A 72089-nucleotide genomic window follows, 5' to 3' on the forward strand; every position below is an offset into this window, starting at 1 on the left:
CTAACTATGCATATTGGAAAGTACAGATAGTAGCTTTCTTGCAATCATTAGATGAAAATGTGTGGCAAGCTATGGAGATAGGCTGGACGAAGCCGAAGCAAGCATTGGCCAATTGGGATGATGCCAAGATCAAGACGACTAACTTCAATAGCAGGGCATTGAATGCTTTATTCAGTGCAGTCACGAATGAAGAGTTGAAGAAGATATCCTCTACTGAAACTGCTAAGGACGTATGGACCATCCTTTAGACAACTTATGAAAAAACCAAGGCTATCAAGGATTCGAAACTTTAGAGGCTTACCATGGGCTTTGAAGAGATTAAGATGGAGGATGATGAGTCATTTGATGAGTTCTATGCCAAGCTCAAGGACATAGTGAACTCAACCATTAATCTTGGGGAAACCTTTCCCGAACCTAAGATTGTTAGAAATGTGCTTAGATCTCTACCCGAGAGATTTCATGCCAAGATCACTGCGATTGAGGAATTGAAGGATATTGACAAAATTCCTTTGACAGAGTTGGTTAGCAATCTGCAGACCTATGGGTTGAGTTTCACAAGGATAGAGAAATCTAGTAAGGGAAAGAGCATGGCATTGAAGGCCAGGAGTAGTGACACTGATGAGTTTTCAAACGATGCAGATTCTAAGATAAAATCCTATATCACTCGGCAAATCAAAAAATTTATGAAGAATGCCAATGCCAAAGGATTTGACAAAGACTGCAAGCAATCTAGCTTGTCTTAGTTCAAGAACCAGGACAAACGAAAGAAGGATGCTAGGGATGACGGTCAATACACTATTCCTTCAGGACCAAAATGCTTTGGATGTCAAGGCTTCGGACATATGAAACAATAGTACCCTACATATCTCAAGACCATTGGGAAGAGCAAGGCACTTGCTGCTACTTTGAACGACACCAAGCCTGAAGATGATTTCGACAATGAGAATGATGGAATCTTAAATGCCTTCACTGCCATTATAAATCCTATCGAAGGGATTGTTGAAGATGTGGATGAAGAAGAGGACTTGGTACAGTCTAAATTTGAGAAGATGAATGAATAAGATGACATCCACACAAACTATGCAAAATTATACAAGGTCTCAGAAAAACATGAGAAGTTGTATAGGTTGGCCACCAAAAAGCTCAGTGAAGTGGAGCTTGAATGAGAAGAAATTTCCACAAAATTTGATGAAACTAATCAGACCATTGGAGCACTGAGATTTGAGAATAATTTCTTGGTTGAGAAGACCAAGAAACTTGAGGCAGAATTGTTCCAAGTCAGAGCTCAATTGGAAAGGACTTCAAGTGCAAAGTTTGATGAGATGCTCAGTCTTCAAAAATCTGCTTTCGATCGAACCGGTTTAGGGTATGATTTCTCTTCTCCTAGTATTGCTTCTACTATTACTACTATTTTTGTTTCTCCTACTAATAATGTTGAATCTGAGAACAATGATGTGAAAAATGAGTTAGCTAGTGAGAACATAGACAGTGGTAAATCTATCTTAGGAGCACCTCCTAAACTTGATAAGAAAGATATTAAGAACCCTAGGGCTAAGAAGTGAAACACTCAAAAGCCTAAACAGAAGAAGTAGCATCTATGTCATCATTGTGGAGCAGCTGGACATACTCGACCTAATTGCTATAAGTGGTTAGCCACTTAATATAGCAATAGTATGATCTCATCGGGAAATCAGAATCAATTTCCATCATCTTTTGCTCCTCTTGAAGATCTACTCAAAACCCTCATGTTCTTTTCGAACTTGAACAGTTTTAATTCTTCCCCTTCATCATTGGATCAAGGGTTTGCAAAACGGAAAGGTTCTTCCAAGGTGTGGAAGGAAAAAAGGCTCCAAGTGATCTCCTAGTGATTTACTCACTTTTTCTCTCTCTCCCCTTCTTGTTTTTGATTTTGCATTACTTGTGTGTTTTGCTTTCTTATTTTGAGTCAGTTTAGTTTTATGCATTACTTTGTTTAACATGTTTTTGTTTGTTTAATTTCAATTTTGATTTATTTTGTTTTTCATAAAAACAAATTGAAAAATCAGAAAAATACAAAAAACAGTGTGTGTTTGTGTACATTGATATATTTTGTACCTTGGATGGCCATTGAAACAAAGTTTTCTAAATTTTGTATCATTTGTAGCTTAAATGAGCATCTCTATACACAATTAAGCAAGTGAGCTTTGTGGCTCGTTTGTGATGAGTAAGATTAAGTAATCTCTTATACTTAACACTCGTATCACTCTTTTTGACGGGAAGGACTAGAAAATCCTAAGAGAAAGGTGTAAATAACCATCTCACCACTGTTATCCGTCAATCATGAAATGACATCTGTATGCTTTGGCATAGCACAAGTGCAATGTCAAAAGCATAACGTCATTAGGTATTTTTTCTCTCTCTCTTAAATGCCCATGTATAATATGCTTAATAAAAGAAAAATATGCAAAGAAAAATAAAAGCAAAAAGAATAAAATTCTTTATAAATGATTGCAAGCGTGTCTTCTAGGAGATGTGGGAGTTATAAGATGTACCTCGAAGGTGATAGTCCCCATTAAACAGTTATGAATGTGTGTGAGTTAAAGTGATTTTCTCATATTTCAAATTGTCATAACTTGTGGACACTTATGCAATCTTGCGATGTTTTTCACACACAATACGCAATATTCTTTACTACCCTTGATACATGTGCAGGTACAATGTGATTTGGCCATCACAAGGAATACATGTGTTAATGTATACTTACTAAACTGCCTTAACTTATTTTTGAAATATAAAATTGGTTAGACTTGTTTAGTGTATGTGTGTGTTTTGGATCTAAATCCTGGACATTTTTTTTATGAGAGATGTTTTTGAGAGCTTAAAATGTTAGTTGGATTTGGTTGAGTAGCATGGTTGATTGCATTCACGTTTGTGTTTTTTTCCCTTCTTTGAAAAACTGTTTTTAAGCAATCTTGACAGCTAGGCTATCTATCGAGCCTTTTCAGCTTCCTTTCTTGATAGTTGTTATCGCAATCTCGATCCATCAGGATTCTTGAGATTCAATCTCAATAGCTGCTCGATAGCTACTCGATCCATCGAGGAAGTTTCTAGATGCTCGATAGATGTTCGATAGCTTCTCGATCCATCGAAGTTTATTTGTTGTGGACAACTCTCGACAGATCCTTAATAGCTCTTCGATAGCTATTTCTCGCATTTTAAATCTTGAGACCTCTCGATCCATCGAGCTTTATGATTTTCTATATAAAGGGTTAGTGCGAATTTTTCTCATTTCTCCCCAATCTCTCTCGACAAAAAAGTGTCTCTCCCTCTCCTAAACACCTCAATCTCAACTTCTTCATCTTCCCCACTCTTTCTTTGGTTTTTTTCTTGTATTTTCACAGGTATGATCTCTTTTCCATCTCTTTATCATACATTTCATGCATTTTTTACCTAACTTTTGGGGTTTTTGAAAATTTTTGGGGTTTTTCAAAATTAATAAGGTCTTTGCAAAATTTATGGGATGGGTTTTATTTTAATGATTTTAAAATCATTAAATCACGCATTGCATCACATCTGCATTATAACAATGTTTCATGCATTTTAGATGTGTGTTTACTTTGTTGCAATGTTGTGCGTTGGTAGGTTTGGATTGGGCTAAGCTTATGATGTTTTTAAGTTTGCATGTTACATGTTCATGCATTTTTCATGCATACGTACCTTCATTTATCTTTATTTTGATATTAATCTCTGTTGGTGCTATTCTGCGTGTTTCTTTCTCTCTCTCTTTCTTTCTCTCTCTCTTTCTTTCGGTTAGTTGCTTTATGGCACCTAAATGAAAATCCAATCCGTCCTAGAACCCTCTTCGTTCTGGGGCATCTTCTTCTTCTGACACTACTCCTTTTCACTTACAGTTCTGTGATGATAAAGCCTGTAAGGACTTTTCGGAGAACTTCTCCTGACGAGGCATTCATTCGAAATGCCAAGTCGTTCTATCAGATTTTTCTGATATTGACCTTTCCACTGTCATCTACAATGGGGGTTGGGAGTCACTGTGTGGCATCCCAGTCACTTGTCCCTTCGTGATCATACAAGAGTTTTACTCCAACATGCACAGATTCGATAATTGTGTATTTAATTTGGAATGTTGTGAGTCTTGTGACAGGTTGAGATTTTGTGTTCTTGTGGTTGAAACTTGATAAAGAAAGGCTCAGTTAAAAAGAAGTTAAAATGGGCTCAAAATGCTATTTTTTAAAGGCCCAAAACTTAGAATAGTAATTTTTAAAAGTCCAGCCCATATAACCAAACGAACCGTACTGAGTTGCTAAGATTAACCGCACCTTGTGTAGGTCGGTTCTTACCTTCCAAAAGTGAGGTGTGATCAAGCATAGGGTGAAATTGCACCCTATAGGCGTGGTGCAAAATATCTCTCCAAAACCGACTGAACCATGTACACCCCTACTCTGAGTAGTGCAGAGAACAGCGGTGAGACACATTAACTGTCGAGGAAGCTGAACAAAGTTTGTTAGCATGCTTGATTTTCTGGTTCCCTTTGTTCAAGTTGAGATTACTCAATACAATAATCTAACCCTTCCTATCAAAAAAAATTATTTACTTCCCATAAAAAAAAAATTTTTTATTTACTTGGTTAGATAAAATTTTATATGCATATTTCAATTTAATAAAATTTTTTTTTTTAATGATACCAACGACCCAACTAAGAGCCACACAAGAAGTCGGTGCTTAATTATTCTTTAATTACTTTGATACTTACAAGAAGTTTGAACGTTCGGTGGAGGGGACCCAGTCGTCGTCCAGATTTTCGTCCTTTTGCTCAAAGGTGCTAGTGCAACCTCCTGCCTCCATTGCATGTTGTCTTTAAATTTGTTTCAAGAAGCACCCCGTTGACTCTCTATTTCTCTCTCCGAAAGACACCAGTCTGCCAAAATCCAACGGTGTTCGGTTTTTCTAGAGGGATTCTGAGTTTGAGCTCCGTAAATACTGCATCAATATCCCAGATCTGTAAGCTCTCACTTTTCTAAAGCATACGCATATTTTTAATTTCTCCATTTTTAGTTATATTCTTGGAAATATATATCTCAGATAAAAGAAATATCATTCCTGTATTCAATCCCTGCGTAAATCATATTCATTTTTCCCTGATTCGTTTTTATGATCCAACTTTACTTTTCTGATACTTTTCTGGTTGAGACTGGTTCAAAAAATAGGCAAAGGATACTGTAGCAACTTTGCTGGTAAGATCCGATGACTCTTACGCCCGCGGAAAGTGCCTCTTCTTATGGTACCCGTCGATGGAAATACGACGTCTTCCTTAGTTTTAGAGGAGAGGACACTCGCCGTAATTTTACGGATCATCTATACGCTGCTTTGAAGCAGAAAGGAATCTTCACCTTTAGGGACGATGAAACACTTGAGAGGGGATTAATTTCTTCACAACTGTTAAAAGGAATGGAAGAATCAAGGATTTCAGTCGTCATTCTTTCAAGAAATTATGCTTCCTCTACTTGGTGCTTAAATGAGCTTGTAAAGATTTTGGAATGCCGGAAAGAGATGGGTCAAACAGTTCTTCCAATTTTTTATGATGTCGGTCCGTCTGAAGTACGGCATCAGAAGGGAATTTTTGGGCAAGCCTTCATTGTTCACGAAAAACGTTTTAAGGAGAATCCGGAGAAGGTGCAACGGTGGAGGGCTGCTTTATATGAGGTCGCCAATCTATCTGGATGGTCTTTACAGGATAGGTAAGCATTTTTCTTCTTCTCCCAGCAAGAATCTCATTTCTTTTAGTTGTTCAAATCACAGTTCCTTCAACTGCTGGTATGATGATCGAAAATCTTTTTCAAAGTTACTTTAAATCTATATACGAAACATAATTTTATGAAACAGAAAAGTAATAGCATTGAAAGGATACAAAATTTGACACTTGTACTAAGAACAAAAAGAATATGTAATTCAACCTTGGAGTTTTCAAAATTTGACATGTGTGGATGTACTTGGAGATGCATGGTTCTAAGGCTGAAGAGGTAAACAGAACCTAATAGATTCAAAACAGTTTTTACCATATGATCGAATTGGAATGATGTAGAATAAATTATGCGTGTTCTTGTTATTTCAATGCCAATAACAAATTCCTGCGTGTTATGTCCAAACGGGTTGTGGTTGGAGTTGTTTATCTCACATGGCTCCATTGGATGTTCTCTTATCTATCTGTTATTTTTTTGTGATTTGTTTTGGAGTCTTTGTGATAATTGAGTTACATGGGATATCAATTGATTATCCTGATCAATTATCTTATCAAATTAGAGTTTTTTTACGAAGTCTTTAATTGTTTTGCTTATTCTTATCTAGTTGCCTAGTTTTTTAGGAGATTTGATTTGCTTATCTTTAGCTGTTTGAGTCTATAAGCTATTGATGCTGAATGTATTATTCAAAAATCAATCAGAATATTTTTCAGCAATTTTGCTATTTCGGAGGTCTAGTTCTTCCTTAGAACTAAAACCATTTCATCTTGCTTTTACTAAGATAGTTACAACAATCTACCATAGCTCCTCACAGTAGACGTGGTGGTATTTGAAGTTGTGGTGTGTGAGAGACCATGCCCCCGGTCCAAAAATTTTCGAATTGAAAAGGGTTTTGGCATAACCCACACAAATGGATGGAGTTGTATTGGTGCCTCTCAATAGTAGAGGTTGTACTGATGTTATCTACCCTTCTAGGTCAAGGGTTTTACAATGGAGCCATTACTTATTTAATTGAAAAAAATAAGAAAACCAAAAGAATTGAAAATTGAATCTCTTATTGATAAATTGAAATTGTACATCTCTTAAAAATAACTAGAAAATTACATGGATTTGGTCCTGGATACAATCTAAGAAAAATACATAGCTTTGATTCCTAGTTACAATTTAAGAAATTGAAAAGTACAAGGAAAAACATAATCTATTGACACTTGATCTAAGTTTGGAGGCTAGGTTACAAGATGAGAAGGTGTTGGGCTTCTATCTTGCCTAGTGAAACTAGTCTTCTAGACTTTGGTGGCCAATGACCATACCACATTAATCAAACGATTTATATCATCCAAGAACATGTGATTGAAAAGTGAAACAAGCATTCAAGAGCATGATGAAACCCTATTCTAGGCATGCAAAGAATTGAAATTAGAAAACATGGTGAATATGTATATGATGTGATAAACCATAATCTAAGAGCATATGGACATTTTATTTGAATTGAAAAACCCTAGAACATGCAAAGACTAAGATCAACCTAGATCTAACATTCTAGCAATCAAGAACATATGAAGAACTAGAAAATAAAACATACTTGATTTGGAGAACTAAGGCATAATTAAAAGAAAAGGTTTAGAAACCTTACTTGCATGCACTAGCACTTTATAGCACTCTTAAGAAAAAAAATGAAAATGTCATAAGCGTAGTGGTAGAGGCTTCCAATTGCGTCTTTGAGGTGTCTGGTTCAAAACCTGACATTTTACTTTAAAAAAAAAAAAAAAAGAACTCTAAGAAAAAAAGTTTATCTATAGGGGGATTTGTGAATAAGAAGTTGGTAGCTTGAGATCAAGGGGACCAAACTATTGTGAATTGAGACTAGGAGGTCCAAGACACCAAATGCACCTTCCTACTACTAACTCTAGAGAATAGGGATAGAGGGAGAGAGAGAAATTTTAGTTTTTTCTTTGAAATTTAGGGTGCTTTGGTTTGATATTGGGGATGAGTAATTATACTAGATGCTGGGGTTAGGGATGAGTCTTTGGGCAATGTGGGATTAAGGGAAATTTAGATTTTTTGAAGAAAAGACATAGGGATCAAGGTCAAATTGAGTGGGGAGCAGACATACTGAAAAAGGGAAGAATTTTGGGGATTCTAGTCCAAGTGCCAATCGGTCAGATCCTTCATATTCTTTCTTTTCCTTTTTTGGTCCATCAACTTTCTGTTTAAATGGTGATGTGATTGTACTCAAGTTCAGCAAATTAATTCCAAATTTGCCAAATTAATCAATTAATTATTTAATTAATCAATTTTTACCAATTTTGTTTGGAATCAATTAATGTTTTGTCTTGGATTAAATCGGGTGCATGTAACCTTACCATAATCTATATCCTCAACTAATAGTATTATGACACATCATTTTAATTTAAATTGGACTAAAAATAGGCCAATCAGAATTAAGAGTTTGTAATTACGTATGGTTGGGACTTAATTCATGTCAGTGCACTTTACTGTTAAAACTTGTTTCTTTGATATCTTTTAATCTAGTTGTCTAATTAAGGCTCATGAATTGTTGTTTTGATCGCTAAGACTAAAAGATTTATATCTTGCAATGCAATTAAAAATCACGTAGTGAAAATTACAGTTCTTTTGTGTGATGTGATATGCAATGAGATTTACAAAATGGGAAGATTCCAAATATTGGATCATGCTATAGTTTAACCACGAGGGTTCTCAAGACTCGGCTGGATCTCATGTTTCGGTGATTCCAAACCTCACCAAGCTTGATTGCCCTCACTTCAATGGTAGGGAAGATTTGACGAGTTGGATTTACCGAGTGGAGAAGTTCTTTGAATTTCAAAACATTGCGGAGGATGAGAGTTTCCTTTGGCTGCACATCATCTTGAAGGCAAGGCACAATTATCGTACCGGCTGCTTAAGGAGGAAGCAAAGGTGGTTACATGGCCTCAACTAAAGGAAGGTTTGAATTTGAGATACGAACTGAGTTTGATGACTTTTTTTGCTGATCTTACAAAACTTAAACAGATTGGTTCAGTCTAAGACTACCAAAGCTAATTCGAGAAACTCCTTAGCCGAGTGGGGAAATTGCATCTGTCTCAGCAGGTTGCTTGTTTCATCAGTGGTCTTAAGGAGATCATTAGGATAGATGTCAAAGCTATGAAGATAGTGTCCTTATTAGCCGCCTTAAGGAGATCATAAAGGTAGATGTCAAAGCTATGAAGCCAGTGCCCCTATTAGCCACTGTAGGCTTGGCTTGACTCTATGGGCAAAATATCAATAGAAAACCAATTCGAATTAGGAACCCAAGAAAGCTGCAACAACTAGCTCAAAAGTCACAGGCCATCCACCATCATCCACCATTCAAAGGCATGACAAGATAAGGGACTTTGCTTCAACTGTGATGAGAAGTTTGCTCCCAGTCATTGGTGCTAGAAGCTTTTCTTAATAGAAGGTTGCTAGCTTGAAGAGGACGTCCTTGCCCAGACTGGAGATGGAGAAGGAGAAACCGAGGAAGCATTGGAGATCTCCATGCGTGTGATGGCTGGTACTCTAACCCCTCAAACCATGCAAGTTCATGGGTCATAAATCAAGAATCACTAGTTGGCTTTATTGACTCAGGAAGTGCACATAAATTTCTTGACGAGAGGTTGGCAAAGAGGTTGGGCTTAACATGTATGTAATACAGAGGGGCGGTTTAATGTTAAAGTTGCATGCGGTGGGAAGGTCTCTTACAAGGGTAAGTGTATTGGGTCCAAATTCAGTTATAGGGTGTTTGTTGTTTAAGGTGAAGGTGTTTAGGGTTTAATTAGTCAACCCTAACACATAAAATATTATTTATATATAAAGATTATATGATATTACTGTTTTGCCCCTAGTACTCATAACACTTCCCCTTAAGTTGGAGACTATATATCATATAATCCTAGCTTGTTACATAATAAACCCAAACGAGTCTTACATAAAGCTTTGGTAAACATATTAGCAATTTGGACTCTTGTAGAAACATATGGAGTAGAAATTACACCATCTTCTACTTTCTCTCGAGTAATATGACAATCTACTTCAATATGCTTGGTTCGCTCATGGAACTCAGGATTGGAAGCAATGTAAATTGTTGCTTGATTATCACAATGCATAGTCATAGGCAGCTTGACAACAAATCTTAATTCCTTAAGTAAATGCTTTATCTACATAAGCTCACAAGATGTGTGTGCGATGGCTCTATACTCAGCCTCTGCACTAGACCTGGCAATAACAGTTTGTTTCTTACTTCTCCAAGTAATTAGGTTTCCTCTTAAAAAAGTACAATATCCAATAGTGGATTTTCTATTTGACGGTGATCTAGCCCAAAACACTAACTACAAATGATATATCTGGGCGAGTAATTGTGAGGTAATTCAGTTTATCAACTAGACGACGATATCTCTCAGGATTAGATAACAGCTCCCCTTGATCTTCATACAATTTGACATTAGGATCCATAGGAGTCTCCACTGGTTTAGATCAGAGTGGCAATGTCGCAATCCAAATTTTAACACTACTTCATTGAATTTACCAAACCAAGTTTTGGGAGATTGTTTAAGACCATAGATGGCCTTATGCAACCTACACATTTTTCCAGACTCCCCCTGAGCAACAAACCCAGGTGGTTGCTCCATGTACACCTCTTCCTTCAAATCACCATTTAAGGAGGCATTTTTAACATATAACTGAAATAATGGCCAGCCCAAATTAGCAGCCAAGGAGATCAAAATCTGGATGGTAGAAATTTTAGCAACAGGTGAGAATGTCTTGGCATAGTCAACATCGTATGTCTGGGTATACCCTTTGGCAATTAGGCGAGCCTTCAAACGCTTAATAGAACCATCAGGCAAGTACTTCACAATATACACCCAACGACCAACAGTAGTTTTCCTTGGAGGATGAGTAACTAAAGACCAAGTAGCATTTTCAGACAGGGTAGACATTTCTGCCTCCATAGTGGACTTCCAACCAGAGATGGACATAGCCTCCTAGATAGACTTAGGAACAACAGTAGAATTCAAGGATGTGGTAAAGACATGAACAGATGAAGACAAGTGACCATAAGAGACAAACTGAGAGATAGGGTGAGAGGTACAAGAACGCTTACCTTTGCGCAAAGCAATTGGAAGATAGTCAGGATTAGGCGGTGGATCACTAGGCGGGGAAGAAGTCCTTGGTGGAGGTTTCTACCGATGACGATATTCCTAGAGTGGTTTTTGAGGAGATTCAATAGGAGACACAGGTGGTAGGAGAGGAAGACAAGGAGGAGAACTATCACTAGTAACTGAAGGAGAGAAATAGGATTGAGATTCATCAATTGTGACATCAACACTAATGAAACGATGACGAAGAGTAGGTGAGTAACATTCGATATTCCCTTTGAGTATGAGAATACCCAAGAAAAACACATTTAATGGATCTAGGATCAATTTTGTCACTCCTTGGACCTAAGATATGAACATAGCACACACAACCAAAGATCTTAGGAGGTAGATGAAATAAAGGTGCATCAGGAGATAGCACAGTATAAGGGATCTGACCACCTAGAACAGTGGAAGGCATACGATTAGTTAGGTGACAAGCAGTGAAAACAGCATCACTCCAATATGATTTGGGAACACGCATATGAAACTTTAAGGCACGAGTGACCTCTAACAAATGACGCATTTTGCGTTCAGCAACACCTTTTTGTTGTGGAGTATGGGGGCATGAAGATTGGTGAATTATACCATGATCATCAAAAAATTGAGACAAAGATGTATGAAAATATTCACGAGCATTATCAGACCGAAAAATACGAAGTGAAGCATTAAATTGAAGCTTTATTTCCATATAAAATGATTTGAAAATTGAGTACAATTCAGGTCGTTCTTTCATAAGATAAAGATAGGTGACTCTAGAATAATCATCAACAAAAATTACAAAATATCTAAATCCCAACAATGAGGGAGTGTTTATTGGACCCCAAATATCAGAATAAACTAAATGAAAAGGACTACTAACACGACTCTCATGCCTAGAGGCAAAAGGCACTCTATGGTGTTTACCCAACTAACATGCTTTACATTGTAAAGACTAAATTTGACAACACGACGGAACTAATGACTTCAAATTCTGGAGAGATGGATGACCAAGGCGACAATGATGTTGAAGAGGTGAGATAGACAAATGAGAAGCCACTAAATGGGAAGAACCGCATTGATCCAGGTAATTAAGTCCACCGGCTTCATGCCCTCCACCAATAATCTTCCCCGTCTTGAGATCTTGAAAGATACAATAAGTGGATAAAAAAAATGGCAGCACAATTCAAAATTTTAGTAAGTTAACTAAGATTAAGATTGGCCGTGCCCAAACCAGAAACTGGAGTGGTTGAGCCATTTGCCAATGTAACATTGGGAAGACAACTAGATTGCTCAAGGTCAAAGAGTAAACCACTTGTCATATGATTAGTAGCACCTGAGTCAATGACCCAAGGGTCCTGAGTGGCAATACAAGTAGCGGAAGTACCTTGTTAAGCCAAAGTAGCAGTAGAATCAAACCCAACAAAGTTGGAATGCAGAGACAAGAGGCGATTGTACTCTTCCTCGGGAATAGAGACTACTCTGGATGTTGGTAGAAGTGACTGTGAAGGCGGTTCTTCAACTTGAAAACTAGCTTGGTAAGTTGAGGGTTTACCATACAACTCCCAACAAAAAACTACTGTATGATTCTCACCATGACAATAAGTGCACTTACGAAGACCATGTCCTTTACCACGACTCCCTTGTTCACTACCATGGCCCCCTTGGTCACAACCTCCATGACCTCGGCCCCCACGACCTCGACCTCCACATCCACCTCCACCTCCACGACCACTTTTATTACTCCCCATATAGTGGTAAAGGCAGATTTATCACCAGAAGGTAATGCATCAGTACTAGAGGAAGAGAAAGGGGCAGTACTCGAGTAAGATAATGTGACCTATCGAAGTTTACCAATAACTTCACTCAATGAAGGGAGGTCTGGACTAGCTAAAATTTGTGATTTTACTGGATTCAAACTTTTAGGCAATCTAGAGAGGAAATGAGCAACATGGATAGAATCTCGTTGTTTCTTCATAGTTTTAACATTAGAGGAGATGGGTTGATAAATATTGAGTTCTTCACATACACCCTTAAACTTGTTATAATAGTCCTCCAAAGATAAATCACTCAAACTCAAGGAGAAATAATTTTGATGAAGATCATAAATTCACTTCAAATTGTTAACACCAGAGCAAAGTTCCTTGGCTTGTTTCCAAACAAGTTTAGCAGTTGGTAAGAAAACCAAACTACAACTGATCTTAGACTCCATGCTATTCCACAAACAACTTCTAATTTGTGCATCTTCAGCCCTCCAATTAGCAAATTTAGGGACTGTAGGTACAGAGGGTTCACTAATTACGTAATCAAACTTTTTTCTATCAAGAAGAAAGACTTCAACTGCTTGTACCCACTGAGCATAATTTCTTCCATTAAAATTGTAAAGTTGTGAATTACAACTATTTTCTATTGGCTTTAATTTCGTGCCAAATTTGATTGTAATTATGTTCAATCTTATGTACCCTGTATTTTTTGTGGGATTTCTTTGTAAGGGTTGTGTGTGAGAGAGGGTGTGAGCACTCAAGGCAAAGTGAAGAGCAAGAAGTTTTTGCGGGTAGCTTGCGAGAAGCGTTCCCGTGAAGTGAAGCATGTGTTCAGCACTTGACTGGAATACGAAAAGTCATGACAGATGGTGACAGCTGGTTTTCGTGAGTGTCTCGCGGGTAAAGGCCTTTCTGCGAGATACCCGCGAAACATTTCTGTTTTGCTAATTTGTCATATTTGATATACTCTGTCCTTACCCACACTATATATACTCACATTACTCACAGATGTTGTGGAGTGCTTTTTAGAGAGAAAACTCTAGCCACAACCTTTGAGAGAGAGAGATTGTTATACCTACAATTCTCTACACAATCCATTGTGGTTTTCCTCAACTTCTACCTCTCCATTTCCAAATTCTTAAGAAGTGTCAAGTGAGGTTTTGGTGCTACTGGGAAGTTTAGCAGTTGGTAAGAAAACCAAACTACAACTGATCTTAGACTCCATGCTATTCCACAAACAACTCCTAATTTGTGCATCTTCAGCCCTTCAATTAGCAAATTTAGGGTTTGTAGGTATAGAGGGTTCACTAATCATGCAATCAAACTTTTTTCTACCAAGAAGAAAGACTTCAACTGCTTGTACCCACTGAGCATAATTACTTCCATTAAGATTGTAAAGTTGTGATTTACAGCTATTTTGTATTGGTTTTAATTCCATGCCAAATTTGATTATAATTATGTTCAATCTTATGTACCCTGTATTTTTTGTGGGATTTCTTTGTAAGGGTTGTGTGTGAAAGAGAGTGAGCACTCAAGGCAAAGTGAAGAGCAAGAAGTTTTTGCGGGTAGCTCGCGAGAAGCGTTCCCGCGAAGTGAAGCATGTGTTCAGCACTTGACTGGAATGCGAAGAGTCATGACAGATGGTGACAGCTGGTTTTTGTGAGTGTCTCGCGGGTAAAGGCCTTCCTGCGAGATACCCGCGAAACATTCTGTTTTGCTAATTTGTCATATTTGATATACTCTGTCCTTACCCACATTATATATACTCACATTACCCACAGATGTTGTGGAGTGCTTTTTAGAGAGAAAACCCTAGCCACAACCTTTGAGAGAGAGAGATTGTTATACCTACAATTCTCTACACAATCCATTGTGGTTTTCCTCAACTTTTACCTCTCCATTTCCAAATTCTTGAGAAGTGTCAAATGAGGTTTTTGGTGTTGCTGGGAAGTTTAGCAGTTAGTAAGAAAACCAAACTACAACTGATCTTAGACTGCATGCTATTCCACAAACAACTCCTAATTTGTGCATCTTCAACCCTCCAATTAGCAAATTTAGGGTCTGTAGGTACAGAGGGTTCACTAATCACGTAATCAAAGTTTTTTCTACCAAGAAGAAAGACTTCAACTGCTTGTACCCACTGAGCATAATTACTTCCATTAAGATTGTAAAGTTGTGATTTACAACTATTTTGTGTTGGCTTTAATTTTGTGCCAAATTTGATTGTAATTATGTTCAATCTTATGTACCTTGTATTTTTTGTGGGATTTCTTTGTAAGGGTTGTCTGTGAGAGAGAGTGTGAGCACTCAAGGCAAAGTGAAGAGCAAGAAGTTTTTGCGGGTAGCTCGCGAGAAGCGTTCCTATGAAGTGAAGCATGTGTTCAGCACTTGACTGGAATACGAAGAGTCATGACAGATGGTGACAGCTGGTTTTCGTGAGTGTCTTGCGGGTAAAGGCCTTCCTGTGAGATGCCCGCGAAATATTCTGTTTTGCTAATTTGTCATATCTAATACACCTTGTCCCTACCTACATTATATATACCCACATTACCCACAGATGTTGTGGAGTGCTTTTCAGAGAGAAAACCCTAGCCACAACCTTTGAGAGATAGAGATTGTTATACCTACAATTCTCTACACAATCCATTGTGGTTTTTCTCAACTCCTACCTCTCAATTTCCAAATTCTTGAGAAGTGTCAAGTGAGATTTTGGTGCTGTTGGGAAGCATTGAAAGAAGCCGAGTTTTGGCGAATGCAATCGGGCGTATTGCAGGCTCTGGAAAGCTAGACAAGACATGGTTCCAAGAAGCCTTGTTGGAGTAGGAGCTTGGAGGGTTTAGGTGCACTGGGTAGATTAGGCTTGGAGGGTCTCTTGCTATTTGTGTATCCCAACTTATTGTCTAGTGGATCGATTTACCGCTTGGAGGGCGGCGGAGAGGTTTTTAGTTGAGTTTTTCGGTTTCATCTTCGATAATAAATCGGCATGTTATCTTGTGTTTGCATTCTTCTTCCCTCTTTTTTTAGCTTTCATTTTACTGCTGTGTTTTAATGAATATGGCTTAGAGTAGTTTTATTGTTTATTTGCTCGCATTTACTTTATTCCGCACTGAGTTTAAGTAAAATCAACTGAGTCGTAATCCTTTAATTTGAGGGTCTAAACAGCTCTTGTGTTTTCACACAAATTTGAGTTTTTAAAGATGAATGTAAGTAATTGATAACATATCAGGAGATAATAAATAATTAGAGGGTTGAACTCCATAATAGCAGTCTAAAGAACAAACTAACACTAAATAAATATGCTGAATTGAAGTAAAACAAACTCCAACTGGCAACCAATGTACTTCAACCAATCAGCAACTCCAATAGCAACTCATCTATCTAAGTCTCAACACCAAACTATTCCAAAAACAAGGCAGCAACAAACCCATACCAACACCAAAAAAAGAAGAAGCCCAATCTACCAATCAGCAACTCCAACAGCAACTCATCTATCAAAGTCTCAACACCAAACTATTCCAAAAACAAGGCAGCAACAAATCCATACCAACACCAAAAAAAGAAGAAGCCCAATCTACCACTAAACATCAATCAACAAAGTCTAGTCCAACAAATCAACCAAGGCTGCCTGAATAGATAATCAGGGAACATATTGAAGAAAAGAAAAAAATCAAACCATGGTTGAAACCCTCAGTTGAAAATTTCGGTGGCGGCTCTAGGGTGCAAGAGCGGTGGCGCGAGGATCGGCGAGTGGGCTAGGATGGGTCGCTGGAGGAGGGCGAGTAAAACCTTGCCTCTCTCGCGATTAGGCGACGTCGATTTGGTGTTGCGAGACCCGAGAGAGGGTCATCGGCGTTGGACAACTCCTTCAGCCACTAAATTGAGATCGTCGGAGGTCTTTGTTAGGGTCGTCGGAGCTAGCGAGGTGCTGTTATGGTTGTTGGCGAAAACAGTATTGGTGTGTGGTGGTCGGAGGATTAATGGTAGTGGTGTGTTGGTGGCTTTGATACCATCTTGTTTAAGGTGAAGGTGTTTAGGGTTTAATTAATTAACCCTAACACAAAATATTATTAATATATAAAGAAGTACATGACATTATTGTTTTGCTCCTAGTACTCATAACAATTCTTAATATTGATTTTTACCTTTTGCCGTTGTAGGGGTATGATGTGATTCTAGGAGCCGAAGGGTTGAGAATGTTGGGAATTATTGAAAGGGATTTCTCTAAACTACTCGAGATTCCAAAATGGTGGGGATAAAATTTCTTTTGCATGGGATTTCTAGTTCACACAAACAAATTGATGGTAACAAGGTGTGGGAGATTGTACCTGGAACTCTTAAAAGAGACTCGTGGAATCTCTCTTGGGAAATAATTGTGGAGTTGCCACTTATTTTTATTTATAGAAAAAAAGAAAAACTAAAACACATGAATAATTCTGCATTGCATTGATAGTAATTTTTACAATTGATAGAAAATTACAAGTCTTTGGTCCTAGTTACATTTTAGCCAATATAAAAGAACTACATGATAAGAAACTTATCTGAAACCCAAGATTTAGGTTTGGGAACTAGGTTACAAAGTGGGAAGGTGTTATACACCCACTTTGCTTGGTAAAACCGGTCTTTAGACTTTAGATGACCATTAAATATCCACAAGCATGACATGCAATAAGCATACAGACATACAAACACGTTAATTCTGAATTTTAATTGCTAGCAATCAAGTGTAGAGTTTTTTCTTAGATCTAGGATTAAACTTTAAGTTAGCATTCATAGATCTATTTTAAAAGACAAGTTTGAGATTTAAAGATTTATTTAATTGAAAAGTAGATCTGAGGGATAGAAAATCAAATCTATTTCAAAGGACAAGTTTTCAGATTTAAAGATTTATTTAATAGAAAAGTAGATCTGTGGTATAGAAAATTAGATCTAGGATTTGATAAATAGGAAAATATTCTTTATAGGCAGAAAATATCAGATCTATAATTTATGATTAAGAAAAGCATTTTTGATATAGAAAATACTAGATCTAGTTTTGAATGAAGCAAAGAAAACATTTTTATAAACAAAATAGTAGATATGGAATTATTATGAAAAAGAAAACATTTTTTATGATGAAAATATTAGATTTGGTTTTGTATTACATTGAAAAGTATTTTTCATAAAGAAAACATCAGATCTGGATTTGTATAACATAAAAGAAAATATCAGATTTGGTTTGTGTACCATAAAAAAAAACATTTTTCATACCCACCTACTTTTTATCATTGTTTACTATCCCCCGATCTCCCGATCTGTAGTAGTTATACTAGAAAGGATTCAAAGGAATTTCCTTTAGGGAGCCTCTGAGGATGTTTTTGAACATCCTTTAGTTGCTTGGGAAAAAGTTTTTTTTTAGCTGGTGGAGGCCGATGGTTTGGGGATTCGGAGGGTTGGTTTGTTTAACCAAGCCTTGCTTGGTAAGTGATTATGGCGTTTTGGGAAAGAAAGTAACAAGTTAAGGTGTCAGGTTATAGCAACCAAATATGTGTTGGGAAAAATTCTATATAATTGTGAATGAATTTCAGTAAGCACAGTGGAAGCACAACCACACGAACACAATGATTTACGTGGAAACCCTTTCTCTTTGAATGGAAAAATCATGGGATAAACTTCAAATGATTTCACTCTATTAAATAGAGATTACAACACTTAGAAATACAACTTGAGCAAAGAAAAGCTCTCTTTTTCTTTCCACTCACTGCTCTCTTCCTCACTGTGTATCTCTCACAATTTTCTCTTGCTCTCTATATTTTTCTCTTCTCTTTTGCTTGCTTTCACTCACGCAGTTCTTCAAAAACTACACCAGTCCTTACAGTCGGGGACTTCTCTCCACACCTCTACACCTAATGGCCGATTGGCCTCATTTATTTATTCTTCAGCTTTTCTTCTTTTCTTCTGTAGCTTGTAGGACACGCACAAGACAATTGATACATCCTTCATAAATATGGCTTGACTTTTGCACATAAAAGCTAACTTCAACTGGCCGAATGGCCTTTGCTTCTTTCTTCTCTTCATTTTCTTTTCCTTCATCGTGTCGAACACGCTTTGCTTCACTTCTCATTAAGAGAAGTGAGGCTTCTCACAAGTCTTGGAAGACAAGAGTGACATGCTCATTAAATGAGCTCTTGACAAGTCATGTGGGCTAGACTTGTGGGTGTTGGCACCCAACAATATGGTGAGGCTAGAGGAGGTTGGTGCACTAGAATTATAAGAGGTACTCATGGGTGTGAGATGTGGAAGAGCATTATTGAAGGAGCAGTGAAGTTCTTTGGACAGATAGTGTATAATGTAGGGGAGGGCCATCGTATTAGTTTTTGGCATGATCCATGGAGCAGGCATACTCCTCTAAATTAGCATTTTCTTGATTTGTTTGCTTGTTCTCTATCTAAAGAAGCTTGGATTTCTAACTTGGTTGTTTCTACTTCATAAGGGGGAAGTAGGAGCTGGAATTTAGAATTCTGTCTATATTTTCAGGATTGGGAGCTGGAAAATGTTTTTTCTTTTTTTCAAGTTTCTTTATTCCTCTATGCCGAGGGGTGAGGGGGATGATAATCTGACTTGGAAGTTGACTAACACTAGTGTATTTGATGTGCGCTCTTACTATAAGTTGTTGTCTGGTCCTCTCACTGAAGTATTTCCTTGGGAGTGTATTTGGTGTGCAAAGGTGCCTAGATGGGTGTCCTTTTTATGGACAACAGCTAGGGATGGGATTCACTATTGATAATCTAGTTAAGAGTGGTCAGTCCTTGGTTAATAGGTGTTGTTTATGTTGTGATGGGGAATCTGTGGATCATCTTCTAATCTACTGTAAGTTTTCTCATGCTTTATGGAGTGCAGTTTTTGAGGTGTTTGGAGTAATGCCGAAGATAGTTAGCTCTCTTCTCTTTGCTTGGAGAAATTGGTTTGGTAAGCACCTATCAACCGTATGGAATATGGGCATGGCCTGTTTAATGTGGTTAGTTTGGAAGGAATGTAATACATGCATCTTTGAAGACAAGGAGAGACCCTTGGACCTCTTAAAATCTCTTCTTTTTGGAACTTTGTTTCAATGGGCTTGTATTTGGGGTTTTACGAATTGTAGTTCAATTTCTGAATTCTTGCAATCTGTTAGCTTAAGTTATTGAACTTGTTGTATTTGTTTCCTGTTTAGAATTTTCACCATTGTGAACATGTTCAGTTTTTTGAATAAAAGTTTTATTACCTCTCTCTCTATATATATAGGATTCATAGATCTACTATTTTATGTATCAAAAATACTTTTGTTCACATTATATATCTAAGACCTATTATTTTATATGTTCAAAAACGTTTTTCCATATATCTAATATATATTTTAATGATACACAAACCAGATCTGATATTTTCTCATTAAAAATGCTTTATATATATATATATATATAATGTGTACAAAAGCATTTTTGATACATAAGATGGTAGATCTATGAATCCAACCAAAAGAATACTCCTAGATCTAAGACTACATCATGGCATATTGAATTTAAGGCATGTGATTTAGATCTAACAATTAAAGCACATCATGGCATATTGAATTTAAGGCATGTGATTTAGATCTAACAATTAAATCATGTGAACAATTCAATGAAAGTAATATACCTGCATAGAGGATGAAAGCAATAGGAATTCTCTTAGAAACACGAGATTTGGGAAATGGTGTGGATTGATAGAGTAGCATTCTTTGGAAAATGGTGTGGCAATCGAAGATTCCTTCTAGAGTAGCATTCTTTTCTTGGACTGCCACTCTAGATAAGATTCTAACTACAGATAATCTTTGGAATAGGCATATTGCAATGCTTGATTGGTGCTATATGTGTAAAAGGTGTGGGGAATTAGTGGACTATCTTCTTCTTCACTGCCCAATAGCATATGAGTTGTGGCCTATAGTATTCTATTTGTTCGGTATCCATTGGGTTATGCCATATAAAGTTATTAAGCTATTGGCTTCATGGCAGGGCAAGTTTGGAAGACATAGAAATTAGATTTCTAGAGGTTTGTACCACATTGTCTGTTTTGGTGTTTATGGTGGGAATGGAATGCTAGATACTTTGAGGACTTAGAACAGTCGATCCTTGATATAAAGTCCTTTTTCTTCCATACTCTCCTTGAATGGAGCTTAGTTTTAGCTTCATGCACTTCTTTGTCCTTCCCTGTTCTTTTTTATCATTGTAATTTGGGTTACTAATTTCTGCCACTGTAGTACATCTAGTGTACTTGGGTTGGCTATTCTTTAATAAAAAGTTCTTATGTTATTTATCAAAAAAAAAAAAAAGAAAAAAAAAAGAAAAGGCGCCCCAGCCTTGATAATGTGCCACTTTAAGATATATATATATATATATATATATTTTTTTTGAGAAATTTCCACTTTAAGAATTAAAACTTAATATAGTGGCCAAAATACATTGATGGTTGCTAAATTTTATTTACAGAGTGCTTTCAGTTCCAAAAGTTTCAAGGGAACGCTATTGATCTCTGAGATTTAAAAAAATAGGCGTTATTGGTCCCTTTGTTTGTTAGCTTCCCTTTTTTTTTTTTTTTTTTTTTTTTTTTTTTTTTTTTTTTGGCTTATGTGTTTAATTGATGTTGTAATTTTTTTATTATTATTAAACATAAACAGACCGGAGCAACTCATTCTTATTACCCACCCAATCAAACCCACTTTTACTTGGTAATTTCCCTGCATTTTCTTGGAAACCAAACACATGATTTTGAATGTCTCTGTTATTTGCTCATCAATTTAAAAATTACATGGTTTATTGTACCATTTGTGATTTGTGACTCTATTTTTGGTTTTGCTTGTAACAATGTTTTGAGCATTTAGATCTGATGCTTAAGCTTTGTTTTTTCTGGCAACAGTTTTCTACGGATAAGCTCATTATCTACCTTAAAATTTTTATTCTTGAAAAGTTCTTCTAGTAAAAGATCTGTTGTCCTCAACAACCACTCTTCATTGCTTTATTTTATTTTATTTTTTAAAAATCTATTTTATAGTTTATTTTCCATTTTTGAAACCTTTGCTTTTGTCAAAATTTGTTCATCAATCTTCTTGTTGGATTTTATTCTGTGCACTTAATCCTAAGGATTTCTGGGTCTGCTCTTGCTGTAAGGATTTCATTCTCTGCCCAGTTGTCTTTGCAGCTAATGGAAGGCCAGCACATTTTGGGAATGAATCAACATGATTAAACACAAATTTGGATTAGGTAGAACAAATAAAATGGGTTTGGGTCTATTTATGATTTGAGCAAATTTTTAGTAAAAAAAAAAATGCTGCCACATCATTAAGAAAATGCTATGTCACTGTTCTGTTAGGCACATAGACAAGAAAAGTAACAGAAGTTAACAAAGGATCTAATATCGCTTATTTTTTAAACTTCAAGCACCAATAGTACTCATTTGAAACTTTAAGGACCAAAAACACTCAGCAGGTAAACTTTTAAGAAGCAACCGTGTATTTCAGCCTAATGTAATTTACAAAGTATTATTATAACACTCCCTTTGTCTCAAATTGTTTAGATTTGGAAATTTGTACCTATTTATGTAAGAGACAATGCATTAAATAATGTTCCTATAAGAGGTTGATTTTCTAAATTGGACTAACAATATGGGACAGAGGGATTAGTATGTTTAGTGGAGCGGAGTTGTCTATTATTGAGTAAAATTCATTGTTTTGAGAAAATTTTTAAGTGTTTTGTGCTGGACACCATTTCCATGATGTCTTCTGTGAATTAATATCCATTTTCTTTCTTTGTGATTGTAATTCTTTACTAGATCTTTCCCTACACATCCATTTTTTTTATTTTTTCCCCTTTTCTCTCTCTTTTGGATGAATAAGTAATGTTATTGATTTAACACACAAAGTAACAAAACACCAATCCTCAGTAGACTCCTACTGCACATACATCACAATGACCGCACCATCCTTAACTACAATCCATGCCCTGTTCTAATTTCTCTCTTGGATATTTGGGATTGTTCTCTAATGATTCCCAGCACCGACAAACACTGAAGAACTTGAAGGTTACTTTGGGTGTGATGCTTTTAGTCTCATCTCATGAAATTGGACAATTGGAGTGGGAGTAGGTAGACAGAAGAGAGGGGTTTTAGATCTAGGGTCACATAATAGGATCCTGCTGACAAAATCCATGTGTCATACTTTTTATGAAAGATTCTTTTCCAAAAATGGTATATACACCCAGATATACACACGTATATCTATATATACCTGCATGTGTGTACTTATATACGTATTTTTTTGAAAAAGGTGTTGGTTTGACAAAATACATGTATTTTTTGAAAAGCATGGGTATATACACGCATACGTATATTCCTATATACACCAATACACATGGGGTGTAGCTCTTTAGTGTGTGAATTGGATGCTGAATTTCCTGGGAAATGAGAAATATAGAGTGAGGATGAAGGCTGGAACAGCAAGAAATTCGTGACAGAATTCTCTCTAGTTTTGTCAGTTTCGTATGACCAAGAGAGAGAGTCGAGAGGGATGAAGTTGTTATCCAACTGAAATACATTGAATTTCATATGACTGAAATTCTGCAAATGCCAACTATTTTCTGCACTTGACCTCACTAACTCAATACAAATTTAAACCCACAACGATACATGAATACAATGTAAAATTGAAATCGAAATTCAAATACATCCAAATTTGGCAACACACCAAGGGTCCTAACATATTGAATTAGAAAAAAAAGTGTGGTGTTCTGAATCCTCATTACTAATGGAGCTAGTTTGAAGCAAGTTTCCTAGCCAGTATAGCGCAGGTATTTTTGTAATTTGGAAGGATTACCACCAAAATTGTAATTTCATTATTTTTGCGGTCTTGGAGATCGGGAGAAAGAAACTGCCCTAATAGTAATTCTTGAAGCTCATTAGTCTGGTGATGGAGTCATACAAGATTAATATGCTATTACTTTGCAAATTTGCCTATTCAAGAATTATTTTATTAGGTCCTCGTGAAGTCCTATTGAAGTGAAATTCATGCCCTTTTAATGGTCTATGTATGAGTCTTTTAGGGTTAAAACAATTTTTAATTTGGGTTTTTATTTTATTAGTTATGTTCAGTTTTATTTTACTTCGGGTCCAAGTTAGTATTTATTAGTAGTCCTAATACTAGTAGGAATCCTATTACTACTAGTACAAGGAAGAGTCTTTATATATATTGTGGTCAGTGTATTCAAAGAAAATAGAATGGGTTGATTAATAAAATTGAGTGTTTTGAGCAATAGGCTCATTGGCCTTTGTTCTTTCTTTTTCTCTCTTCTCTTTGTTTTCTCTTCTTTCTTTCTAGTGTTACTGCTCACGGTTGTTGTTCACACAGCCCCTAAACAGCCCTAACTTTTCTCTACTTCTTCTTCTTTCCTAACCCTTAACCCACCACAACTAAAAGTAGATAAATCCCTAATTTGTTCTACATCACCTGGGCAAAGATGAAGTTTCTCAATTGGTTTCCTTTATCCTGTTGCGTATTTCTGCAAATCAATGGCATTACACTATTGGGATTCTTCAAATAATCTAGAGCACATATAGGATACTGCCGTGCTAAAACCTATGCCTTACAACATCTTTCACAACCCCTCGCATCATTTTTTTCCCCTTTTCCTGTTTCCCAACTTTTGGCTTGATTTGATTTGTATAATATATTTTGATTGCATATCGATTCTAAGGAGTATAACTAACAACTATGAATCAACATAATTTATCTTTTTCTCGTTATGGCTATTTATACTCACCACTTTATTATTGTTTACTCTCCTTGCAGGCATGAGGCAGAATTTATCCAACATATTGTTCAAACGATATTGGACAAGTTGCATTCCATTCCCGTATTCTCGAATGAGCTCCTAGTTGGAATAGATTCTCGTGTGGGGGAAATAATTTCAAACCTTCAGATAGAGTTGCCTGATGTTCGCATGATAGGGATATGTGGGACGAGTGGTATTGGTAAGACAACCATTGCAAGAGTAGTTTATAACAGGTTGTCTAATCAATTTGAAGGTAGTAGTTTTCTTGCTGATGTTAGAGTAGTCGCTAAAGAAGTAAGTGGTTTAATTAGTTTGCAAGAAAGACTTCTTTCTGACATCTTAACTGAAAGTGATACAAGAATATCTGATGTTCTGAAAGGAGCTGATCTGATCAGTGATGGGCTGCGTACAAAAAGGATACTTCTGGTTCTTGATGATGTGGATCAACCAGAGCAGTTAGAATTATTAGCTGGGAAGCCTAGTTGCGTTGGTCCAGGCAGTAGAATTATCATTACAACAACAGATCAAGATTTGCTGGTTGGACATAATGTTGATCAAATCTGTAAGTCCAAGGAATTAACTAATGAAGAGGCCTTTTCACTTTTCAACTCCAAGTGTTTTAAAGAGAAGCATCCTCCCATAGAGTATATGGAATTGTCCAATCATTTTATTAATTATGCCGCTGGCGTTCCTTTAGCTATTAATGTTTTGGGTTCTTTTCTATTCAAAAGAACCACCCAAGAATGGAGAGTAGCATTGGAGAAGGTTAAATTACATCGTACGGGAGAAATTTATAATTTTCTTAAAATAAGTTTCGACGGACTAGGGAAAATGGAGAGGGAAATATTCCTACACATCGCATGTTTTCTTAAAGGGGAGGACAAAGATCGTGTAATGAAAATATTACAGTGTCTTGGCTATTCAGATGTTGAATTGAAGATTCTCATTGGTAAATCTTTCTTAACAATTTCTTCAAACAACCGATTGTGGATGCATAATTCACTACAACAAATGGCTTGGGAAATAGTTCGCCAAGAGTGTGTCAAAGAACCTGGGAAACGTAGTAGACTATGGTTGCATGAGGACATCAATGATGTGCTCACAAAAAATACGGTAAGAGAATGTAGAAATCTATAAATTAAGCATACACTAGTATATTATTGAAGAAAAATATACATTTGAGTAATTCTTGTAGTCTTGTATTGCGCAATTCACCAATCCCATTTATCTTCATTATCAGGGAACAGAAGCTATTCAAGGCATAGTCTTGAACTTGCCTGTAAAAAAAGAGGCACATTGGAACCCAGAAGCCTTTTCAAAGATGCATAATCTTAGATTGCTCATAATTGGTAACGTGCAACTTCCTTGTGGGCTCACACATTTTCCTAGTGCGTTAAGATTTGTCAAATGGAGTGGGTATCCATTAAAATCATTGCCATCAAATTTCCAACCAAAAGAGCTAGTTGAACTTAACATGTGTAACAGCAAAATTGAGCTGCTTTGGGAGGGAGTAAAGGTAATGTCATTATATCAACAGCTCTATATTATCATTTAATTAAAAATAAATTGTGGTTAATGGAAACTAATCATTTCACTTTTTTTTTTTTAAACAGTATTTAAACAAGTTAAAATTCATCACACTCCGTCATTCCCAAAATCTTTTGAGGACCCCAGACTTCACGGAGGTTCCAAATCTGGAGATAATAGATCTTGAAGGTTGTACAAATTTGATTGAGCTACACTCATCTATTGGTGTACTTAAAAGGCTTATTTTATTGAATCTGAAAGATTGTAGATGTCTCACAAGTCTTCCGTGCAAGATTGGAATGGATTCTCTTGAAATTCTTATTCTCTCTGGCTGCTGCAGAGTCCAGAACATTCCAGAATTTGCGGACAATATGCTAGAGTTACGGGAGCTTTTTTTAGATGGGACTGCAATTCAAAAGCTACCCTCGTCAATTAAAAATTTGACTGGTCTTACTTTATTGAATCTGAGCCAATGCAAAAGTCTTGTGTGTCTTCCAGGTGCCATTCTTAAATTGGAATTTCTAAGAGAATTCACTGTTTTCGGATGTTCAAAACTGGCAAAATTTGAAGATCACGAGATTGCACCCACTCATGAACCTCAAATTGAGCCAAATGAGTGCCCTACTTCACTAGCTGTCTCTATATTGGGCGCATATAAAGGACCTGTGATCTCACCAATTTCTCCTGAAAAACAGGAGTTGTTATCTGTGCATGGAACAGAAGTAATGGAGAAAGAAGGGAGGATGCCCATTCTTGAAACAGAAATTGAGACCGTCTCTTCTCAACCTAAATTGACAAAGCATGTTGGGGAACCAATTCAGCCCCTTACTCCATTAGCAGTCTCAACTTCAGATACAAGCAAACAAGCTGCAGTTGAACCAGTGTCAGTGACGGTGCTGCCTTCAGGAAAGGATGGAAGTCAACCTATTAAAAAAGAAGATATTGAGATTGCTCATCCAACTGATGGTCAGCAGTTTCTTGAAGTAAGCACATGTCCCAAGAGTTCTATTGAGCGCACTTTGTTGAGGATCTTGAGATACATTAATGATGCTACAGCCCAAAGAATTGGTGTTCATGGAAGTGGCGGGATTGGCAAGACTAGTGTACTGAAAGCCTTGATCAATCACTTCAAAACAAAAGACTTGTTTGATGTGGTTATTTGGGTGACTGTCTCAAGATATTGGAGCACCAGAAAGATTCAAGATGAGGTTTTACGACAATTGCCTCCAGAAGACTTAAAAACTGATTTGGAAATTGGAGAAAATTTGTTTAAAGCTTTAAAGAGCCGACGATTTTTGTTGCTTCTGGATGACGTTTGGGAGCAGATTAACCTAGATGCAGTTGGTATTCCTAATCCTACTCTAGAAAATGGCAGCAGGATAATACTTGCAACAAGATCCCCTGATGTGTGTCACATCATGCTTGCTGATAAAGAGGTTCAAGTGGAGAGACTCCTACCAGAAGAAGCTTGGGAATTGTTTCAGGAACTAGTAGGTAGCATCATTGACAGTCCAAATATCCGGCCATATGCCCAAGATATAGTTCAAAGGTGTGGTGGTTTGCCATTGTTGATAATTGTTACTGGAAGGGCACTGGCCAAGGAGAATGATGCTTTATGCTGGATGCATGCAGCAAGGGAATTTTCACGGTGCAGTGCACATAGGATATATGGTTTTGAATCTATTTTCCAACAGCTGAAATTCAGTTATGACAGATTGGAGGGTCCTGACTTAAAGAGTTGCCTCCTTTATTGTGCCTTGTTTCCAGAAGATCGGGAGGTCAGCATATTTGAATTGGTAGAGTACTGGATCGAAGAAGGTTTGATCAGTGGAAACTGTACAGATGCATATAAGAGGGGGTATGATATAGTTGGCATTCTTGTAGGAGCCTCTCTTTTGCAGAGCTCGGAATGTGGTCTTTCTATCAAAATGCATGATTTGATTTGGGATTTAGCATCAGTGATCTTGTCATTAGAAGCAGAAGGTTGTCAGTTTCTGCTTAGAAGTTGTTCCAGAATGACAAAGCAAACAGACATGGGAGATAGCTCGTCATACAGATTACTTGAAAGTTTTCAAAGCAATAAACAGTCAATTCTTCATGGTCATCAGTTCTTAGTAAGGGCTGGTGCAGGTCTAACTGAGCCACCTTTAAAGGATGAATGGGAAGAAGCCAAGATGATATTTTTGATGGACAATGAGTTATCCAATCTACCAGAGAGACCAAGTTGCCCAAAACTTTTGGCATTGTTCCTCCAAAGAAATCATCAGCTTAGAGTGATACCTTCTTCGTTTTTTGATTTAATGCCTTCTCTTACAATTTTGAACCTATCCAAGACAAGGATCAAATCCCTGCCAAAGTCACTTTTTAAGCTTATGAGCCTTGAGGCACTTATTCTACGCAATTGTGAACGTCTGGCTCAGCTTCCATCTGAGGTTGGATCTTTGGGACGACTTGAGGTGCTCGATCTCCAAGGAACAGAAATTGAGAAATTACCAGATGAGATTTCTGAGCTGGCTTCTCTGAGGCACTTAAAAGTATCATTTTATGGATCTGTCAACCAGAGTGAATGTGTTAGGCTGCCTCATGAATTGGTTCCACATGGAATAATATCAAGTCTCAGTGAATTGGAAACTCTGAGTATTGATGTGTACCCCGGAGATAAAAGGTGGGAGAAGAATGTGGATTCTATCTTAAATGAGATGGGTAACTTGACAAACTTGATTACTTTTTGTTGCTATTTCCCAGACGTAAAGTTTCTTGAACGTTTTCTTGAAAAAAGCCTACCATGGAAAATTCAAGGTTTAACTGATTTCAAATTTGTAGTTGGCTATGATGTTAAACGCTTCGCATATCAGGTTGGGGACAATCTGGAGATTGAATATGTCCAATGGGGTCAGTGCTTGAGATTTGTAAATGGTGAGGAGATACCAGATGCAGTTCTGGAAGTATTAACTTGTTCCACTGCATTCTTTCTAGATCATCATATCAAAGTCTGCAGCCTATCAGAGTTCAGAATCAGTAATCTCAATGGATTGAGATTATGCGTGGTGAGGGATTGTCCCAAGATTGAATCAGTAATTGCTGGCAAGGAACTAGTTATATTTCCAATTCTGGAGCAACTAAGTATTTATTATCTGTCAAACCTGGGGAGGCTTTGGGAAGGAATGATACCACAGGGAAGCTTTGATAGGCTAAGAAAATTGACAGTGCATACATGCCCCAAATTGCAATTTGTTTTTGCAAGCTCAATGCTCCAGTTTTTCTCTAAATTAGAAGAGTTGAGAGTCGAACATTGTCCAGGAATTACAGAGATCATATTTCAGGATCAGGTGGTTGATTCTGGTAGTGGTACACTCCCTAGATTGAAAACATTAAAACTTCACTATCTACCAGAATTGGTTACAATTATGCAAGGTACATGGCCGCCATTGGAAAACATTAGCTTCTACAATTGCCCTATGTTGAAGAAGCTTGTCATTGACTCCAATACAAGTCATTCCATAAAAGAGATTAAAGCAGAGAATCATTGGTGGGAAAAATTAGAGTGGCAAGATACCTCAATACGCTCATGTCTTCATGCTCATTTCATCCCTATTTCTGACTACAATTTGTAATAAAAATTTTCAAGAATAAAGATGGACTTTTCCCTTTTGGCACCATTAGTTTATCTGCTCACTTTGTTATCAAGAACAAGATGAGGCCATGGCCAAAGGATTCAACAAGAATGACAAGTGTGTGGACTTCTGTTGTAGTTGATTACACTAGTTACACAACAGAGCTGGGGACATCCCGGAAAGTTCTGGTGACAGGTCTGTCCTTTATGTTTAACATGTTTTTGAGACTTCCTCCAGCTTGGGTGAATCTAATATTAAACCTTTGCATATTTGGTTTGCGCTAGTAGAGTTATTTTCTTTTGTTTTGACATTTTTTTTGCGTTCTATAGGCTAAGGCCAATCTCTATATTTCTAAACCTGATATTTATGTTCAGATTTGGTCCAAAATCTGGCATTCTATAACTGGTTTTTTTTCTTTTTCTTATGTTGCTACAATTCTTGAAGTCCGTTCTTAATTACTCCAGGCTATGCTGCTATATCTTTTGTGTTTGTATTGAATGCTTGTAAACTCTGGCAGCATGATTTTGGTGCAGCAAAGGCTGTAAGAGGGAGCTAAAAGTGGATTAATGAATGTCCTTATCTGGAACTCTGATGATACTTTTTGGGAAAAATTTGCTGAATAGTACCTTTTAAGGAAAATTTTAGGTGGATAGTAAGAGCGTGAAGTTATTTAGTTATGTAGACTTTTTCTGGAACTCGAGTTCCAACCCAAAATCGAGTTTGATAAACTTGAGTTTCAATTAGTTTAGGTTGCGTGGCAGTCTGATGTTGTATGACAAATGAGAACTTGAGTTTGTTAAACACGATTTTGGGTTAGAACTCAAGTTTGACAAACTCGAGTTCCAAAAAGAGTCTATATAACTAAATAACTTCAGTTACATAGTATTTCCAAAAATTTTCCTTAAAAAATACTATTCAACAAATTTTGCCTATTTTTTGGATTTGTCTTGTCCTTTTGCTTGACTTTTGTGGATGTTGAAGCAAAATTGTAAACAATATAAGCAAAGTTTAATATAAGCAAAGACATAATTTTTTTTTTTCAATACATTACAATGCAATCATTTATAAAATGGAACTCGATGTGTGTGATTGAGCTTGATTTTTTTAGCTTTGCTATTTGTCTTTTTTGTTGTTGGGTTAATTTTTTTGGGCTTGTTAATTTTGGTCTAAATTTTAGATCTATAATTTTTTATGGCCTTTAAAAGGATCAACGATATTGTAAAATGGAACTAAATGTAATTTTATTGAACCAAATTACTAAAGTTAGTACATAAACATATACTAGTATTTTTTTCTTTTAAAAAATTGAGAGGTTATTGTTGTTACGTTTCTGTTGAGTCACATTAGCGGTTATGTCGTCCTCTTATTTCTAACATGTTCTCTCTCATTTTAAACTATTTTTCTCTTTATTAATTTCTCACCTTATAATTATGAGAAGTGCAATGTCTACAATATTTTCACAACAAATCTTAAGTGGCAGGTTGTTATTGGTGGGGCAAAAAATTAATTTTAGTGATAGATTCAAATTATAACCAATAATAATTAATCACCTATAATTTATTATGAAAATATTGTGAACGTAAGACTTCTCTAAAATTATACGTGCTCCAATATTTTCCCCCTTATTTTTACTTTTTTTATTTTTATTTTTTTATCTCTCCACTACTCTAAACCTTAATGCCATAGTTCCTTCATCTCTTTATCTTCCTTTTATTTCGACTCTTCTTCTCCTCATTTTATTTACTATAAAATTAGTCGTAAACCCGTGCAATGCACGGGATAGTTAAATAAAAATTAAAAGTACTTATTTTGGTTAAAGGTTTATGACTTAACTTTAAAAAATGTATAACTTAAAAATGCATGAAAATAAGTAATTTTTTTTGTTCAATATAATGGTTTAGAAAAATTCTTTTTCTTTCATTTCATTGGTTCCACATAACACATTTTAGCATGTGCTTTTTTATAGTGATGACTTCACATAATATTCAATTGCAATTAAATCTACCATCCACCACCAATCTAATCTATGTTATTTTGATAGTAGATCTACAAATTGCATTCTCATATCTTTAGAGCTTACCGCATCATTATTATTATCTATATATATAATATAAAACCGAAATTTTTAACTTTTTGAGAGACCTACGTTAGATTTAGGATTAAAAAAATAATTACAATTTTTTTTAATTAGACCTCATGTTAGATTTTTTTATTTATTTATTTTTTTTTTAAAAAGGACTCACTTTAGGTTTCAAAAAAGAAAAAGAAAAAAGAAAGACTCAAGTAAAAAAAAAAAAAAAAAAAAAAAAGCTTTAGGATGAAGGAAAAAAAAGAGAGAGACTCCTATTAGGATTCTCTCACTATTTAGTTTTAAAAAAGATTACATGTCAGAATTTTTTTTTTTTTTTTTTTGAGAAACCAGACCAAAAGCCTGGGCAATTTATTCAAAACCAAAATTAATGAACATCTCTAACCACAAGGGGGGCAATGTCATCAGGTAAGTCTTTTAACCACACCTGAAGCCCTACAACAGAACTAGCTTTCTTAGCCAATGCATTAGCAACAGAGTTACAAACACGGCTAATATACTTAAATTCAACATGTTGAAAACAAGCTGATTGTAAACGAATGTCACCAAGGACGTTCCCATAGTTGGCAAACTGACCCGTACTATTATTAAGTGCCTCAATGACAGTAACAGAGTCCCCTTCTACCACCACTCGAGTCAAGCCAATCTCCAAAGCAAACTGGACTGCCCGCTGACAGGCCAAAGCCTCCAACTCTGCCACAGACTAATTGATAGGAATAGGCATGGTCAACGCCCCAATTGGATCACCTTGGTTGTCACAAACAATCACACCCACACCCACCAGGTTCGAAGCTCGAAATACAGTTACATCAAAATTGACCTTGTAAATATTCGGGTTCGGAGGTTGCCATTGTTGTAGCACTTGAAGACGTGAAGGGCTCAGCTCAACCTCCCGAGCATGGAGAAACTCTTGAAGAATGTTACTGGCTTCCTTGCAAATGCTATCCACAGGTCGGATAGCTTGGTTAAAGTGAATGGCATTACGCCTATTCCAAATGCACAACCCAGCTATAGCAAAAATCTTAGCTTTATACTCATCTTGGCTCGGCATAAACCTGGCCAACAACTCTCTGAAATTCATCGGTTGAACAGGGACTGATTGGTGGAACCATTCCAAGGAAGACCAAACACAAGCTATATCCTTGCACGACCAGAGAGCGTGAACAGTATCCGTAGGAAGCTCTCCACACAGGTCACAAATGTCAGAATCCGTGACGTGACGATGGTGCAGGTTCGTCTTTGTTGGTAGAGCCTCATTACACACCCTCCAAACAAAATGCTTGATTTTGTTTGGCACCCGGAGTTGCCAAAGACTCTTCCAGAACTTCTTTTGATTTTCTACACTTGAGCTACTTGCATTGGACATGGAATCACGAGAAACAATCAGTTTATAGGCGCTGCTAGTGGTTAACATACTCGAGGGAGTGTGTTTCCAAGCAATTCGATTAGGGGGGTTGCCTTAAACTCAAAGGGATGGCCAGAATTAATTCGGCTTCATGGGGAAGGAATAAATTTCGCACCACCTCCTCGTTCCACCTGACTTGGTCTTGATCAATAAGAGAGTTGACTTTTGTCTTCACTGCCACTTGGGAAAGCGGGGAAATAACTGATCCATTAGTTTTATCCGACAACCACCTATCCTCCTTAATCCTCACCCTCTCCCCCGTCCCCACCCTCCACACCATCCCCCTTTGAATGACATCCCTAGCTCTTAAAAATGCTTTTCTATGCATAGGATCCCACACTAGAGTCTCTTGCTTCAAGAATGGAGCAGTTCGAAAAAAATCTTGCCTTGAACACACGATGGCAAAGCGAGTCCGGATTATTAATCATCCGCCAAACTTGTTTGGCTAGTAAAGCATCATTAAATTTCTCAATTTCCTTGAACCCCGTACCACCAACCTCTTTAGCCTCACAAAGTCTATCCCATTTAACCTAGTGAATCTTCTTGTTCCCACCGCTGTACCCCCACCAAAATTTACAAATCATGATTTCCAGCTCCTTAATCAATCCTTTAGGGAGCTTAAAACAGCTCATTGTATACGTGGGAATCGCTTGTATGATTGATTTGATTAGCACTTCCCTACCAGCCTGAGACAAAAGTCTTTCCTTCCACCCTTGGAGTTTCTTCCACACCCTTTCCTTAATATAAATAAAGCTCTGTTTTTTAGCCCTACCCACAAGAGCTGGCAAACCCAAGTATTTTCATACTGGCGAATGGCAGGAACACCCAAAATAGCTTGGATTCGATCCTTCATATCTGGAGTGGTATTGGAACTAAAGAAAATATCAGTTTTGTCTTGATTAATTTTCAGCCCTGACCCTTTCTCATAGATAGCCAAAATATCTAGTATCTTTTGGCATTCCTCCTCTTTTGCACTACAGAACAAGATACTATCATTAGCAAAAAATAAATGAGAGACCCTAGGTCCAGTCCAACAAATAGCTACACCCTGGATATGCGCTTCCATCTCTGCTGTATGTAACAAGCTTTGGAGGTCCATTGTACACATAAGAAAAAGATAAGGTGATAAAGGATTACCCTGGCGTAAACCTCGTTTCGGTTTAATAAATTCCATAGGCTGACCATTAAGGAGCATGGAATAAGAAACAAATGATATGCATGACATAATAAGGTTCACCATTCTATCTCCAAGGCCTAAATGCTGCATGATTCTCTCCAAAAATTCCCATTCCACCCTATCATAAGCTTTATTCATATCAAGCTTAAGAGCCATCTGACCCACCTTCCCTTGGGTCTTTCTTTTAAGATAATGAAGTGTTTCAAAGGCCACAAGCGTATTATCAGTTATAAGTCGCCCAAACAAAAAAGCACTCTGAGATTCAGGGATAGCTGTAGCTAAATTTTTTTTCAATTGATTAACCACAACCTTTGAGATCAATTTATAGACAACATTGCACAGGCTAATAGGCCGAAAATCAAAAACATTCTTAGGATGCTTTATCTTTGGAATTAAAGCAATGAAAGTAGAGTTAAGGGAATCTTGAACCACACCTGTGTTAAGGGCTTTAAGCACCACTGTAGTGACATCCTCCCCAACAATATGCCGAAAGGACTTATAAAATACAGGTGACATCCCATCAGGTCTAGGAGCGGTAAGGGGAGCCATTTGTTTGAGCGCCACCCCAACCTCATTTGCATGAAAATCACGCCCCAACAATTCAGCTGCTTCCTCAGTAATAGCTGGATGAATGCCTTGCAAAATACTGTCAAAATCCGAAGGGTTTGATGAAGAAAAGATAGTCCTAAAATAGTCCTCAATAATCCTACCCAATCGGTTTTCATCTTCTACCCACACTCCAGCATTATCCTCCAAATCTGATATGAAATTTCGTTGGTTCCTTTGGTTTGCTCGGCAATGGAAGTAGCGTGTGTTGCTATCTCCCTCCTTAAGCCAAGCATTGTGAGACCGTTGCTTCCACATACTTTCTTCCCGATATTTGAGCTTCTGAATTTCATCCCTTAGTTGATAAATCTTCCCTGGATTTGACACATAGCAACCTTCCTCTTCGGCCCACTTTAAATCCTTGAATTTTTGACTTTAGGTTTCAAAAAAGAAAAAAGAAAAAAGAAATACTCACATAAAAAAAAAAAAAAACTTTAGGATTAAGGAAAAAAGAGAGAGAGACTCCTATTAGGACTCTCTCACTATTTAGTTTAAAAAATTAAAAATATTATATAAATTAAATGATGATGTGGAAAATTGTGGGAGTTTCAGAGGTTCTGGTTATATATATATAGATAAAATGATAATTTTATTTAAATATTAATGATAATGATGAGTTTGAGTTTAAGTTGGACATGTTAGAAAGATAAAGTTTTACTCCTTATTAAGTTTGGATTAAACAAAAATAATTTTATTTAAATAAAATGATAATTTTGTTTAAATACTGTGCGGACGTGGAAAATTGTGGAAGTTTCAAAGGTTTCGGTTATATATATATATATATATATATATAGACTATGCTATTCTCACTTTCATTCAATCAATATTTTGTCCACACAAAAAGGTGAATACTCTCTCTCTCTCTCTCTTGATGGATTTTTAATTTCTTATTGCGTCTCTAATTTTGGTTGATGAATTTTTGTGATGACGTCTACTTTGGGTTGATGCAATTTAGTTGTATTTTAATTTGATATATTTTTTCTTTTGTTTTCTTTGATTGTTGGATGTTATTCTATGATATTATAAAATGATATAATTTTATTCTATAAAGTGAGTCCTTTTATTTTATTTTACTTTTTTATATTATTATTATATAAAAAAGGACTCACTTTAGGTTTCAAAAAAGGAAAAAGAAAAAAGAAAGACTCACGTAAAAAAAAAAAAAATTATGATTAAGGAAAAAAGGGAGAGACTCTTATTAGGACTCGCTCACTATTTAGTTTAAAAAATTAAAAAAATTTATAGATAAAATGATAATTTTATTTAAATATTAATGATAATGATGAGTTTGAGTTTGAGTTTAGGTTTTTTTTTTTTTTTTGCGAGATAGATAAAGTTTGATTTTAAGTTGGACTTGTTAGAAAGATAGAGTTTTACTCATTGTTAAGTTTGGACTAAACAAAAATAATTTTATTTAAATACTATGCTGACGTGAAAAATTGTGGAAGTTTCAAAAGTTTCGGTTATATATATATATATATATATATATATAGACTATGCTATTCTCACTTTCATTGAATCAATATTTTGCCCACACAAAAAAGAGAATTCTCTCTCTCTCTCTCTCTCTCTCGGTGGATTTTTAATTTCTTATTGCATCTCTAATTTTGGTTGATGAATTTTTGCGATGAAGTCTACTTTGGGTTGATGCAATTTAGTTGTATTTTAATTTGATATATTTTTTCTTTTGTTTTCTTTGATTGTTGGATGTTATTCTATGATATTATAAAATGATATAATTTTATTCTATAAAGTGAGTCCTTTTATTTTATTTTACTTTTTTATATTATTATTATATAAAAAAGGACTCACTTTAGGTTTCAAAAAAGGAAAAAGAAAAAAGAAAGACTCACGTAAAAAAAAAAAAAATTATGATTAAGGAAAAAAGGGAGAGACTCTTATTAGGACTCGCTCACTATTTAGTTTAAAAAATTAAAAAAATTTATAGATAAAATGATAATTTTATTTAAATATTAATGATAATGATGAGTTTGAGTTTTTTTTTTTTTTTTGAGAAGATAAAGTTTGATTTTAAGTTGGACTTGTTAGAAAGATAGAGTTTTACTCCTTGTTAAGTTTGGACTAAACAAAAATAATTTTATTTAAATACTATGCTGACGTGAAAAATTGTGGAAGTTTTAAAAGTTTCGGTTATATATATATAGACTATGCTATTCTCACTTTCATTCAATCAATATTTTGCCCACACAAAAAAGAGAATTCTCTCTCTCTCTCTCTCTCTCTCGGTGGATTTTTAATTTCTTATTGCATCTCTAATTTTGGTTGATGAATTTTTGCGATGAAGTCTACTTTGGGTTGATGCAATTTAGTTGTATTTTAATTTGATATATTTTTTCTTTTGTTTTCTTTGATTGTTGGATGTTATTCTATGATATTATTAAATGATATAATTTTATTCTATAAAGTGAGTCCTTTTTTTTTTTTTTTAATAAAGAGGACTCACTTTAGGTTTCAAAAAAGAAAAAGAAAAAAGAAAGACTCACGTAAAAAAAAAAAAAAAACTTAAGGATTAAGGAAAAAAGAGAGAGAGACTCCTATTAGGACTCTCTCACTATTTAGTTTAAAAAAAAAAAATTTATAGATAAAATGATAATTTTATTTAAATATTAATGATAATGATGAGTTTGATTTTTTTTTTTTTTTTGAGAAAGATAAAGTTTGATTTTAAGTTGGACTTGTTAGAAAGATAGAGTTTTACTCCTTGTTAAGTTTGGACTAAACAAAAATAATTTTATTTAAATACTATGCTGACGTGAAAAATTGTGGAAGTTTTAAAAGTTTCGATTATATATATATAGACTATGCTATTCTCACTTTCATTCAATCAATATTTTGCCCACACAAAAAAGAGAATTCTCTCTCTCTCTCTCTCTCTCTCTCTCTCGGTGGATTTTTAATTTCTTATTGCATCTCTAATTTTGGTTGATGAATTTTTGTGATGAAGTCTACTTTCAGTTGATGCAATTTAGTTGTATTTTAATTTGATATATTTTTTCTTTTGTTTTCTTTGATTGTTGGATGTTATTCTATGATATTATAAAATGATATAATTTTATTCTATAAAGTGAGTCGTTTTTAAAGTTTTTTTTAATAAAAAGGACTCACTTTAGGTTTCAAAAAAGAAAAAAGAAAAAAGAAAGACTCACGTAAAAAAAAAAAAAAAAAAAAAAAAATTTAAGGATTAAGGAAAAAAGAAAGAGAGACTCCTATTAGGACTCTCACTATTTAGTTTAAAAAATTTTATAGATAAAATGATAATTTTATTTAAATATTAATGATAATGATGAGTTTGAGTTTGCGTTTAAGTTTTTTTATTTATTTTTTATTTTTATTTTTTGAGAAAGATAAAGTTTGAGTTTAAGTTGGACTTGTTAGAAAGATAGAGTTTTACTCCTCGTTAAGTTTGGACTAAACAAAAATAATTTTATTTAAATAAAATGATAATTTTATTTAAATACTGTGCTGACGTGGAAAATTGTGGAAGTTTCAAAAGTTTCGGTTATATATATATATATATATATATATAGACTATGCTATTCTCACTTTCATTCAATCAATATTTTTCCCACACAAAAAGGAGAATACTCTCTCTCTCTCTCTCTCTCTCTCTCTCTCGGTGGATTTTTAATTTCTTATTGCATCTCTAATTTTGGTTGATGAATTTTTGCAATGAAGTCTACTTTGGTTTGATGCAATTTAGTTGTATTTTAATTTGATATCTTTTTTCTTTTGTTTTCTTTGATTGTTGGATGTTATTCTATGATATTATAGAATGATATAATTTTATTCTATAACATAGCGTACTTGAAAAATTTTAGTGTTTACAACTATATATTTTCTTTTCAGTATTTTATTACTCATTTTCTTTTATATAAATTTGCTATTTCTTTCACATTCTCTACCCAAAAAGGTGATTATCATTACTCTCTCTCTCTCTCTCTCTCTCTCTCTCTCTTCCTTCTTACAAGTCTGCTTTAATTGATAAATTTGTGTGTGTGTGTGTGTGTGTGTGTTTTTTTTTTTTTTTTTGGGTCTACTTTGGGCTGATTCATTTTGGTTGTGTGTTTTTTGAGTTCTCCATTATATGTACACTCTTTCTGTTTTATAGTTTTGGTTTGAGTTAATTCTTAGATATTTTCAAAGTGAGAATTTGACCTGTTTATATAAAAACATAATTTAATTGGTTACGTTTTTGAATATGGCTATTAATTATTTGAGTAATATCAATTTTAAATTTGTGATGATGTTTGATTATTGTGATAATCTTCTTAAGAGAATGATAAATTTGAATAACAAATGTTGGGTCATATTTTTTATGTAATTGGCTAATCCTTTGACAAAATGTATTCTACTTGTATTTGGGTAGATCTAAATTTGGTTTAAAGTATCAAAAAGTATGTTGTTTAAACATATCAAGTGGTATCTTTAAAAACATGAAGATTGGTCCAAGAAACAAGAGAAGAAAAGTTGTCTCATTAAGTCTCGACACAAGCTTGACAGTTGCTAGTATCGAAGTTTAATGGAAAAGCTTGACACAAGCTCGATTTATCGAGAATTACGATTTCAAAAATCTCAGATTTGGAATTATGCCCATGATGACTTGATTGATTAGGGTTTCTCTTCTTACAACCCTAGTCATATATAAGACTTATTTTAAAAGTCATCAAACACGGAAATTGAGAGACTTGGGACACATATACTCTGTGAGTAGCTATTGTGTTTTGTGCGCCTTATGGTTTGGTAACCAAGTGCTTCCTAATCTTCACTGTTGATGAAGTAGAAAACTTTGCAGCCAACAACAATTATTTAAGTTGCTGGAGTTAGTCACGTACTAGAATCCATACAAAGGAGTTAGTCATAGATTGGAGATTTGTGCAACAAAGGAAAGAAGTCTACAAGAACATCAAGTTCAATTGGGTAGTGAAGCAAATGTTCAACTATATGTTGGTATATTGGGAAGTGTAATGGTAAGATTCCTTATATTTGTAATCACTTAATTATTGATTAGTGGATTTTGGGAGTGGTGATCTTAAATTCACCCGGTTGAGTTTTTTTCTCTTGCGAGAGATTTTCCCCATTCGTTAACAAATCACTGAGTTATTTATTTTCCACTGCATATTAGTTATTTGGTGATTTGTTGGTGCCTCCACGATTTGCATGTAATTTGACCTAATTAAACAACATGGGTAATTGAATTAATTAACTGGGGTTAATCTATTTTAACCTAACAAGCGGTATTAGAGGGAGCACACTTTAATTAGGTTTTTAATTTTTGCTGTGTGATCCATTGACCCATTTTGTTATGGATCGTGGACAATCGTTGATTATACCTCCTTTATTTGATGGTACTAACTATGCATACTGGAAGGTACGCATAAGAACTTTTTTGCAATCTTTAGATGAAAAGGTATGGGTGGCTGTCAAGGTTGAATGGACCAAACCTACTGATCCATCAGCGTCTAGTCGAGCATTAAATGCCTTATTTAGTGCTATGACTAACAAGGAGTTTAAGAAGATTTTATCCACTGAGTGTGCTAGGGAAGCATGGACAATCCTTTAAAACACTTATGAAGATACCAAAGCTGTGAAAGATTCCAAACTTCAAAGACTTACCTCTAGCTTTGAAGAAATCAGGATGGATGATGATGAGATGTTTGATGAATTCTATGCCAAGCTCAAGGACATAGTGAATTTAGCATTCAATTTAGGTGAAAAGATTCTAGAGCCTAAAATTGTAAGGAAAATCTTCAGATCTTTTCCAGAGCGGTTCCATGCTAATTTCACCGCTATAGAAGAATCAAAGGTCATTGACACCATTCCTGTGACAGTGTTGATTGGGAATCTACAAACCTATGATTAGGTTTAGTAAGGATTGACCAAGGAAGCAAGAGCAAAAATATGGCTCTGAAAGCCAAAAATGATGAAGAAGATGAGTTGCCTGAAGATGAGAATTCAAAGTTCAAATCTTACTAGACAACTCAATAAGTTCATCAAGAATGTGAATGTCAAGGCAAATGACAAGGATTGCAAACAATCTGGATTATCTCAATTTAAGTCTCAAGATAAATTCATGAGAGAATCTAAAGAAGTTGGACAAAGTAGCAACATTCTAGCTGGTCCAAAGTGTTGTGGGTGTCAAGACTACGGATACATGAAGCAAGAATGTCCTACCTATCTCAAGTCAACTAGCAAGAGCAAAGCCTGGCAGCCACCTTGAGTAATACCGCACCAGAAGCAAATTCAAGAATGGTGATCAAGAAGGAATAGTCAGTGCCTTCACAGCCACTATTGATTCTTCCAAGGAATCAGAAGAACCTGTTGATGAGGAAGAGGATCTGCTGGAGTCCAAGTTTGAAGAGATGGATGAAAAAGCCTACCATACATCTAATCATGCATATCACTTCATCAATGACCCTAGCATTCATCTAATCATGGCATTAAGGCATTCATCACATCACAAACCCCAAACATACATCTAAGCATGCTCCATCACAAATTATATTACGTCATAGCATACCTTAACATACATGTCATCACATCATCCTAGCATTCATCTAGCATGGCATCATATCATACTCAAGGCAACAACATGTAACATCAAACCAAGGCAGAAACATGTGAGCATTAAAGATCAAAAGAAGAAACAAAGCCCATCAAAGCATGTCATCATCCAAGGCATCAAGATCATAAACATGAAACCTAGGCAAGATCATATCACAATGCATGAACATTCCCAATGCATGACTTATCCTTACTTACCTTGTAGCAACTTAGCACCTATGGCATTTATGTATGAGCATGTGAATGCATGTTCATGTCATCGAAACAATAAAAACACAAAACAAACTCTAATTCTAACATGTGATAGCAAACAAGCAATTAAACATGTGAAACATAGACATTAAGAGCATAAAAACATGAGAAAGGAAACTAGACAAACAAACATGTGAAAGCAAAAATGAAACAAACAGAAAAACAAAAATTAGGATTTCTGGGCAGCGGCTTGTGTACCAAGAACAAGCTTGCGTGCGCATAATCAAGCCTGCATATGCAGGCAAGATTATGCGTACGCAAGCTCTTGCCCAGAAAACCCTAAAAACACAACTGAGCCTAAAATACTAAATCTAACACCATAACATACATTTTTAACATACAAAAACATAAACCTAATCTAGATAAACAAATTAGAACATACTATAACAAAAAAACAAGTTCCAAACTTGATTTTTGACCATTCACCTCAGTCAAATCTATTCACAAACCAATAAGAAAGTGTTTAGTAAATGTTAAACTCAAAGATCAAGGCGAAAAAAGGCCCTGATCAAAAGAAAATTGACTTAAGGGTATTTTGTAAAAAACTCCCTTTTGATTCACTATTTCTAGTGAATCTTTATGTTTTCCCATGGGATTTTTTTGTGTTTTGAAAATATACCATGCCAAGCCTTTTATAGTGTGAAAAAAAGGGTTTGGAATGATCCCCCGATGATGTGGGATTCGTTTCAAACCTCAACATAAATGCAAAAAACTTGCCTTGTTTAGGTTTCTGGAAATCACTATGCATGTGCAAGATCAAGCCCGCATATGCATGCAGAAAGTTGCATACGCATAACGAGGGTTTCCTTTGGTCTTATTTTTCAAAAATTGATTTATTTGCTCATTAAAAGTTATATTTCTCATTTTAACACTTCTCAAGTCAATTTAACTTCTGATTGGGCCCTAAACCAACCTTGGGTCTTATAATTCAACATCATTGGGGAACGGGGGCTCGAGTCGTAAGAGGTATAAAATAAGGTGTCTACAGATGCCCCTCTTTTGATTCGTGAGCTTCATTAGTGGAATTAAAAGAATAAGAGACAAAAAATTTTGTTTTGATGTACGACTCAGGCCCATGGGGCGGTGTGCAACTCCAAAGAGTTACGAGGGATTTCATATGTCCAAATTCCCACCTTTGTTGCTCGGGAGTCGAGAAATGACAAGTTCACTATTCTAGAACTTGTTTTGCCAATTGCAAGCAAAAGGCGAGTGACTCACTATTCTAGATTCACTAGAAAGAAAAACAAAGGTGCCCTTACGAGCTCAAATAATCAAACAAGGATGCTCTTACTAGCTCAAACAATCAAACAAAGGTGCTCTTACGAGCTTAAAAGGATATATATCTATAGTGTCCATCTAGGGTTCTTGTCTTAAACTTCTTCGGGTGGTATTTGTCTTCTGTCTTCATCTCTACCCACACAAGATCTATATTCTGACTTTTTGACTTGTATGGGGTTTTGTGCTTGCATGTTCAATTCGCGTAAGATATGTGCACGAATTCTATGTTACATGGGATTAGTACCTGCATATTCAATTTTTGGGGCATATGTGCACCACTCTGACTTGGATAAGATCTGTGCTTGCATATTCAATTCCTGTAGGATATGTGCACAAGGTCTGTATTTTGACTTGCTTGAATATCTTTGGATGAAATATTCACTCGAGATGCTGGATAACTCACTGGGGAGTATGACTCAGTCAAAAAGTTCTTTGGGTGATGATACTGACTTACCACAGAGTTTTGATGGTGTATGGCCCATTGAGGAGGGGTAGCTTACTGGGGTTTTTCTAATGGTGTGTTGTTTATTGGGGACTTCCTTCCACTGGGGAAGTGATTATCTCCTTCTTTCTCATAAATAATTGAGGATTGATGTTGACTCCACCCTCGAGGGGGTTTTACCAAACTCTACTAGGGAAATTTGTTTTGCAACTCTCGAGGGAGGTACTTTTGTGCCTTGGACCATAGGGGAGTCTGTCTATGATACTGGATTTAATTGGGATTTAGTTGATGATCTTGACTTACGGAGGAGTATTCATAATGATTTCTGCTCCACTAAGGGATGTTTGGGGCTTTTGATCCATTGTGGATATTTATGATGGTTTCGATTTGCTGGGGAATGATTTTGATGCCTTGGATCCACTGGGAATGCTTTTGATATATATTGATCCACTGGGGATATTTTTGCCATTTTGGGATGTACTTTTGAATTTTCCTTTGCACTTCTAGCCTTCTAGGAACTTAGTGGGGATTTTTGATTTTTGATTTTTTTTTTTTGCTAAACTACACGTAGTTTAGTAAGAAGGCCTAAACTATGCGTGGTTTAGCCACCAGGTGTGTTCCTGCCTCTTCATTTTTCTCCAATGGTTACCAACCATTCTTTTTTTCTTTTCATTCTCTTCATCTCCTTCATCTCTTCATATTCTCTAATTCTTCAACTTCTTTTCTTTCTTTTTCTCTACAAAAGTTTCTGCTCTCTCTCTCATTCCCTCACAATCTGACTTCCATCTTTTTCTTCATTCTCAACTTTTCTTTCAAACTCTTTTATCTCCTTCAATGGCACCCAAGTCTAGCAAAAGTTCCTACCGACATTCTCCATCTCACCTGCTGGAATGGAGCTGTAAGGCTAAAAGCGGCCCCTCCTTTGACCTACAGATCACAACAACACATTTCGGAGGGTGCAAGGATCGGATTGGTTAGTTTTTCAAACTTTCCTTACTTTTCAAGTTTTCCTTTGATCTTTTGTTTTAATATGTTTTTATGCCTGTAAATGCTTGGGTTTTGCTTTGGGATGAGTTTAGCTGAAAACTTGCCATTGGAGGGGTAGGAACATGTTTAGGTTGAGTTTTGGTTGAGAAAACTTGGAAAATATCAAAGAACAACCTTCTGTGTTTGTTCTTGCATGTGCAGAATCGGGCCTGCGTATGCAGACTTGTTCTTGAGTGTGCAACTTGAATTCATGTGTACATAGGCTTGTTCTTGGTGCATGTATCTGTTCTTCAGTTCATGTGTGCGTATAATTCTCTCTGTGTACGTGTGCAGAATCTACGTATGTATGGTCTTTCTTGCGTGCACATGGCACAAGGCAAAAACCCTAATTTAGTATTTTAGCTCATTTTTCACCTGTTTTCTCACTTGTTTGGCATTTTAACATCATCCTTCACCACTTTTGCACTTAATTTTATGTCTCATGTCACATTTCATCCTATTGTGCATCCAATATCACTTTTTCACCACTTCCTTCACTTAATCAAGAATCTAATCCCATTCTCTTTTGCAGGTCCCAGCCCCATATTTCGGTAGGGGAAGCACAAGCCAAGTTTTGGTGTGGTACTCCATTCTCAATGAGGAGACTCGGGGCTATGTCCGTGCTATGGATTTTGAGATCGTTATGCGTTTGATGCCCGAAAGGTCTGCCAGTGCTGTCTTGGTGTAGACGTTGGTCAAGAGGTGGTAGGAAATTACCCACATCTTCCACATTGTTAGCCAGGAGATGACTATCATTCCCTATGACTGGCTTGTGGTTTGATGGAGTCCCATTTAGTTTAGAGGACGAGTTAGGTGTTCAGTTGGGTGTGGACTTGCTGGGGAGGTGGTGTGCTATTGAGACAATTTGCTACACTGATCTTGAGGTAGACTTCATGCATCATCCACAAGAGACTGCTGAGGAGTGCCTTTGGATGGCTAGGACCTTTTTGTTGTTCTTGGTAAGGGCGTACCTATTCGCCACCGGTGGGCAGACGGTGTCTCTAAGGTGGTTGGCCCTTTTCTAAGACTTTGAGAGGGCTCGAGCAGCCAACTGAGGGTCAATATGCTTGACTTATCTTTACTCCTCTTTGTACACTCTCAGTCGAGGGACATTGCGCTAGCTGGTGGTGCCTTGGAAGCTCCTTGAGGTTAGTTTCTTTCTCTTTTCTCTTGTAGTTCATGCATTCTCATTCTTATAATCAAACATCCACATACCATATAGGTTAGGATCATTTACCATATTCCTGCTAACTACATTCATACCCATGTCTTGCAAACTGCCAATCTATCTCTTACAAACTGTACCATATTTGAACCTTGCAAACTATCATCTTGCAAACTGTACCTTAACCTCTTGCAAACTGTCATCTTGTAAACTACCATTTCTAAATCTTGCATACTGTCATCTTGCAAACTATCCTCTTGCAAACTGTTCTCTTGCAAACTGTTCTTTCCTGAACCTTGTACACTTTCAATTTTTATTTTTTATTTTTTTATAGCATTGGGTTGTGGAGTATGGTCTTATTGCTAGAAGGTTGAGTTGGACTTGAGGAGGATCACTCCGCTTCGGGCTCACCTAGATAGGCTCTCTCCCAAGGATGTAAGTTAGAAACATATTCAACTTTCCATTATTTGCATGCTTCTCTAAGGTTCTCTTTCTAACTTCATGTATTGTTACAGATCATATGAAGTCCTTGGGCTGGAGCTGCCCCTGTAGCAGCCCGGGCCTAGAGGCAGCTGCCATAGTTGCTTCTAGTCTCTCTCAGACCATTGAGGATGGTGGATTGAGGGTGATCTACTTGGCGGAGTGAGTGTGCTGCTAGCTAGCGGGGGAGGATATGCCTTGGGTTCTTATGGACCATCCAGTGTTCATGCTCACTCCTTGTTCCATGACGGATGCGGAGTACGACCTATGGAGTTTGGGTATCCCCTTCACTAACAGGGTCACGGATGAGCTAGATTATGATGAGTTCAGTGGGACTCGCCTCATGCATTCTCTCCTTGCTCTAGTATGTGTTCTTGCTCTCTTATTTCTTTTAATTAGTCATCATTTGCATTCTTGTATCTTAGTACTCAAATGAAACATCTATGTTAGGAGGGCCCTGTTGCAGGAGCTATCATTGATCCTCCTTGTTTACCTTGGTCGGTCTATGCTTATGGCCTTGATGGCTTTGCTCGGGAGTGTCCTGTTAGGTGCAACACAAATGTCACGGGCTACCCCTTTCCTGAAGGCACCCCAGTCATGAGTTCTCTTTCATCTTTGTTCCTTTTTCTTTCTATCCTTGCATCTGAATACTTGTTTTAACAACCTTTCCTTCAAAATTTAGCCTACTGTTCAGGAACATGAGGAGCTCGTCTTGCTTGCGAGAAATCTCAAGCTGGAGTTGATTGAGTACTCTTGGCAGCTGTATGGAGGCACTAATGATAGGGGTGATGATGATGATGATGATGATGGTGGTGATGGTGCAGGAGGTTCAAAGTCGACTCCGAGCCATTAGCTGAGGAAGAGGCGCTTTCGATGATCCTTTAGATAGACAAACATAGACATAGACACAACAACATAGCATACTTTCTTTCTTTTTGTTGCTTTTATAATTTTTCCCTTTTTTTTATTTTTAGCATACATGCTTGCACTTTATAATTTGTTTGAGACATTGGGTTGTATTTTAAGAACACCTTTTACATTTATGCTTTATTTGGGATATGTACTTAAATTACAAACTTGTGGAGTGTTAGGCCATTATGTTGTTCTTGGAAATTCTATGCTTGAATTATGCCTTGCGTAGTCATTTTAGTCTCTCCCTTTTACCATCCCATATCACCATACTAAAATGAATGAATTTTTCCTTCTCTTAATCCCTAATTTTTGCTTAGATCCTCAACCTAGCAAGATTCCTCTAACTTTTGCATGGATTGCCTTTCGGTTTTCAACCCATCGAGGCTCCTTGTACCGTCTTTGAACTTATCTTTTATTTTTTCTTATTTTTCTCTCTCTTTTTTCCTTTTCCTTTCTCTCTCTCTTGCCTCTTTTAGACATGGTCATATGGTAGGCTCCAACTACTTTATCCAACTTAAGGTTGTCATGAAGTGGATTCACATAGCTAAAAAAGCTTATAAAAGTCTAATCAAAAGAAGGAAAGACTAACCGACCACCTTGATATGCTCGAAACTTTACTTTTCTGCACTTTATGATTCTTATGTCTTTTCTTATGAATTCAATAAAGGATTGTAATGTTCCACATCCCCTATAGAAACAATTTATCATCTTTTAATTTGAGCAATAAAAGAACCACCCATTTATTATCTTTGCTTATTGTCATCATTTTTCCTTTTTTTTCTTTTTCTTTCTTCTTCTTCTTTTTTCTTTTACTTTTCTTTTTTGCATGCCATATAATTTTTGCCCATGACGTCCTTTGAGAAATTTTTGCCATGCCCATGGTCTTTGCCCCTATCTTTTTCCTAGATCGCCCTTTTGTGTTTTCAACCTAGCGGGGTCTGTTTGCCTTAACTTTTTCCTAGGCCGCCTTTTTGGGTTTCTAACCTAGCAGGTTTTTTATTTTTATTTTTATTATTTATTTATTTTTTTTTATAAATTTAATTACATTTATATATATATATATATGTTTTTTTTTATCAAATGTGGTATCTTCGGAGTCTATCCGTGTTGATTGGGCAAAGCATTTCTTCCCTATCCAAATTTGTAATTCTTGTAGTATCTCCTGACATTATCTTCTTGATAATAAAAGGACCAGGCCATCTTGGCTTCATCTTTCCTCTCGGATCATAAATTTCATCTCTAAGCATTTTTAGAACCAAGTCCCCTTCCTTAAGGTTTCTAGGTCTCAACTTTTTGTTAAATGCTCTAGCAATCCTCTTTTGGTACCCTTGTGCATGGTATTGTGCCCTAGCTCTCTTCTCATCTATCAAAGCCAATTGCTCATGTCTTTGATTCACCCAATCTTCCTCTAGGACTTTGATTTCTACTAGTACCCTCAAAGATTGTATCTCCACCTTAATGGGAAGTATCGCTTCACTACCGTAGACCAAAGAGTAGAGGGTTGCCGTAGTTGATGCACGGATAGAAGTTTTGTAACCCTATAAGGCAAATGGAAGTTTCTTGGCCCAGTCCTTGTATGTCACTACCATCTTGGATAGGATGTTTTTGACGTTCTTTTTGGTTGCTTCTATGGCCCCATTGGTCTATGGTCGATATGGTGAAAGACTTGTGATGCTCAATGTTGTACAGTTCCATGTTGTTTTAACCTTTCCCTTAAAGTGCGAACCATTACCGGAGATGATCTCTTGGGGTACCCCATATCGGTAAATGATGTTATTTTCTATGAATCAAGCCATATGCTTGGCTTTTAACACGGAGTAGGAGGCCACTTTCACCCATTTGGTGAAGTAGACAATTACCATTAGGATGTATTTATGTCCATTTGAGGCCTTTGGGGTTATTCTTCCAATCACATCTATGCCCCATACTAAGAAAGGCCATGGAGAGGTCATGCTGTATAGCTCACTAGGTGGTACGTGATTCAAATTTGCATGTGTGTGGCAACTTTTCACAAAGTCTACATAATCGGTCTCCATCGTGTTCCAATAGTACCCTATCCTTAAGATCTTCTTGGCTAACATTCTGCAACTCATATGAGAACCCACAAATCCCTTGATGAATTTCTTCCATAACTTTCTCATCTTCTTCCTTCTTCAAACAACGAAGGTGTATACCATCATAGGATCTCCTATAGAGCTGACCCCCACATAAGATGTATTGCATTGCCATCATCCTAATCAAATGACGCTCCCTCTTGTTGGCACCATTCGGATATTTCCCCTAATTCCAAGAACTTCATGATGTCATATTACCAAGGAACCCCTTCCTCTTCTATAACCAAGACTAAAGCTTTGGCCTTATCTTTGTGTACCATTCCATAACTTTGTTAAATCTCTACAGGTCTTGTCCATACTCCTTCGAGTATTTCAACCATGGAAGCCAAAGTAGCCAAGGCATCTGTAAACTATTTCTGAGCTCTAGGGATGATCGTATACTTAATTTTGTCAAAAGTTTTAGTCAACTCTCTAGATACTGCTGATAAGGTTTTGAGTGCTCCTCCTTCACTTTCCACAACCTTTGTGCTTGAGCTATTGCCAAAGTCGAATCTCCAAAGACCTCGGCCTCTTTCACCCCCAATTCTCGGAAAGCTTCCATTCCGACGATACAAGCCTCATATTCTACCCTGTTATTGGTTGCCTCAAAGTTCAACTTAACTCTAAGGGTATGTGAGACCCTTTGGGAATGATCAAGAGTACTCCTATCTCATTTCCATATTGGTTCATGGCTCCATTGAAATACATTTTCCATGCATCTAGCTCAATATCCAAAATATCCTCATCCGAAAAGTCTTCTCTACCATCCTCTCCTTCCTCGGGGTTCTTAGCACAAAATTCTGATACGATACTCCCTTTGATGATTTTCCTTGCCATATACTTCAAATTGAATTCCGCTAGTAGGATCAACCATCTTGACAGCCTTCCACTCAAAGCGGGTGTGAGAGACCATGCTTCTTTGAGGGGTGCTCTCAAAAAGAGTTTTGGGTGCTTAGGGCACCTCTCTTTTGGGTAATTGTGTGGAGTCGCCACTTATTTTTTTTATACAAAAAAATAAGAAAAAAATAAAATAAAATTACATGTCCAAAAATTCTTTGAATGTTATTAATTGACTATGGAAATACAATTACATCATGGTAGAATAACTTTACAAAGCTTTGGTCCTAATACAATCTATGTAAAAATTACAAACTTTGATCCTAGTTACAATCTACCAAAAACAAAAGACAAAACACTAGTCTACCTATCCAAAACCTAAGTTCGGGGGCTAGGTTATAGAATGGGAAGGTATTAGGCACCCATTCCGCCCAGATAGAGTCTAGTCTTCTACACTCTAATGACCATTCTATACCCTTTTGTATGACATTGAATGATATGTTATGACATATTGTACATTTTTAGATCCCTGTAAACTAGATTGTTTAACTTAATTAATTAAACAAATGAATACTTAGGTTTATTATTCAGATCTAGGTTAAAACAGAACAATCATATCATGCAAAGTAGCGGAAGTATAAAGGACACAATGATATGATGACCCAGGAAAACCAAATCGTAAAAAACCTGGGGAGGATTTAACCTAGCTATCCTCAAGGTAAAAAAATCTACTATAAAAGAATTGAAGTTTGTACAATAGAACTTAGACCACTAACATTCTATTACTACCTCGAGTAGAAAACTTACTACCACAACCATATGATAGCTCCGAGTCTACGGACTACTTCTTTCCCTCGCCTTTGCAACACAAGCACCCACACCTGTGATAAAAAAAAAAAAACACAAACTCTCCTGACCATCCTTGAAGGTTTAGATCATCAACACCTTTGATGACTAGAGAAGGCAGCAACTTCTACAACATCGGATCTTGAGATTCTTCAAGGAATAACATCGATAGAAGACATGAGAGAGCTTTCTGGTACAAACCCTAGATCTACAAAAGAGGCACTCTCTCTCTCTCTCTCTAAAAAGCCTTGAAAACACTACCTAGGGTTAGCTTATGATGTCCTTTAAATACTGGAAAAAACGGATCGCGATTTGGGTTTCAAACGGATAAGTTATGGGCTTTTTACGTTTGCTGATTTTTTGCTGATATGCGACTTTCGATCGATCGAAAATTAGATTCGATCGATCTAGCCTTGCAGAAATTGAATAGTAATTTCCTACAATTACTCGATTCTAAACTTAATTTAAACCAAACTTTGAGCAAGTCTAAACCTAGACTAAATATTTTGATCATGGTTTGCCAACATATACAAATTGAAGTTCTAATATATTAGTTCCTAAAATCTTAGAACCTAACACATATGTAACAAACACTTAACAAAATTATTTTAAACAAATTTGTCTTATGAATATGCCCTCTTTTTAAAGAAAATTCAGACCTGTTCTGTAAAGTTGAGAAAAGTGAAATGAAAATCAGGTCTGTTTTGTAAAAGAGAAAAAATGGGATTTGGTTTATAAAAAATCAAATCTGTTTTGTAAGGGATAAAAAATATGAGATTAGGTTAATGAAAATCAGATCTGTTTTGTAAGGGATAAAAAAATGAGACTTGGTTTAGAAAAATCAGAACTGTTTTGCAAAGGATAAAAAAAAAAAAAAAAAAAAAAAAAAAAAAAAACAGATTTGGTTTAGAAAAATCGGATCTGTTTTGTAAAGGATAAAAAAACAAAAAGAAGAAGAAGAAGAGATTTTTAAAAGAGGTTTCACATTCATAATTCAAATCTATTATGCATGCATCACATATTTATAAAAAAAAGGAACTTTAACCTAACTCTTAATTCATTCTTTGAAATTTAAAATCTATAGTTTTTATTTGATAACAAAACTTTTTCAGATCTATATTTAGTGAAAATACAGATCTGTTTTTTACTTGAAAAAATTTTCAGATTTGTATTTAGGGAAAATAAAGATCTGTTTTTGACTCGAAAATTTTTTTGATCTGTATTTAGTGAAAATATAGATCTGTTTTTATTTTTTAAAAATGTTTTGGTAATTAATTGGAGATTTTGAAATAAAAAGAAAAATTAAAACATATTAATCAACTAAAGAACATGTCAAAGAAAATTCCAACTAAACATATAAGCATGGCAACTATGAATTATGAACAAGATCATGATTAAATCAAACATATATTAACAAAATTCAGGCATTGAACAATCATAACATATTAATTAATGGAAAATGAAAAATAGACATAAGAATGAAACTAAATATCTCTTGCATGAGTATGCCCTTCAATAGGAGAATATTTTAGAAATCAAATAAATTTTCACTTCTTTGAGGTCTAAAATACTTTACTTAACAAAAAGAAGTTCTTAAAGCCAAAGCTTCTAGAACGTCTTTAACGTAAGAGGCTTCTCTATCTCAGTTTGCATGTGGGGGCAACTAAGAGGCTTCTCTATCTTGATCTGAATGGAAGGTAACCGAAAGACTTCTCTATCTCGGTTTGAACCTGGGGGTGATTGAGAGGCTTCTCTATGTCAATCTAAATTTGGAACGATCAAAAGGCTTCTCTATCTTGATCGGAATAGAAGGTAACCAAGAGGATTCTCTATCTTGGTTTGAACCTGGGGTGATTGAGAGGCTTCTCTATCTCAATCTGAATCTGGAGGTGACCAATAGGCTTCTATATCTTGATTTGAATGGAAGTTAACTAAGAGGCTTCTCTATCTTGGTTTGAACCTAGGCCGATTGAGAGACTTCTCTATCTTAATCTGAATTTGGAGGTGACCAAGGGGCTTCTCTATCTTGATCAGAATGGAAGGTAACCAAGAGGCTTCTCTATCTTGGTTTGAACCTGGGGCGATTGAGAGGCTTCTCTATCTCAATCTGAATCTGGAGGCGACCAAAAGGCTTTTTTATCTTGATTTGAATGGAAGGTAACCAAGAGGCTTCTCTATCTTGGTTTGAACTTGGGCTGATTGAGAGGCTTCTCTATTTCAATATGAATCTGGATGCGACCAAGAGACTTCTCTATCTTGATCTGAATGAAAGGTAACCAAGAGGCTTCTCTATCTTGGTTTGAACCTGAGGCGATTGAGAGGCTTCTCTATCTCAATCTAAAATTGGAGGTGACCATTCTCTATCTTGATCTGAATGGAAGGTAACCAAGAGGCTTCTCTATCTTGGTTTGAACCTGGGGCGATTGAAAGGCTTCTCTATCTCAATTTGAATTTGGGGGTGACCAAGAGGTTTTTCTATCTTGATCTGAATGGAAGGTAACCAAGAGGCTTCTCTATCTTGGTTTGAACCTGGGGCGATTGAGAGGTTTCTTTATCTCAATCTGAATCTGGAGCGATCAAGAGGCTTCTCTATCTTGATCTGAATGGAAGGTAACCAAGAGGCTTCTCTATCGTGGTTTGAACCTGGGGCGATTGAGAGGATTCTTTATCTCAATCTGAAATTGGAGGTGACCAAGAGGCTTCTCTATCTTGATTTGGATGGAAGGTAACCGAGAGGCTTCTCTATCTCGGTTTGAACCTAGGGCAATTGAGAGGCTTCTCTACCTCAATCTGAATCTGGGGGCGACCAAGAGGCTTTTCTATCTTGCTTTGATTGGAAGGTAACCAAGAGGCTTCTCTATCTTGGTTTGAACCTGGGGTGATTGAAAGGCTTCTCTATCTCAATCTGAGTCTGGAGCGGTCAAGAGGCTTTTCTATCTTGATCTGAATTGAAGGTAACCAAGAGGCTTCCCTATCTTGGTTTGAACTGGGGCAATTGAGAGGCTTCTTTATCTCAATCTAAAACTAGAGGTGACCAAGAGGCTTCTCTTTCTTGATCTTGATGGAAGGTAATTGAGAGGCTTCTCTATCTCGGTTTGAACTTGGGGTTTTTCTTGCAAAAGACCAAAGTTTGGGATTAGATTTTAAATGATTGGTGCTTTGTTGTTCCACTATTTTGAGATGTGTGATTCTTCTCTCTCTCTCTCTTTTTGTAAGACTTGAATTTCCTCTTTAGAAGGAAAAACCATTGATTTTTTTAAAGTATTTTGAATTTTTTTTCATCATTTATTCTTTTTGAAATTTGAAATTTTCTTTGAAAAGTGACACCCTTTTGTTCTTGAGCATTTAAAAAAAAAAAAAAAATTCTCTTCAGAATTTGAAATTTTCTTGAAATTGATACCGTCTATCTTTGGAAATCTTTGAAATGTTTTATTTTATTTTATTCCATCATCATCATCATTATTTTTTTAGAAAAAAACAATTTTTTTTGGGTGAGTTGATTGATTCAACTCGGTCAAACTAGAGTTGACTCAGCAACTCAAGTGTAACTAGGGGGGGGGCAATTTTTGGCCACCTTTTGCACTTGTCTTTTCGTCTTTTTTTTTTTTTTTTTTTTTTTTTAACGCTCCCTTCTTCCTCCATTCTCACTATTCACAAGCTTCTTCCTTTTGCATTTTTTTCATCCCCACACCATTTCTTACTTAGAAAATCACTTCTTTAGGCTTCTAAACTTGATTTCATCCATTTCCCTCAATATCTTTTTAGATCTTTGAGTTCTTGACTACCTTTGCAACAAACCCATTTTCTTAAAACCCATCTCCAAACCTCCATTTTTTTTGCACTTTCATGGCATCTTCTAAGGGGCCATCTGTTCTTACTTTCAATGGGAAGAAATATCATCCATCCCTTGAATGGAATGAGGAAGAGGGGCTCCTTCAAGACCCTAGAACCCATGCTCCACATTCATCCAAAAGGGACTTTAAGGACAGCTCATTTTTTGTTTCTTTGTTGGCAAATTTGTTGATTCCATGTTTTATTGAGAGCTTGATGGTGGGACATTATCATTTTGTTGTTTGTTTTGGTGGGAATTTTGAACATTGTATGATTTGGTTGGAAATCCTTGTGTGATCATGTTGTGCTCTTTGTTTTGGGGCATTTTTGAATTGTTGAGTTATTTGGTATCATGAAATTTGGACAACGTTGATGACTCATGGAGCTTTGCATGTATGTAACTTGTGGTATTGTTGAATGAATTTTGACTTGAATTTTGTGTATATTGAAATCATGAGAATTTTCCGTGTAGGCTTGATTGAACAAACTCATTTTTGATGAGTGTGGAAATTTTGTTGGAATGTGTTGAGTATAATTTCATGAGCATGGAAATTTTTATGGGTATTGGTATGGAAAACATTTTTTGGTCATGTGGATTTTTTTTTTTTTTTGAGCATGAAAGTTTTTTGTTGGACATGGAAATTTTTTTTGAGCATGGATTTTTTTGTTGGGCATGAATTTTTTTTGTGTTGGAAATGGGATTTTTTTTTTTTTTTTTTTTTTTTTTTTTTTTTGTGTTGGACATGGGATTTTGGCATGGATTTTTTTTGTGCCGGACATGGATTTTTTGGCATGGGATTTTTTTTTTTTTTTTGTGCATATGCTTGAGCCATTGTTGAATGATCTTATGAAGATGAAGGATTTTTGAGTTGATAGGGGCTATTGTTGGGATGTCATTGGATTTGAATTTATGGAATGGCCTTTGGGGTTTGGTTGAAATTTTTAGGGGCATTGTTTTATTTTTTGGGATTTTGGAATGAGTATTTTAGGACATGGCGTTTTGTGAACACCTTTGTGATTGGCTAAACTTTGTTTTGCAGAACCTCAAGAGTTGAGGTAGTCTCCTGATGTTGAAGTGCAGGTGGGAAGCATTGTCCCTAGATATTAAGAATATCATTAATGAAGCCGGCTTCTAGACCTTTTTCTGAGCTCTATTGGATCATGATACCAATGAATATAAGGACCTCCAATTACTCCTTGCTTGGTTAGAGCGAATCTGGGACACTACTTACACTTTCCATTTTCCGGGTATTGGTGAGGTGATGTTGATACCCTATGACTTCTCAGCCATTACTGGCTTAAAGTTGGGTGGTGAAAGAATTAAAGTTAATGATTCCATCACCTCAACAGAAATTAGAGGTCTTTTGGGTGTGATGCCTCCCAAAGTTAGGAGAAAAAATGTACCCTTGATGTGGCTGTACTCCAATATTGACAGTTGTAAGACTATAGCAATTGGCACTCACATGTTCATGCTTCTCTTCATTGGAACTCTCTTATGTCCAAACTTGGGGAGTATTGTGAGCTTGCGGTATTTGTGGAGTCTGAGGGATATTGGCCAGATCAAAAAATATGATTGGGGTGGCATGGCTTATGCAACCCTTTTGCACTTCATGACTCAACTTTCTTGGCGTAGCATCTCAAGCTTAGGAGGTGCACCATTTGTTTGGCAGGTGAGGTTTTGAATTCTTGGTTATGTGTGTTTTGGAAGGTTATTTTGGTTGTTGTGCTGTTAATGATGTGTGTTGATTTTTTCAGGTCTGGATTTATGAATATTTTGGGGTTGTTCCTTAAGTTTTAGAAGATGTTGGTGACATGTATCCGATGTTTCTTTGTTGGCTGCCTAAGTATCATTTGTTAACACCTCCCAAGCGTTATTTGCAGGCTCGACGTATGGTGATCGATAACTTAACTGCTAATGATGTAAGTTCTTTTTTAGGGGTTTTGTGTTTGGTTGAGGGTTTTTGTGTTCTTTCTTTTTTTGTGCTGTGTGGTTTGGCTTGCTTTCATTCTAGGTTCTTTGTGATTTTTAGATGTCTTTGAATCCTTGGCTTGGATGTGAGGAGCATGCTGAGTGTGAACGGGCTTAAGAGCTGAATGGCTGTCAAGTACTATTTGAGTGTGGCCAGGGGAGATATTGGTATCTTGGTGATCGGGTGTTGGCTCAAGTTCGACATGTCTACCCTTTTGAGACTATTCTTATTCATCCTTGTCCCTCAATCCGGTTGGCAGACCTCTTAGCTAATGAAGAAATTGCTTGAGCTCGAGTCAACCATGTTGTTTTGGGGACAGCAAGAGACTATCTTGAATTTGTCTAGACTCAATTGCAGGGTTGTTTAGCTGGCATTCCTGTAACCTCGATAGCTTTCTTCTTTTCCAAAGTCAATTTGCATCATGTCTTGCATCCTTGTCTTTTATCTCCTTTGTTCTAACTTTTGTGAACATATTTGCATGTTGCACTTTTAGGCTTCATCCTCTGAAGAGGAGGAGAGTCCTCCTCCTAGCCATGTTGAAGACTCTTGTAGTTCTTTCATGGAGTCATATCCTCATTTTCCTGCATGGCAATATAAAGTAATGAACCCTAATGGGTCATACAGCTTTATGAATCTAGACCGGCCAGAGTATACCCCAAATGTCCCTTGGAATGACCTAGTATATTCCTGAATCCTTTAGTCTTCTGTCCTCATGTTTGCTCACTAAGTTAATTCTGAACTTGTGGAAGAAAGCATGTGGATGATTGGTGGTTTGCAGCTTGTGGCATGCATTCAATCTTCTTAATATGTGCTCAATGAAATGAATTGGGTAAAAGATGATGCTTCCTTAATGCTTCTGCTTGAACTTCCATGATAATGGATTTAACACTTGTCTCTGTTGATTTTTCTGAACAACCGAATGGCAATGGCTAATGCCAACACAAGATCCTTGAAGGAGAGAATCAAAAACCTTGAACTTTAGAACCAGCAACAAGAATCTCAGTTTTATACAAGTCAGGAAGGAGACACTGAGGGTGGCTCCTCTAGGGGTAGGTCTAGGAGATCTTCCTGCAGGCGAACCCGCAGTTTGAAACTCTATTTTAATTTTCCTACAAAGATAAGAAAAAAGTATTCCTTAGCCAAGTTGTATTAATTTTCGATCTTAGCTCTTTATCTTTGGATTACTTTTAATCTTACTGAAACTTAGATGAGATAAGTTTAGAATTCACCTGATTAAAGTTCTATAATAAACAATTCAAACTTTTCTGACCACCTTTGATGTGCTTTGTTCTCACCTGAATGAGGCAGGGCCGAATGCCCTTAGTTTGAAAAGAATTTTTCTCTTTCTTTTGAAAAAGGGTGAGTGATTTTTACTTGTTCCAGAGATAGGGGATAAGGCATAGCCAAATGCCGCTAGTTTAAGAGATAAATGCATGACTTTGGAAAATCTTGACTTGATTAATTTTCTCTTGCCATTTTTTTTTTGAAACAAATGATGTCGGTGAGTTTTTTTTTTTTTTTTGGAAAACAAATGGATAAAGCATGTCTAAATGCCCCAGTTTGACAAACCATGCAGATTTTTGAGAACTTTACTGTGTAATCAATTTTTTGAGTGAAAAACAGAGTCAAAACGGATTGGCGAAGTGCCCGAAAACATAAAACAAGGTAATTGGGCCATGGTTGAGCTGGGTGCCAATGCCAATTGGCACTTTGGGGTGCCTACAGGTGCACCCAATTTTGTCCTGATTCCTCGCGCTTTTCCAATGCATTTTCTGTGTTTTTTGAATTTTTTGAAAAATATTTTCTCGGTTTAGGACTACGAAACACTTTTCCAGTCAGCTACAAACTCTTGAAACCTATTTAAACCTGGTTAGGGACTAAGGTAGCTTATTTTAGCATCTAACCTGCAAAGAAATCTCTGAATCAAAGTTATCAAGAAATAACAATCACATGCAAGAGTTATCCATTGCTAACAGTCAAAATTTTCCTCATTCAACCATTGATGATATCAATAGATGGGTTCATAGCTTTGATTTTGGCACCAAAACCAATTTCACAGCCTACAAACTAGAGGGAATCAAGGCTTTGAGCGATGTCAAGATCAAGTGGGATTTTCTCTGTGCCGCCGTGATGTTCTAGTATACTGAAGACCATGTATTTCGGTTTGTCCCATAATTGAATAAGTTTTAGCTATTCTGGGTTATGATCCTAGCAAAAAATTTGTAGCAGTTTCTTGTGATCCTAGACATAGGGAGATTTTGTTTGGTGCTTTAGAGCTTCCTACTTCAATTACCAGTGGCATGATTAAAGGTCACATGGTGAATCTTCATGCAATTGTTTCAAGATTTATTTACAAACGTACTCATGGAGTGACTGACAACATGCAAAAATATTTTGGCTTAACTCTTTGCTTCATGGTAGAATTTTTGCTTTGTTCTGGAAGGCCAAGTTTTATGGATGCTCGAGCTATAGGTATTGTCAGTCAAGTTAAGGATGGTGATAACCCTACTTCTCTGATCTTGGCAGAAACTCTTTTAGGATTGGACTTCGTATTTCTTGGTGGAGTGTCACAACACTCTCTTGGGAGTCCCATGACTTTGTAAATATGGTTGATGGAAAGTCTGGACATGATTGCCACACCTACTGTTGTTGATTATGGTCCTAGCAATTTCCTTAGTAAGATTGTCCTCAAAACTGAGTGTCAAACTGATAGTAATTGGGTGAAATTTCTGAACAAGAAATCTAGTGTCTCTTCAATGGAATTGTTATTAGTGGAAGTGCCCACCTCGTTTGTTGCGGTCCCCGGGATCAGATCACATCTTCATAGTTGGATTAAGGAGGGCGACTTTCTATAAGGCTGATAGACTCTTGAGATAATCCCAATATGAGCAAGGAATGCCTGGTGGAAGAGGGAGAAAACCTTTTACTCCTGTGGACACCAATCCTACTTCTATAAGAAACATGTTGTTGGGCTTAGAGATGGCAGACCGAGTGGATCAATCTTTTGTGAAGGTTCACTTTCACAGGATGACCACAGAATATTCTAATTGGTTGGTGAACAAAATTGCGGATAAGGAGCATGACATGGCTGCTATTAAAAAAAAATTTCTTAGGGACAACCAAGAAAAACATGAGGCTAACAACTATGAGTTTAAAAAGAGGGACAAAGATGACAAATTACCTAGCATAGATGGAACCAACGAACAACTGATGTTTGTTGTTGTTGTTGTTGTTTTTTTTTTTTTTTTTTTTTTTTTTTAAATTTTTTTTTAGGGTTTGGGTTTTGAATTTTGTGTAATGGCATGGTTTAATGGAATGGTTGAATTTTGATTTTTTTTTTTTTTTGTTTGTTGGGTAAATGGTGGGTTTGGGGAAATTGTGACTGGACCAATATATGGTTGCCTACATACATTCTTGGCAGAAGGATTAGGTCATCATGTAGTTCATTTTATTTGCTTTAAATTTTGCCTAGGCTGCCTTTTCGATTTTTCAACCCAACAAGCTCTCTCACTCTTTTTTTTATTATTTTTTTATGTCCTAATTTTTCTCTAAACTGCCTTTCCGGATTTTCAGCCTAGCAAGCTTTTTTTTTTTTTTTTTTTTTGGCCAAACTTAGGAAGGGAAATAACATAATTTACAACTACTTCAAACGTGGTGTTTTTAGAATACCACCTCAGACGTGGTATTTCTTCAATTGATCCATATTGGTTGGTTTAGTGAAAGGGTTTGCATCTAAGTCCATCAACCTTACCATTCCCCTAGGGTATATCTACTTGATAATATATGGACTTGCCCAATTTTGCTTGAATTTTCCTTTCGTTTCTTGAATCGGGGCTCGGATCTCTTTCAGCACTAAATCTCCCAACTTCAAATCTCTAATTCTTACTTTCTTGTCAAAAGCTTTCCTATGCCTCCTTTGGTAACCCTGAATGTGATACAAGGCCTTGAGTCTCTTCTCATCCATCATGCATAGTTGGTCATATCTACTCTGCAACTAATCTACTTCAAGGATTCCTCTCTCTAGTACTATTCTCAATGAACGAACACCCATTTCAATGGGAAGGACTGCATCCATCTCATACACCAATGAAAAAGGAGTGGCTTCTATGGAAGATCGAATTGATGTCCTATAGCCCCAAACTGCATAGGGTAATTATAGATGCCAATTCTTGTAGTTCTTTGTGCTCTTCTTTAGAATTCACCCTATATTTTTGTTTGCAGCCTTAACTGCTCCATTAGTCTGAGGATAGCAGGGTGAGGATTTGTGGTGCCGAATATTGAACTGTTGAAGTAGCTTCTCTGTTTCTCCCTTGAAATGCAGCCCATTGTCTGAAATAATTTCATGCGGTACCCTATATTTACAAATGATATTATCTGAATAAACTAAGCAACTTTCTTCGAGTTCAAAACCTTGTATGAGGTAGCTTCCACCCATTTAGTGAAGTAATCAATAGCAGCAAGTATAAATTCATGGCCATTGGATGCTGTTGGATGAATCTTCCCAATAATATCTATTCCCCATGTAGAGAACGGACAGGGTTAAGTCATGGTATGAAATGGCATAGGTGGCATGTGCTTTAGATCTCTATGGACTTGGCACTGATGGCACTTCCGAACATGAGCTGCGCAGTTTGTTTCCATAGTAGTCTAGTAATAACCTTGTCTCATTATCTTTTGTGACAGCATGTGTGCATTCATATGTGGCCCATAACTTGACTCATAAACTTCCTCAATTATTTGCTGTGCTTCCTTGGTAGTCACACAAAGGAGATGAATTCCATTGTATGATCTTCTGTAAAGCCTCTCACCATAAATAATATAATTACTAGACGACCTTCTGATGATCAATTGGTCATTATTGTTTGCAAACTTTGGGTATGTCCTATCCTTGAGGAACTGTAGAATGCCTGAGTACCATTCACCTTCTCCATTCATTCCCTCATCTTTTTCTATTAACATACAATAAGCTGGCTCTTCTTTTTGTTCCACCACTATTAGTCGAGCGTCATTCTCCCTAGGTCCATCCATCATGGATGCCATTGTTGTTAAAGCATCTGCAATCTGATTTTGCATTCTTGGCATATACTTGTACTAAATCTTACCGAATTTTGAGGCCAACTTTTGAAGACATTCATGATAAGGAATCAATTTTTCTTCCTTGATCTTCCATCTATTTCGAATCTAAGAAATTATCAAGGCTGAATTGTCATATTCTTCCAACTCTTTTACTCCTAGACCTAGGGCCACTTGTAACCCCATAATGCAAGCTTCATATTCAGTGGCATTATTAGTGGCAAGAAAGTTAAGCCTGCAAGAGAATGGGATATGTGTTCCTTTTGGAGAAATTAAGAGAACTCCGATTCCACTTCCATTTTGATTAGTTGGTCCATCAAAATATATCTTCCACGATTCTAACTTGATCCCCATGATATCCTTATCTAGAAAGTTTCCTTGGATTTCTTTAGCTTTTTCAGGTGAACAGTGGGCTAAGTGGTCAGTAATTGCTCTTCCATTCACAAACTTCTAGGTCACGTATTTAATATCAAATTTTGACAGAAGCAAAACCCATTTAGCTGTCTTCCCATCTTGCACAGGCTTCTCCATCAGATATTTCAAAGGGTCTATTCTTGCAATCAACAAGACCTTGAAAGGAAGCATATAATGTCTAAGTTTTCAGGTTGCCCATACAAGCACTACACATGTTTTCTCAAGTGGTGAATACTTCTCTTCTTGAGCCAGCATCTTCTTGCTAATGTAATAAATCGCATTCTCATTCCTAGGCTCCTCTAGGTACTGAGCAAGCAAAGATCCTATTACTGTATTTGTAGTTGTGAGATACAACAATAATGGCTTTTTAGGTACCAGTGGAACTAGTATTGGTGGCTTTATCAGATAATTCTTGATCTTCTCAAAAGCTTCTTGCATTGTTCACTCCATATTGTGGGAACTTCTTTCTTGAGCAATCGGAAAAGCGGCTTACATGTCATGGTAAGTTGGGCTATGAATCTGCTGATGTATTGTATCCTCCCTAAAAATCCTTAGATCTCCTTCTCAGTCCTTAGAGGCCTCATCTCTATAATTGCCTTGATTTTGTCAGGATTGACTTCAATTCCCCTCTAACTTACCATAAACCCCAACAGCTTTCCGGATGATAAGTCAAAAGTGCACTTTTTTGGATTCAACTGCAACTTATAGAATTGAATTCTTTCAAAGAACTTCCGTAAAGCTAGTATGTGCCCTTCACGGTCTTTGGACTTCACTATTATGTCGTCAACATAAACTTCTACTTCTTTGTGGATCAAATCATGCAACAGAGTAGTGGCTGCAGGTTGGTAAGTAGTACCAGCATCCTTAAGGCCAAATGGCATAAGCTTGTAGCAATACGTCCCCTATGGAGTAATGAAAGAGGTCTTCTCCATGTCTATAGGAGCCATCTTTATCTAATTATATCTTGAAAAGCCATCCATAAAGGACAGCAAGGCATGTCCTGCTGTGTTATCGACTAAGATATCAATGTGAGGCAAGGGAAAATCATCTTTCAGGCTAGCCTTATTAAGATCTTGGAAGTCTACACACATTCTCACTTTCCCATCCTTCTTCGGCACCAAAACCACATTAGCTAACCATTTTGGGTAGTTGACCATTCTCAAAAATCCCGCGTTGTACTGTTTCTCAACTTCTTTTTTGATCTTAAGAGTCCACTCTGGCTTCATTCTTTTCAACTTCGACTTGACCGACTTCATGGTTGGATTTATTGGAATGCCGTGTTGCACTATATCTGTATCAATCTCAGGCATGTCTTCATATGACCATACAAATACCTCTTTGAATTCTGTCAGTAGTGCTACTAATGCATCTTTCTCAATGGAGGTTAAGGTGTTACCCATTTGTATCATCTTAGGTTCATCATCAGTTCCCAGGTTAAAAGGTTGGGTTTCTTCTTTTATAGGTTCTACATGCCCTTATTTTAATTCCTCATTATTAAAAGTTTCTTTACCAATTTTCAAAATAAAAACATACAAAGCCAACAAATATGTAGAATCAGAAATCATATTATCAGGAATAGAGTTCTTAACAGACTCAACAGAAACAGACTCTATAGGAATATGACCATAAACAGACTCAATGGGAACAATATGTTAGGACATATGTGATTCAATGTTAGGAACATATGTCAATATTTTATGTAATTGGCTAATTTTTTGACAAAACGCATTTTACTTGTAATTGGGTAAATCTAGGATGTGTTTAATACTTCAAGGAACGAGGTTTCAAGTTCAAGTGTTAAAGGCATGCAAGTCTGTCCAAGAAACAAGTGAAGAAGTGCTGGATTTTAAAGCTTGACAGCTAGCATCTATCGAGGTTTAAAAGCTATTTCAGCCCGTGGCTTGACAGCTGTCTCGATAGATGGCTATTTATTGAGGTTTACGAAACTCAGTTTTTTAGAGCTGATTTTCATCCAATCCATGAGTATGTGTTTAGGATTTCTTTTCCCACAAACCTAAACATATATAAGGATTATTTTAAGGGCCGTAAAAGTTTGCGCGAGTGTGAAGCAAAGTTTTGTTCATGAAAATTGTGATTGGAGACAGAATTTGCCCTAGTTCATCTTTCTATTAAAGAAGCTGTTGTGTTTGTACACCTTAGGTTTTGTGACCAAGGAGTTTCGTGATCTTCATCATGTGATGAACTGAAAATCTTTGCTGCCAACATCTTTCTCAAGTTGGTGATCAAGTCGTGTACTGGGATCCGCGCATCTATTGGTTAGTCAAGTACTGAGAGCCGTGCATTGAAAAGGAGAGTTTGTCATTACAGAACAAGTCCAATTGGGTATTGGGGTAAGGGTTCAACTGTAGGTTGGTATAAGGTACTGGGATTCCTTTACTTGTAACCACTAGTTTTGATAATAGTGGATTCTCAGGAGTGGTGACCTTAAAATCACCCGGTGAGGTTTTTGTCGTGTAGGTTTTCCCCATTCGTAAACAAATCACCGTCTCAATTTAATTTCCGTTGCACTTTAGTTAATTGGTGATTTGTTTGTGCTGCCATGCATTTTGCATGTTAATTGAATTAATTAATTAACTTGGCTAAATCAATTGATTAATTTATCACGAGGGGTTAATACATTCTTGGCCTATCACGATAATACTAGTAGAAATAGACTTAATAGGGATAGAAACAATGTTTTTGGCAGGAGTGATTGGCTTAGTGGTCTTGATCTTTTCTAGTGAGTCTTCCATGGGGTGGGCGGCTCCCTCCCATGCCCAATTCTTCAACTCGGTTGTGGCTTCAACAATGGTAGGTGGCTCCCAATGAGTTCCTTCTTCCCTCAGCATTAGTACGATGGGATCTTCATCCATATAATCTGTGCCTTCACCATCAATCTCCATATCTATGGGCTTGTCAGACACATAAGTATCCAGACGCTCTATGCTGTCCATCCACTCACCAAACAACTCTTGCTTTCCTTTATTGCTTGAGTAGATGTATTGGGGGAGGTATTCTGACTCATTCCCTTCCATTCTCTCATCTTCACCTTCAAGACTCTTCGGTGTTAAATTTATGAAACTGTGGATCATCAACTTTATGTCTAATGTGGCCAATCTAGCATCTATGTCATCTTCTTCCTTAGTGTATGGGGTCAATGAGCCAAGTTCTGAATTATGGAATGACCCTAACTCAAGAATTTCTCAACCATGCTTGTCATATCGAGGGCCTGATCTTGAACTAACATCAGTAATGCAGCTCCAATCCAAGGGCTGCCCAAAGGGGTAATCATCATAATCTACACCTTCAGCTTCTGTAGCCTCCTCCACTTCTTCATTTTCAACTCCCATATCATCTCCTACATCTTCAGCTTCAACTTCTAGATCATTTTCTTCATCTTTAGCTTCTGTACCATCTTCTATATCTATATCCCCAACTTAGGCATCATCCTCAATATCTCCATCATAGTAGTCCACGTGATCATCAAAGTGGTCTTCATAGAAAGATCCCACATCTTCATCCTCTCTATCACTAGGGGGTTCTCCCCAATCATTTCCACTATATTGGCTATCATAATCTTCACTATTGCTGTCATCCTCACTATCTCCACTGTTACTACTGTTGCTATCACTAATACTATCACTCTTGTTGTCACTACCTTCATCATCATCACTAGGGGTTTCTCCCCCTTCCTCATCTTCATCATTTGTTCTTACTTCATACGGGCTTTTAAATGCATTTTACAAGCTTCCCAATACTTTTCTTCTTCTATATTGCAAATGGCATCTCCCAGAAGCGTAGTCATTGCATCAGGGTCCATGTAATCAGCCCAATCAGTTGAGACCCAATTTGTGTCTTCCTTCTTCAGTTCTGGAAGCTTTTTGTTACAATCAAAGAGTAGATCAAATCCAGGCACCTTTGTTTTCAACTCAGAATCGTACTTCAGTTTAGGGAATCCCCAATAGCGTTGACTATCTCCAACTTTGACAAACTTTCCATTCAATGCGGGAGTATAGGGCTCTAGGGGTTCTGGAAGACAAGGAAGTCCCTTTTCTTTGGCCTTTGAACAGGCCATTCTTCTCACCTCCATTTCTGGTAAGTCATCATCAGTAGGCTTATAACCTAGCCCAAAAGGTGGGGTAGCTGTAGGAATTATTAGGACTTGAGCGGTTGCCTCTTTCATAGTTTTCCTTAAGTTCATCCTTGGACGATAATTCATTCTCCTCATCATTGCCACCACATTGTTGTTGCTGTAAGGAGCAAAGTCCATGGGAATCCTTTCTACCTCTTCTTCTCTTCTTCCAAAACTAGGCTTCTCGATTTCAAAGCCATCCAAGGTTAATGGCTCCTTATCAAAATTGATACCAAAAATGGGCTTTGGTATAGTCAAAGTATCACCATATATGGTAACTATAGCTCCTTCATGCGAAAACCGAACCTTTTGGTATAGAGATGAAGGTATGGCTTCTATATCATGGATCCATGGTAGCCTAAGGAGCATATTGAAGCACAAAGCTATGTTCAGGACTTGAAATTCCACCTTCTTAATAATTGGCCCTATGTTGAGCTCTAGTGTCACGGTTCCCAAGACCCCTCTTCTACTATTGTCATATGCTCTCACATGCTGATTAGTTGGCACAAAATCCTCAATGCTTAGGCCCAGGAAACTTGCAGTCTTTAAAGGATACACATTTAAGACACTACCATCATCAATTAGAACCATTGAAATCCTCTTGCCTTTGGCATCCACAGTAATGTGCAATGGGTCATTGTGGCATTTCCCCTTCTTTGTTAAATCTTTGTCCCAGTAGGAAGTAGTGAGTTCCCTCCTTATAGATCCAATCATAGCATTCAGATCTTGAGAAATGGTTGTAGGGACTTGGATTTGATTGAGAAGGTCTACTAGATTTTGGCGGTGCTTGTATAAGGCCATGAGTAAACCCCATAAAGAAATATTGGCTTGCGTCTTCAGTGGATGTTTGTTGGGTAGATTCGTTTAAGGCCTTTATCAAGTTATCTATCTCCAGGTGTGGGGATTTGAAGTGTCTCCGCCCTTGTGATGTGGGTAATTTTTAACTGATCATTTAGTTCAGTATCTTGGGGTTTAAAGTGTCTCCCCCCATAGGTGGGTGTTAGGTTGTTTGTGTGGGGTTTGAAGTGTCTCCCCCCCTATGTGGTTGTTGGGTGATTTCATTAGGGTTTGAAGTGTCTCTCCTCATATGTGGATGTTGGGTAATTTGGGGTTTTTGTGGTGACTTCACTCCATATATCATATCCTGCAATGGACGTCGTACCCATAAACTCTTCCCATGTCATCATAAAGCATTCGGGTAGATCATAAATCAACTCAGACGGGTTCTCTTCACCTTCCTCTTCGGTCATTACACAATTAATCCTCGGTCCTCTCCCAAAATTGTGGTTGGGCAAGGGATTATTGGTGATGCTAGGCCTTGTAGGTGGTGCAATCACCTTAGTGTCTATTAAATCTTGAATTGCATGACGATGGCTAAAACTTTTGTCAGTGTCATGGCTTGGGCCTTGATGGTAGGCACACCTTTTACTCACATCAAATCTCACAGGTAATGGGTTTGAGATTGGTCTTGGGTCTAAGGGTTTTAGCAAACCCCTTTGCTTTTAGTTTTTCAAACACAACTCATGAAATTCCCTTCTAGGCTTTGGAGGTGGCCCTTGTGATATTTGCATGGGGGCAATAGGGGCAATAAGTTGGTGAGGATCATTTTTGTATATATTGGAGATTTCTGCAATTTTAGAACTAGATCCTAAATTCTTTTTAAAACTTGGTGCATCCTTATTCTTTATGGTGCCATTAATTATTGCATCCTCAATTTGGGTATCAACAGCAATTAAAGCATTGGAAATTGGAAAATACTGAGCAAACAAATACTTATGGTATATAGGTAAAATTTTTTTTACAACCATGGTTAATTGTTCTTCTTCACTTGGCCTATTCATTATCTGTGTAGCTTTGGACCGCCACTTTGTAATGAAAGATTCTTTCGGCTCTTGTTTGGTGGTCTCCAAATCTCTCCTCATCACATCCACTTCTATGTTGAACTTGTATTGATTGTGAAACTCACGGCAGATGTCCTCCCAACTCCTTGCTCGAGCATCATCTAGGTTGAGGAACCACCTAAGAGTAGCTTCAATCCAGGTATTTTGAAACATTTGAGCAAGTCGTTCTTCAGTTGCTCCTAGGGGCTACATAGCCCTCATGTACATCTTCAAATGGTAATTTGGGCAGCCAGTCCTGTCGAACTTATCTAAAGTTGGCATCTCCAATTTAGGAGGCAATCTCACATCTGGGAAAAGTGAGAGTGATTGGTAATCCATGAGGTCCTCCATCTTATAGGCCCTTTTGATCATCTTTTCCACGTTGTTTATCCTCTTGTTAATCTTCTTCTCACCCTCCATGGTCGGGGGATGATGATCGGTCTTGTTCTCCTCTTGGCCACTCTTCAAGTTCTAAAACTACTATACGATAAGGTTCATGTCTTCCCTCAATTGGATTTGACCAGCTACCATGGGGTTTAGTAGTTCTTGAGTGTTCATGGGTTCTTCAATGTTTGGATGCTCTTCCCCTTCTGTCAGGGTAATGGAGTCTTCGGACTTCTTGTGGCTTGGGCTGTCTTGTAGGTTGAACACAGGATTGTGATGTTGTAACAGTGGAGTGCCTTCTATGCTCACGGGCTTTAGTACTGTGATATGCTTGGAACTGGAACTACTAGCTTGAATGTCGGCCTTGGATTCTCTTTGGAGTCTTCCCTCTGATCTTGAAGAAATTCTCCCCTAAGAAAAGGCTTGGTTGGGTCAAACAAAGCTAGGTCCCTATCTACATCAGTCTACGAACCAAACAAACACACACAAAATGCAATGCAATTTTAACATGGACTAGCCTAAGGGTAGTTTCTAAGTCATTATATTGTCGGGTGGGTTTGGTCTTTTATTGTTTCCTATAGCTAGGATGCTACACCTCCCAACTTGTAATGTAATGAACACTACGTTGGTCCAAACGGCATGGTCTGTCCTTTATAGTCTACAAGAAATGATCCAATGACTTTAGGCTATGAGTTGGTGAGTTTGCCACTAGGTACCCGAATCTAATGAAGACCGGTGATCCATGGTTACTACCACCATATGTTGAGATGAGTACATGCATATTTGTTGTTTTGATGACACACACTATGACAGTTAGGGAAAGCTTTTAACAATCAATAGGGCAACACAAACAAAAAATATCATACAAACATCTCAAGACATAGACAACCAAACAAATAACAACATCATACAAAAAACAAGGGTATATAGTTGGTCACTTAAATTCTAATACGAAGCTTAGCCCTTGACATCCCCAGTGGAGTCGCCACTGTGAGAGACTGTGCTTCTTTGAGGGGTGCTCTCAAAAACAAATTTGGGTGCTTAGGGCACCTCTCTTTTGGGTATTTGTGTGGAGTCGCCACTTATTTTTTTATACAAAAAAAGAAAAAGAAAAAAGAAAATATCCGATTACATGTCCAAAAATTCCTCGAATGTTATTAATTGACTATGGAAATACAATTACATCATGGTAGAATAACTTTACAAGGCTTTGGTCTTAATAAAATCTATGTAAAAATTACAAAGTTTTGATCCTGGTTACAATCTACCAAAAAAAAAAAGACAAAACACTAGTCTACCTATCCTAAAACTAAGTTCGGGGGTTAGTTTATGGAATGGGAAGGTGTTAGGCACCCATTCCGCCCAAACAGAGTCTGATCTTCTAGACTCTAATGACCAATATATACCCTTTTGTATGACATTGAATGATATGCTATGACACATGTAACAAACACTAAACAAAATTAATTTAAACAAATTTGTCTTATGAATATGCCCTCTTTTTAAAGAAAATTCAAATATGTTTTGTAAAGTTGAGAAAAGTGAAATTTGGTTTATGAAAATCAAGTCTGTTTTGTAAAAGAAAAAAATGGGATTTGGTTTACAAAAAATTAGATCTATTTTGTAAGGGATAAAAAATATGAGATTGGGTTAATGAAAATCAAATCTGTTTTGTAAGGGATAAAAAAATGAGATTTGGTTTAGAAAAATCATATCTGTTTTGTAAAGGATAAAAAAAAAATGAGATTTTTAAAAGAGGCTTCACATTCATAATTCAAATCTATTATGCATGCATCAAATATTTATAAAAAAAGGAAATTTAACCTAATTCAAAATTCATTCTTTGAAATTTAAAATCTGTAGTTTTTATTTGATAAGAAAACTTTTTCAGAAAATTTTCAGATCTGTATTTAATGAAAATACAGATATGTTTTTGTGTGCTTGAAAAATTTAGATATTTATTTAATGAAAATACAGATTTGTTTTGTGACTAGAAAATCTTTCATATCTGTATTTAGTGAAAATATAAATCTGTTTTTGACTCGAAAAAATTTTCGGATTTGTATTTAGTGAAAATATAGATCTGTTTTTGACTCGAAAAATTTTTAGATCTGTATTTAGTGAAAATACAGATATGTTTTTATTTAAAAAAAATGTTTTGGTGAATAATTGCAGATTTTGAAATCAAAGAAAAATTAAAACATATTAATCAACTAAAGTACGTGTCAAAGTAAATTCCAACTAAACATATAAACATGGCAACTATGAATTATGAACAAGATCATGATTAAATTAAACATATATTAACAAAATTCATGCAGTGAACATTCACAACATATTAATTAATGGAAAGGAAAAATAGACTTAAGAATGAAACTAAATACCTCTAGCATGAGCGTGCCCTTCAATAGAAGAATATTTTAAAAATCAAAGAAATTTTCACTTCTTTGAGGTCTAAAATACTTTACATACAAAAAAGAAGTTCTTAAAGCTAAAGCTTCCAAAACGTCTTTAACGTAAGGGGAGCAGAGAAGTTAGAAAAGAAGGGCCCTGAATTTCGATCTTTTTCCTCTATTTATAGAGGCTGGGATGCTTGAAAAATAAGATGAATAAGATCAGATACGAATTGGAATGCGTACTTATCTCTAAAAAGTTGAAAAAGATAAGTTTTATCTCAATCAAGAGGTTCCAGGGCTGGGCTAGGAATATGGGCCAATCGGCACTTGCCATGTGCCGATCGGCACTCTAAGAGTGCTGACAAGCCCTCTTGGGTGCCAGGCCCGCTTCTCAGTTTTGGTTTTGGTTTGATTTAGACTCCTTTTTTGAGGATTTTTTACCAAAAATTGCACCTAGACGTGTTTTTGATTCGTATTTTAAAAATTAACCCTTTTTCTTGATATTCAAGTCTTTAAAGTGATAATTATTTGAGAGATAAATATTCTAAAAAGACTTAATTACCCACAACTTCTTTGTTATCTGATTATCCACTTTATTCCCATGCAAGCAGGCCTATTTTTGACACTAACCAACAACCAATCACAAAATTATATTATTAATTTTAACTGTTTAACCAATCAGAATTAATTTAAATTAATCACGTGTGATTGTTTCCACCCAAAAAAATACATGCAGACCATGAAAACTTGATCATGTGATATCTTTTTATCCGACTGTCCAATTTGATAATCACCATACCATCGCGATCGTTAGAATCTCAAGATAATTTTTATGATATGCAATAAATGGATTAATGCATGTAATGCAACTCTAAATTTTGGTTATATGAATGGTCACTCTAGCCATCTTCCAAGATTAAATTATGAGTGTAAAATCGAGTGTCAACAGCGGGCTCCTCAAATAAGTACTTCAATGGATCCATCTAGGCTACTACCCACATTTGGAAAGGTAGGATAATGTGTCTCAACTTCTGTACAGCCCAAAGCACGATTTTTCTAGGGGTGTGTATCTAGTTTCATAATCACGAAACCTCTTGCTCAAATTGTATACAACTTTCTCATTCTTATCATTGTCTTCTTGTGCAAGCATACTTCCAACCACATCTTCTATGATAGAGAGATAGAGGAGTAGTGGATTCCCACGCATTGAGGGT

The 72089-nt window shown here is 36.5% G+C and overlaps 2 protein-coding genes across 2 annotated transcripts; both read left to right on the forward strand.

Moving 5' to 3' along the window:
* Positions 1–11866: 11866 nt before the first annotated feature.
* Positions 11867–25352, forward strand: LOC115972902 (TMV resistance protein N-like; the record flags this gene model as incomplete). Its single annotated transcript, XM_031093130.1, has 3 exons — positions 11867–11920; positions 16806–16894; positions 24482–25352. Coding segments are annotated over exons 1-3 (1014 nt in total), but the record flags the coding sequence as incomplete, so codon positions are not given.
* On the forward strand, positions 25352–29866 carry LOC115972892 (disease resistance protein At4g27190-like). The gene is made up of 3 exons (XM_031093116.1): positions 25352–25577; positions 25705–25980; positions 26078–29866. Exons 1-3 carry the CDS (start codon positions 25359–25361, stop codon positions 29603–29605), a joined length of 4023 nt encoding a protein of 1340 aa, XP_030948976.1. The 5' UTR covers positions 25352–25358; the 3' UTR covers positions 29606–29866.
* The last annotated feature ends 42223 nt before the right edge of the window (positions 29867–72089 follow it).

This window comes from Quercus lobata, unplaced genomic scaffold (genome assembly GCF_001633185.2).
Source record: "Quercus lobata isolate SW786 unplaced genomic scaffold, ValleyOak3.0 Primary Assembly Scq3eQI_1902, whole genome shotgun sequence".
Taxonomy (NCBI): Eukaryota; Viridiplantae; Streptophyta; class Magnoliopsida; order Fagales; family Fagaceae; genus Quercus; species Quercus lobata.

Bases quoted from the DNA above. Each gene is read 5' to 3' on its own strand.
- LOC115972892 (XM_031093116.1), top strand. From the start codon at position 25,359: ATGAAAATATTACAGTGTCTTGGCTATTCAGATGTTGAATTGAAGATT. The intron at 25,578-25,704 runs GTAAGAGAATGT...CTTCATTATCAG, and splicing joins ATGTGCTCACAAAAAATACG to GGAACAGAAGCTATTCAAGG. The intron at 25,981-26,077 runs GTAATGTCATTA...TTTTTTAAACAG, and splicing joins TGCTTTGGGAGGGAGTAAAG to TATTTAAACAAGTTAAAATT.